Below are 72,089 nucleotides of genomic sequence, written 5' to 3'. Positions count from 1 at the left end.
CATGAAAAAGTGAAGGGGTTCAACAACAACAAGAAGAACACTGCAGAAAGCTTAGCCCTTTTGGCCAAAAGTGCATCCAATTTATTGACAATGAATACCAGATGCATGAACAAATCAGACAATGCCGGTTCCGAGTCTGGCAGGGACAAAGAAGCTTTCACAGAGCCATATAAATGAAACATCTTCCCATTTCTTCCCAGTGCCATCTCCCTCTGATCACCACTGGGGAAGAATGAGAAATTCCTAATTTCATCTTGTCCAAACACCTTGTCTCAAGTGATGCTACTCAAATTAGACCATGACCAGACTACCCGCACCCCTTAACCTGTGCTGAAAATTCTAAATATGGGGGTTTTATTCCTCATAGGTTCTTACAGAAGACTAAAGGAAAGAGGCCTCTAGATCTTTACTTAGGGAACTAGAAAATAGCATAGGAAAGGGGGAAGGGAAGACATACAAATACGTAGCTGGATTTATTAGTTTTTATTTAGTCCCAGGACAATGACACAGCAAAAGCCAAGAAAGGTGAGTAAAATTCACTGATTCGGGAATTAGAATACCTTATAATATCATCCTTGAGGATAAATAGTACAAAGGGAAAGAGCCAGTCTTTTCTTAAAATGCCCAAATAACAGAGTAATCAGTAAAACCACCAAGTATTCATTCTAAGAAATGGTACTTGATGCTGCTGCCAAATCCTGAGCCTTTTTTTCTTTATTGATTAAGGTATTACATGTGTCCTTACCCCTTGCCCCTAACCCCCCTGAACCTTTTTTGAAGGCGGTAGTGATCCTGCAGTGAAATCAGTTACTTCTTGGCTTTTTCCACTGAGGATTCAGCTTTCACTAATCTGCTAAATAGACACTCTTCCCAAGTTTTATCTTCTCTTCTCTTTTCTTTTTCCTTGTAAGCTTATGTGTTACCAACAGGGTCTGGGCTCGGGGCAGGTCTGCCTAGGGTCCGCCAGAAGTGTGTGGTTCTTGACTTCATATGGGAAAGGTTTCACAATACGAGTCCAAGTGATTTTGAGAGTGTGTTTATGAAAGCTGGGGACAGCGGAACAAAGGAAGGGCTTGGAGTAGAAGAAGCAACAGGAGAAACAAAGTCAGAGAAAGGGGGGCCTTGGAGACAGGTTCAGGGGCTATGCCTGGGTCGAGCTGCCACTGCCCATTGCTCCCCTGGTTGCAAATCTCACGGGATCCTTTAGAGTTTAGGAGGAAAACAACAAAGATACAAGGCATGTGCTCTGTCGAGAGTGCAGTGGATCCTTTGTCTTGAGGCTTTTTATCTTTTCTTTGGCTGGTGGGAATCCTAGGTGAGGACTCAGGGGAGGGTCTTACATAATATTCACTAACTTTTCAGGTGTGTCCTTCAATATGTTGATTTATTAAATGTATGTAGAGAGGGGCCAGGATTGTTTTCTGGTTAGTTTTATTTTTAAAGAATGTTATTAAAGGGGAACTGGTACTGAGGCAGGTCTGCCTTGGGCTGGTCTGAAATGTGTAAACCATTTGCTCCGTAGTGTCCTTGGTTAGGGAAGATAAAATTTTATGATTTTTTAGCTGGCTATAAATTGCTCAAATTGTTAGGCTTTGTCTAATTATTTTGTCTCAGTTTCCCTTATTGCACTTATCAAGGAATTTCCCTAGCTTCTTACTATCCCATCTGATGTGCATTAAAAAAATTCCCTTTCCTGTTGTTTTAGGGGAGTTAGAGAAAGTTAAAATAAGTGCATGAATTCAATCCACCATTTTTATTTGTAATTTCTATACTTTTTTCACTATATATCAAACTCATACACATTATTCTCAATGACTAACCTTTCTCCCTACTGTATATCTGTCATTTCTTCTACTAGAGTCCAAATTACCCAATTTTGATGTTAAAAGATTGAAATATTTATCACAAGATGGTTAATAATCAGAGGGAATTTGGATATGGGTTTATTGATTTTAGAGAGAGGGGGAAGAGAGAGAAACATGGATTTGTTGTTCCACTTATCTATGCATCATTGGTTGATTCTTGTATGTGCCCTGATGGGAGACGGAAGCCGCACCCTGGTGTATCAGGATGATGCTCTCCCCAACTGAGCTACTCGGCCAGGGCAGCAATTTTTTAAGTTTTATTTTTCTTTCTTTCTTATGTCCTAATACACTTATTAGATTAAAGGCTCCTTTGGCCATTCAGTGTCTTGTGAGGATAAGAGAGTTAATTCAACTTAAACTTAATATTCAGTACTCTGTTCATGCTTGATATACCTGCCAATTGGGGATGACAAATAAGGGTACAGATGATTCAATGAATGGCTATTCAACTCTATATATCTGAGGCCAGTTGTCAACTACTTAGGATTTAGGATTTAAGTAAACTAGCAAGAAACAGTCCTGACAGTTTTATATCATTCCTTATAGGCCCAAAGTATTGATTACTGACTAGACCTCCAGGGCATGTCCACACTGTGTGTGAGGGGGCATGCTCAGAGCCATACTGTCTTTAGAAATGCAGCACACTGAGAGGCTGGCTGACTGTAATTCTAACCACTGAGCAAAACAGGCTAGGGCTGGGATCTAATATTGTAGGAAGTCCCAGAAGAACAGGAAAAGACAGGGATTCTCACTGTTTGACATAGTACTGGAAGTGCTGGCCATAGCAGTCAAACAAGGAGAAGAAATAAAAGTCATCCAAACTGGAAAGGAAGAAGTAAAACTCTCATTATTCGCAGACAACATAATATTGTACACAGAAAATCTTAAAAGCTCCACCAAAAAGCTACTAGATTTAATAAATGAATTTGGCAACATAGTAAGATACAAAATTAACACCCAGAAATCTAGGGCACTTTTGTACACCACTAATGAATTCTCAAAAAGAGAAACTAAACAACAACAAAAAAAATCCCACTTACCATTGCAACAAAAAATTAAGATACTTAGGAATAAATTTAACCAATGAGGTAAAAGACCTATACTTGGAAAACTATAAGACGCTGAAAAGAGATAGAGGAAGATAGACACAAATGGAAGACCATACTGTGTTCATGGACTGGTAGAATCAACATCATTAAAATGGCCATACTACCCAAAGCAATCTACAGATTCAAAGCAATCCCTATTAAAATACCAACAGCATGCCACTAATTCACAGACCTAGAACAAACTCTCCAAAAATTCATCTGGAATAAAAAATTTTAAAAAAGACCCGAATAGCCACAGCAATCTTGAGAAAGAAGAAAAAATTGGAGGGATCACAATACCAGATACCAAGTTACTGTATACTACAAAGCGACTGTACTCAAAACAGCCTAATCTTGGCACAAGAACAGGCATATTGACCAATGGAACAGAACAGAGAACCCAGAAATCATCCCAAGACATTCTGCTCAATTAATATTTGACAAAGGAGGCAAGAGCATACAATGGAATCAAGACAGTCTCTTCTATAAATGTTTTGGGAAAGTTGGACAGATACATGCAAAAAAATGAAACTAGACCACCAACTTACACCATACACAAGAATAAACTCAAAATGGATAAAAAGACCTAAATGTAAGTCAGGAAACCATAAAAATCCTAGAAGAGATCACAGGCAGCAAAATCTCATACATCTCTCGTAGAAATATGTTTACGGATACAGCTCCTAGGGCAAAGAAAACTAAGGGGGAAATAAACAAATTGGACTACATCAAAATAAAAAGCTTCTGCACAGCAAAAGAAACTATCAACAAAATAACAAGCGAACCCACTGCATGGGAGAACGTATTTGCCAAAGATATAGCCAATAAGGGGTTAATCTCCAAAATATATAGGAAACTCATGCAACTTAACAAAAGGAAGGCAAACAATCCAATTAAAAATGGGCAAAAGACCTAAATAGACATTTCTCCAATGTGGGCATAAAAAAAGGCCAGGAGGTATATGGAAAAATGCTCAAAGTCACTAATCATCTGAGAGATACAAATTAAAACAACAATGAGGTACCACCTCACACCTGTCAGAATGGCTATTATCAATAAATCAATGCCCTAACCAGTTTGGCTCCATGGATAGAGTGTCGACCTGCAGACTCAGAGGTCCCAGGTTCGATTCTGGTCAAGGGCATGTACCTTGGTTGCAGGCACATGCCCAGTAGAGAGTGTGCAGGAGGCAGCTGATCAATGTTTCTCTCTCATTGATGTTTCTAACTCTCTATCCCTCTCCCTTCCTCTCTGTAAAAAATCAATAAAATATATTTAAAAATAAAATTAATTAATTAAAAATCAACAAATGACCAGTGTTGGCAAGGATGCGGAGAAAAGGGAACCCTCATACACTGCTAGTAGGCATGCAGACTAGTGCAGTCTCTGTGGAAACCATTATGGAGTTTCCTCAAAAAAATTAAAAATGGAACTCCAATTTGACCCAGTGATCCCACTTCTGGGAATATATCTTAAGAAATCAGAAACACCGCCGAACCGGTTTGGCTCAGTGGATAGAGCGTCAGCCTGCGGATTCAAGGGTCCCAGGTTCGATTCCAGTCAAGGGCATGTACCTTGGTTGCGGGCACATCCTCACTGGGGGGCGTGCAGGAGGCAGCTGATCGATGTTTCTCTCTCATTGATGTTTCTAACTCTCTATCCCTCTCCCTTCTTCTCGTAAAAAAATCAATAAAATATATTTTAAAAAAAGAAAAAGAAAAAGAAATCAGAAATCAGAAACACCAATCAGAAATAATGTATGCTGCCGGAAGCCGGTCCATCCTTGCTGCTTGACACAGTCGCTGCAGGAAAGAAACATCTGCACAGCATATGTTTCAAGGGACCTGGCGTATATAGCATACTGTTCTTAATATGTTTGCTCCCCTTAGCGCTGTGTGTTTTAACCAAGGTCACCTCTCCGAGAAAGGTTGTTTCCCCAGGTAGGAATTTTTCCCTGAAGTCAGGGAGGGGATGAAACTCCTTAACTAAGTGCCAGGCGGGTAGTTAATCACTACAAACAATCATGCTTAAGCTACATAATCTTTACTCCCTGGAATGGAGATAAGAAACGCCCTAACCTTTGTAATAGAAATTGACAGGATTAAAATCAACTGGGATAAATGCGGATGTAACAAGACAATAAACAGCAGAACCTCTCTGGAGATCGAGACCAGAACTTGGCTGGAGATCCTGGCTAGGCTGCTGATCAACTGAACACTGTCTCCGTGTCCTTCCTTCTTCGCCGACTCCATCTACACCTTTGGGGGCCCCTGGACCTGCTGGGGTTGGACCCCGGCAGTATGCACCTCTATGTTCATAGCAGCACAATTTACCATAGCAAATATTTGGAAACAACCTAAGTGCCCATCAGGAGATGAGTGGATTAAAAAACTGGAGTACCACCCTAACCGGTTTGGCTCAGTGGATAGAGCGTTGGCCTGCAGACTGAAGGGTCCCAGGTTCAATTCCGGTCAAGGGCATGTACCTTGGTTGCAAGCACATCCCCAGTAGGGAGTGTGCAGGAGGCAGCTGATCGATGTTTCTCTCTCATCAATGTTTCTAACTCTCTATCCCTCTCCCTTCCTCTCTGTAAAAAATCAATAAAATATATTTTTTTAAAAAAAAAAACTGTGGTGCATTTATACAACGGAATACTGCGTTTGGTATAAAAGAAAAAAATGAAGAACTCTTACCATTTACAACAGCATGGATGGAGAGCATTATGCTAAGCAAAATTAGCCAGTCAGAGAAAGATAAGAATCACATGATCTCACTCATATGTGGAATCTAATGAACAACATAAACTGATGAACAAAAATAGATCCTGAAACAAGACAGGATGCTCACTCTCACCACTCCTGTTCGACATAGTACTGGAAGTATTAGCCATTGCAATTAGACAAGAAGAAGAAATAAAAGGCATCCAAATTGGAAAAGAAGAAGTAAAACTGTCCTTATTCGCAGATGACATGATATTGTACATAAAAAACCCTAAAGACTCCGTCAAAAAACTATTAAACTTAATAAATGAATTCGGCAATGTAGCAGGATGCAAAATTAACAACAAGAAATCTATGGCATTTCTATACACCAATAGGGAACTTACAGAAAGAGAGACTAAAAAAGCAATCCCATTTACCATCACACCAAAAAAATTAAGATACCTAGGAATAAACTTAACTAAAGAGGTAAAAGACCTCTACTCAGAGAACTACAGAGAGTTGAAAAAAAAGAGATAGAGGAAGACATAAACAGATGGAAGAATATACCATGTTCATGGATTGGTAGAATCAACATCATTAAAATGTCCATACTACCCAAAGCAATCTATAAATTCAACTCACTTCCCATTAAAATACCAACGGCATATTTCACAGACCTAGAACAAACACTCCAAAAATCCATCTGGAATAAAAAAAGACCCCAAATAGCTGCAGTGGTCCTGAAAAAGAAGAACAAAGTAGGTGTGATCTCAATACCAGATATCAAGCTGTATTACAAAGCCACTGTTCTCAAAACTGCCTGGTACTGGCACAAGAACAGACATATAGAACAATGGAATAGAATAGAGAACTCAGATATCGACCTGAACCAATATGCTCAATTAATATTCGACAAAGGAGGCAAGAACATACAATGGCGTCAAGACAGTCTCTTCAATAAATGGAGTTGGGAAAATTGGACAGATACATGCAAAAAAAATGAAACTAGACCACCAACTTACACCATACACAAAAATAAACTCAAAATGGATAAAGGACTTAAACGTAAGACAGGAAACCATAAAAATACTAGAGGAATCCAAAGGCAACAAAATCTCAGATATATGCAGAAGCAACTTCTTCACCGATACAGCTCCTAGGGCATTGGAAACTAAAGAGAAAATAAACTTTGTTATTATTAAGAAATGACCATTTGGCCAGAAACACATTAGATTTTAAAGATAATGAGTCAGTCAATACCAAGTTCCTAGCTTAACTCAAAAATATATTCAAAAAGCCCTAACCGGTTTGGCTCAGTGGATAGAGCTTCGGCCTGTGGACTTAAGGGTCCCAGGTTCGATTCTGGTCAAGGGCACGTACCTTGGTTGTGGGCACATCCCCATACTGGGGATGTGCAGGAGGCAGCTGATCAATGTTTCTCTCTCACCAATGTTTCTAACTCTCTACCCCTCTCCCTTCTTCTCTGTAAAAAATCAATAAAATATATATTTAAATATATATGTATATATTCAAAAAGAGTTTATAAACAAAAAGACCACCAATATCATTAGAATTTAATCCTCCTCTGGTCCCACTGTGGGGCTGGAGTGGATGGGACAAATAAGTATGCAGGGTTCAAGTACATAATAGGCCATGGTGCTAGTCCTAGCTTTATAAAAAAAAATAGTTATAAAAAGCACACAAAGGGAGAAAACCAAGATGGTAACATAGGTAAACACCGGAGTTTGCTGCCTCGCATAACCACTTCAAAAATACAACTAAAAGACAAAACGAACATCATCCAGAACCACAGGAAGTCTGGCTGAGTGGAAATTCTACAACTAGAAGGAAAGAGAAAAGCACACTGAGACTCAGAGGAGGTGCGGAAGTAAAGTGCAGAGGTACGGAGGCGCACGTCGAAAGGGCTGGCAACTGAGGACATGGGTTTTTTTTCAAATGGGAGGGAGTCTCAAGCTCCCGACTGCTCTGAACTCCAGTTCCAGGCGAGTCTCTGGGGACCCAGACTCATATGGAGATAAACTGGACTGTCTGGCAGTGGGCAGAACTCAAGGGCAGCTTTCTCTCAGAGGTGTTTGCAGCAATTGCCAGGACACTGAGAAGCGGGGCCTCTTAGGGCAGTACTGAGGAGCAGCCATAGCTGCTTGCTCCACCTTGTTGATCCCCTGAGACCCCGCCCCACCCAAGCTGTGCACAGAGGCTTTTGCATATGAAAGGCCTGGCCCTTTGCAATCTGAAAATTACCTAACAAACTGAAGCTGGATCAGAGAGACCCAGAACTTCCAAAAGAAGGCCCAAGGCCCTACAGCAGCTTGCATTGCTTCACAGCTGGGCCTCATCTGGGCACCTCCAAACCCCAAACAAAGAAAAGGAATCTGCAAATCTCTCCATAGCTTCTTCTGAGTAGCCTCAGGCAGAGGCTAAATTAGCACCTCCTTAGAGATCCAAGAGCCAGTGTACCCAGTGATCAGAGTGGGACCATCCAGATTACAACTCCTCACATCCATAAGGGACACACTCAGGGGGCATATTCAGTGAACACCAAAGCCTCACTGAAGCAAGTCTTGCCCCAGAAGGGTGTCTCCAGCACAGAAGTTCTTCCACTGCAGACACAGCTGATTCTCACAGCCAATTGGCCTGGAGGTCAATTCCTCCCAGTGATACCTACAACAATTAAGGCTTAACTACAACAAGACTGTGCACAAAGCCCACAAGAGGGTGCACCAAGAGTGTCCACCTCAGGTAACTGGGGAGGCTGAGCCACTGGGCCCTACAGGACACCTAGCACACAAAGCCACTCTATCAACGCAGGGAAGCAGCCAAAATGTGGAGACAAAGAAACAGGTCACAAATGACAGAAATGAATGAAAGCAAAGCACTGGATATAGAGTTCAAAACCACACTTATAAGGTTTTTCAAGAATTTTCTAGAAACCGCCGATAAATTTAGTGAGACCCTCAAGAAATCTAGTGAAACCCTCGAGGATATGAAAAAGGACCAACTAGAAATTAAGCATACACAGACTGAAATAAAGAATATTATACAGAGTTCCAACAGCAGACTAGAGGATCACAAGAATCAAGCCAGCTATTTGAAATAAGAAGAAGCAAAAAACACCCAACCGGAAAAACAAAAAGAAAAAAGAATCCAAAAATATGAAGATAGTGTAAGGAGCCTCTGGGACAACTTCAAGCATACCAACATCCGAATTATGGGGGTGCCAGAAGAAGAGAGAGAGCAAGATATTGAAAACCTATTTGAAGAAATAATGACAGAAAACTTCCCCTACCTGGTGAAAGAAATAGACTTACAAGTCCAGGAAGCACAGAGAACCCCAAACAAAAGGAGCCCAAAGAGGACCACACCAAGACACATCATAATTAAAATGCCAAGAGCAAAAGACAAAGTGAGAATCTTAAAGCAGCAAGTGAAAAGCAGTTACTTACCTATAAGGGAGCTTCCATACAATTGTCATCTGGTTTCTCAACAGAAACTTTGCAGGCCAGAAGGGAGTGGCAAGAAATATTCAAAGTGATGAATAGCAGGGACCTTCAACCCTCTACCCAGCAAAGCTATCATTTAGAATTGAATGTCAAATGAAGAGCATCACAGACAGAAAAAGAAGAAAAAGATAGAAAATATAAATAATAAAATGGTAATAAATACATATCTATCAACAATTGAATCTAAAAAATAAATAAACAAGGAATTTAATGAACAAAATCAACTGATGAATAAAATAGAACCAGAGTCATGGAAACATTGAACAGACTGACAAATCTCAAAGGGAAGGGGGGAGGAGTGGGAAGAGATTAACCAAAGAACTTATGTGCATATATGCATTATCTATGGACACAAACAATAGAGTGGTGAAGACCTGGGGCAGGGAGGGAACCAGTGGGGGGAAGGGGGGGAGGCGTGGAGTGAGGAATCTGTAATAATCTCAACAATAAAGCTTGTTGGGGTTTTTTTTTTAAATATGATGTGACTGTGCATGGGCCTCTTTGGCTTCTTCTTGCCTTGGACTCTGTGTCTTCTGTACTTATTATGTGACTTTTCCTTCACCAAGCTAGGGAACTTTTCTGCCATTATTTCTTTAAACATGTTCTCTATCCCTTGCTCACTTTTCTTCCCCTTCTGGTACCCCTATTATGCGAATATTGTTACTCTTCAGATTGTCCCACAACTCCCTTAAGTTGTCCTCCTATTTTTTTAAAGGTTTTTTTCTTTTTGGTTTTTTGATTGAGTGACTTTTTTCTACTCTGTCTTTTTTTTAATATATTTTATTGGATTTTTTTTTTTTTTTTTTTTACAGAGAGGAAGGGAGAGGGACAGAGAATTAGAAACATCGATGAGAGAGAAACATTGATCAGCTGCCTCCTGCACACTCTCCACTGGGGATTTGCCCACAACCAAGGTACATGCCCTGGGAATAGAACCTGGGACCCTTGAGTCCGCAGGCTGATGCTCTATGCACTGAGCCAAACTGGCTAGGGCTCTACCCTGTCTTTTAATTCACTGATCCAGTTCTCAGCTTCCCTTAATCTGCTATGTATTCCTTCCAATGTGTTCTGTATTAGTGCTATGTCATTCTTCATTTCTGACTGTTCTTTTTTCATAGTTATTATACCTTTTCTCATGCTGTTGAGCATCCTTGTAATCATTATTCTGAACTCTATATCTAATAAATTTCCCATCTCCATTTCACTTAACTCTTCTTCTGGAGAATTCTCTTGTTCTTTCATTTCGGGCTTATTTTTTGTTTCTGAATTTTGGTTGCCTGTTTGGGTTTGTGTCTATGTATTAGGTAGATCTGCTACAACTCCCAGTCTGTGGTTCAGGACAATTTCAGACGCTGTTTGTTACTGGTCCTTAGTACCCTGTTTGGAAATATCAGCAATCCACAGCTTGTGGCTCCCTCCGCTTAGGCCTTTGGAAAGGACCAAGATGTGCACCAAGGCCTGCTTTTCCCAGCCCGAGTCCAAAAGGAGATCAGGCAAAGGCTCGAAGCCTCCAGCAATCCACCTCTGCCTACAGTCTGATTGCTATTCTCGGAGTCTTAATGTGCTTCATGCTATAGAGCACAGCAAGGCACAGACTCCACAGGATGGAGCAAGAGGTTTTCCAACAGAATGGGGCAAAAGCTTCCTGGATGGTAAATGTCTGCCTGAGAAAGATGTCCTCTGCAGTTTGAGGGAATGACAGCACAGGAAATCAGGCGGCTGCCTCTGAGCTCACCCCAGAGCCCCCAACACTGGATTCTCTCCTCTAGTCCACTCTGCCCTCCCTCTGCTGGAGCCCAAGATGAGTGGCTGTACACAAAATTTTGTGTGTTGGCCCTTTAAGAGGGTAACTGCATTATCCAGCTGTCTCTCCCTGGCAGACAGCAACCCGGCTGCTTTTTACTACCAGATGTTATGTGGGCACCTTTCTCAATTCTGGTGCTCTGGGCTGGGGAGCCCAGCTGGGAGTTTAGACCTCAAAGTTCTCAATGGGAACACCCCTCCCCCACACATACACAGCTGAGATATCCCTCCGGACCTTCGGCTGCTGCCTGTGGGAGCCCTGCCAGCCCTCTCTCACCTCCGCACTGCCTACTAGCCTCTGTGTGGTCTTCACTTCCTGTCCTTGGTTATCAGAGTTCTCTTCAGCTTGTCCTCAGTTGACTATTCAGAATGTTTTTTATTTTAGTTGTAATTCCAGTCTGGTCCTGGGAGAGTGTCAGTGTAGCTTCCACTTACTCCGCCACCATTTTTCACTCTTTGGTCTTCATATTTGTTTTCTTTCTTTGATACTAGCCTGCTTTCTGGGAAATGCAAGTCCAAATTTTGGATGTTTTGGAAAGACTTTAATATTGCTCAATAAGCTCTATTATTAAGGTGTCTTCTATCAAGACTAGGCTTATTTTTTTTAAAATGATTACTACATTATTTATGTGTATTAAAAATAATTTTTTACTTTGTAAACTAACCTCCTACAGTGCTCTCTTTACAAACAAGATTATTTTCAAAGAATGATGTAAAATACAGAAGCTGCAATTTATTTTTTTAATATATTTTTATTGATTTCAGAAAGGAAGGGAGAGGGAGAGAGAGACAGAAACATCAATGATGAGGGAGAGTCATTGGTTGGCTGCCTCCTGCACACCCCACTCTGGGGATCGAGCCCACAACCTGGGCACATGCCCTGACAGGGAATCGAACTGTGACCTCCTTGTTCATAGGTCGACGCTCAACCTCTGAGCCATGCTGGCTGGGCCAGAAGCTGTAATTTAAAAGTTTGATTAATTTGACTTTTTTTCTTTCTACTTCTATGTGAAAAAATTACCATAAACAAATTTGAAAAGCAAATGGAAATTTGGGAGGCAAAACTATAGCAACAAAAATGTTGTATTTGCAGGGGAGAGAAATAAAGATCCAAAAATATTAATCAAAGAAAGACAGATAAAGAAGAACTTCTATCAGTTTGCAAAAGGTTGGAAAGATTCACAGAATTTATGTTTTTAGACTTTGGCCGTATTTATAATTCAGATTGCATTTGGCAATATGTTTCAAAATACAAAATGTGCAGATCCTTAGACTAAGAAATTATGCTTCTAGAAATGCTTTCCAAGAAAAAAAAAAATGGCAGCTTTTCAAGGCATATGTATTAGGTGGTTTATCACAGCATTATTTATAATAATTAAAATTTGAGAATAATACTAATCAATAGGAAGTTGGTCTAAAAATTATAAGAATATTTAAATGGAATGGTAGGCAAACATTTAAATGATCATATCAATTAATGTTATTGGCACAGAACCATGAAATTTTTTAAAATTTAAAGACCATCGTAGTAATTACATGTAACAATAAAATTTCCTCTTGTGCTGCAAATTGTTAACCTCAAATGTATCTGTCATATACTATTTTGTCAATTTTTAAAAGCCCATTAATGTACTTTATCTCATTTTGTCTTCACATAACACTATGAGGTAAACATGGTCCGTATTATTAACTTCCCTATATAGACTAAAAATTAAGGGTCATTGGCAAAGGCCATATAATAAGTGATGAAACTCAAATATTTTTCACATCTTATCCAATTATCTCTCCGCAATCTTGAATTCAGTCTAACAAACCCTCTGAAAACAAGAAACAAGACTATTTCACAATGCTCACATTCCAAGCTGAAAACCTTGTTGAGAATCTCTGTAGAGATCCTCCCCCATCTCTCTATCCCCAAACATCACCAGTCCAGTTTCACAAATTATTAATTGTTTTATGCTTATTACCACAATTTTCAAGTTGTGGTGTGTTCCAGCCCTCCCCCCCCCCAAAAAAAAATGTTATCTTTTCTTTGAGAATATACTACAGATGGGATAAATGTGAATAAGGGTGCCCAGTACAGATAACGCAACACCCCAACACAAAAGACACATCTAGACTCCAGCCAAAGGCAAGAGCCAATTAGAGAGTAATTGTCCTCCACAGCTGTGTAGAACTAATTGAATAAATCTGAGTGTACAGAGTGGGGTTCTGGGACTCTTATCAAGGGGTGCCACTATGGTGCCCAACATGAGCTCTCCTGAAACTTTTCACCACTCCTGTTACATGCTTAAATTCTATTTCTCTCCAACTTCAGTAACTCCTGATGCTATTTGCTCTTGATTAAATAAGGAAAGGGGCACTAAAATATGATAGAAGCAAACACTCAAGATCAATTTATCTTTTAATAATTTTCTCAGAAAAAAGTTCTTTTCAATCCATATCTCTGTTGATTTTAATCACACACTCTAGCCATTTCCTACTGAGCAATTACCCATTCCTATGTATTGTAAGTTTAATTTCTGAAAACTCTGTATTTCAAGGACCTTTCATCTAATCCTTTGTGTGTATAGTAGTACAGCTTCACAAATTTTATATTATTGGGAAAACAAATGTCTTGCCTCAAACTGCAAAGTGAAAGTGTCTGATAAAGAATTACAACAGAAAAAAATTAAGATATAATTTCTGTACTTTTATCATATGTTTTGTTATATTTTCAGATAATTTGAAAGAAGGTTCAAAAACAGAGGCAAAAATTGTCGCTATAGAAGAAAAGAAAACTACACAGAATCAGGATAATCATTTGGAAATTGAGGCAGTCCCATCACAAAATAACCAAAATGGTCCTAAATACCCACACAAGGAACAGCTAAGCAGCCCTAAGGAAATCTTTGAAAAGGAACAAAAACAGAAAACTGAATTGAAAGTTGAAGAGCTTCCTGAGAAAACTCAGATTAAAAAAGAGAAGAGAGAGCAAAAAGACAAAATGAAAGATGTTGAGAATGACATGGGCATGGGAAAGGAAACAGATAAGGGCCAATCAAAGAAAGAAGATGGTGAAAAAAGAGAACAAAGGGTGAACATAACAAAAGGGGGAGAAGAGGAGAAGGATAAAGATGAGAAGGAGGGTAAAGACACGAAGGGAGATGAGGACAAGACAGGGGACAGGGACACGAAGGGAGATGAGGACAAAAAGAAGGTCAAGGACACAAAAGCAGATTCTATGGGGGGAAATGATAAAGTAAAGGTGGGTGAGAAGGACACAGACCAAAGTGGAGTTGCTGGGAAGAAAAAGAACATTAAAAAAGGTAACATTAAAGAAAAATAGCAACAGATTTTACAAACAAAATAGAATTGAATAATTTTACTCCAATACATCAACTTCAAAATCAGCTCCCAGTCTTTGTGGTATAGTTAAATTGATAGGCTCTTTACATTCTCTTCAGTCACAAAGTTTCTATTTCTTTGCTTGCAATCTGGCAAGATACCCTTCAGAAATTTCATCTTTTTAGATCTCTTAGTCTCAAATTTCAGCTTCCAAATGTGTTTTTCAAAATGTATGTTCATGATGGGTCTTGTCAGGAAATACAATTTTTCTGAAATAAAACTCTGATTATAGCAATGTGGAGTTATTTTTCTCAAAGATATGCCATATCACTGTTTAACCAAACAAGTATCTTCAGTCCCCAAGTGCAACATCCAACAAGGAATGTAAAATATCTTTATCAAGGAGATAAATAAAGGGTGTCCCAAAATTCATACAAGAAGTAATTTTAATAGAAAACACAGTCTTAGAGGGGAAACCAAGATGGCGGCATAGGTTAATGCCGGAGTTTGCTGCCTCAAACAACCACTTCAAAAATACAACTAAAAGACGGAATGGACATCATCCAGAACCACAGGAAGGCTGGCTGAGTGGAAGTTCTACAACTAGGAGGAAAGAGAATAGCATACGGAGACTCAGCAGAGGCGCGGTGCTGAAGTCAAATATTAAGGTGCAGAGTGCATGCGGAGCGGGCTGGCGGCTGAGGGTGTGGTTGTCTGTTTCAATCGGGAGGGAGTCTCAGACTCTGAGCTCCAGATCCAGGGGAGTCTCTAGGGACCCAGACTCAAACGGGAGAAGCGGGACTGTCTGGCATCAGTCGGAACGCGAAGGCAGCTTTCTCTCCGAGGTTTGCAGCAGTTGCTGGGACTCTGAGAGGCAGAGCCTCTGGGGACAGGACTGAGAGCAGCCATAACTGCTCGCTCCACCACCCTGTAGATCCCCTGGGACCCGCCCCACCCAAGCCCTGCACAGAGGCATTTGCCGGATAGCCTCAGGCAAAGGCTAGATTAGCACCTCCCTAGAGGACAGAAGTTCTCTCACTGCAGACACATCTGATTCTCACAGCCACCTGGCCTGGAGGTCAAATCCCCCCTAGTATTACCTACAACAATCAAGGCTTAACTACAACAAGACTGTGCACAAAGACCGCTAGGGGGTAAACCAAGAAAACATAAAAAAATGCAGAAACAAAGAAACAGGACGCAAATGTCAGAAATGGAAGATATAGAGCTCAAAACCATACTTTTAAGGTCTTTCAATAATTTTCTAGAAACTGCCAATAAATGTAGTGAGATCCTCAAGAAATCTAATGAGACCCTCGATGTTATGATAAAGAACCAACTAGAAATTAAGCATACACTGACTGAAATAAAGAATATTATACAGACTCCTCCAGACCAGAGGAGCGCAAGAATCAAGCCAAAGATTTGAAATGCGAAGAAGCAAAAAACACCCAACCAGAAAAGCAAAATGAAAAAGAATCCGAAAATACGAAGATAGTGTAAGGAGCCTCTGGGACAGCTTCAAGCGTACCAACATCCAAATTATAGGGGTGCCAGAAGATGAGAGAGAGCAAGATATTGAAAATCTATTTGAAGAAATAATGACAGAAAACTTCCCCCACCTGGTGAAAGAATTAGACTTACAGGTCCAAGAAGTGCAGAGAACCGCAAACAAAAGGAATCCAAAGAGGACCACACCAAGACACATCATAATTAAAATGCCAAGAGCAAAAGACAAAGAGAGAATCTTAAAAGCAGCAAGAGAAAGAAACTCAGTTACCTACAAGGGTAACTCTTGGAGGTTACCCTTGTAAATCTATAGGGAGTACCCATACGACTGTCAGCGGATTTCTCAACAGAAACTTTGCAGGCCAGAAGGGAGTGGCAAGAAATATTCAAAGTGATGAATACCAAGAACCTACAACCAAGATTACTTTATCCAGCAAAGCTATCATTCAGAATTGAAGGTCAGATAAAGAGCTTCACAGATAAGGAAAAGCTAAAGGAGTTCATCACCACCAAACCAGGATTATACGAAATGCTGAAAGGTATCCTTTAAGAAGAGGAAGAAGAAGAAAAAGGTAAAGATACAAATTATGAACAACAAATATGCATCTATCAACAAGTGAATCTAAGAATCAAGTGAATAAATAATCTGATGAACAGAATGAACTGGTGATTATAATAGAATCAGGGACATAGAAAGGGAATGGACTGACTATTCTTGGGGGGGGAAAGGGCTGTGAGAGATGCGGGAAGAGACTGGACAAAAATCGTGCACCTATGGATGAGGAGAGTGGGTGGGGAGTGAGGGCGGAGGGTGGGGCGGGAACTGGGAGGAGGGGAGTTATGTGGGGGAAAAAGAGGAACAAATGTAATAATCTGAACAATAAAGATTTAATTTTTTAAAAAAAAGAAAACACAGGTTTATAATTAAAAATTGTAAATCTTTTATTGATTCATAAAGTATACAGTATACGGTTATGTATGGAATAGCATATCGGGTAAATGGATTATCATGTCGAGATAGTGAGCACCATTAACTGTTGTTGCCTGAGCAGCCGCATTTTCAAAGAAGAATGGTCCAATGATGCCTCAGCCCAAAATCCGCACCAAACAGTGACACGTTGTGGACGCATTTGTTTCTCAACAATCACTCGTGGATTTTCTGAACCCCAAATGCGACAATTTTGTCGTTTAACCAAGACATCAAGATGAAAATGAGCCTCATCGCTGAAGATGATTTTGTTCGAAAAATCAGCATCCACTTGTTGTTCCATAATCCATTCAACGAACTCTATTTGCTGTGCATGGTCAGTAGGCTTCAGTTCTTGAGTCAATTGAACTTTGTAAGCATGAAGATGCAAATCTTTCGTGAGAATACTCTGTAGAGAGCTTCTCGAAATGTCCAATTCTTGTCCACGGTGCTGAATTGATGTCCCTGGACTCTCGGCAACACTCTCATGAACTGCTTCGATGTTTTGTGTTGAACGACTTGTTGAAGGATGGTCAAAGCGTTTAAGATCACTAATTGATCCAGTCTCCCTAAATTTTTTAATTAATCTCTTCACAGTTGATGAAGTTAAAGTACTATTCCGACAATATTTTGCACGAAAATTGCGAACTGTAGCTGCCAAACCTTCATTATTTTTAAAATATTGCTCAACAATGAAAACGCATTGTTCTTTCGAGTAGCACTCCATTTTTAATAACCCTGAACTGTCGGCTGTCACGCTATCTTTTTTTTTCCATTGGCAACACTTTACAGCACAAATGGCATAAAATTCAAATCTTGCATGAATTTTTGGACGCCCTTTATAAATGAGAACACTAAACCAGTGTTAAAAATATGAACATCAAAAAATTATAGAGAGCAGTAAATACAATAAGAAAAATTCAAAGATGAAAATCTCTTTGAGTAGGGATAATCCATGAAGGACTTTTATAGGCTGGGCATCAGAAAAAGGCAGGTAAGATTTGTACATTGTTTGAGGCCCCTGAATTTTTAATTGCTCTACTGTATTATAAACTCTTTGAAGAAAGACCTGTTTCTTACCATCCTCATTGCCTACCACAATATTTACTAAATTTAACTGACTGAGATAGAAAGTGAGGGAAAAGAAAGTAGAAAGAAAGAAAGAAAGAAAGAAAGAAAGAAAGAAAGAAAGAAAGAAAGAAAGAAAGAAAGGAAGGAAGGAAGGAAGGAAGAGGAAGGAGAAAGAAGGAGAGAAAGAAAGAGAGAAAGAGAAAGAAAGAAAAGAAAAGGCTAGAACCTGGGAAATGTATTCTGAAAGCAGAGTAGAGAATGTGTGTGCAGCAAAGTTCCTAAAGTGTAGTCTCCAGACCACCACTAATGTGTGAGGTGGTTTCAAGTGATACCCAAGTCAACATTTTAATAGTGACATTTGATACTTACTTTTGTGAATTATGGGAGAGGGGGTGTATCCAGCTCATCAAGCCCATTTTTTGGAGCTATTCTAGGTTATAATAAGACTAAGTAAAACGGTGAGCCAATTTAAAGAAACGTATTAAGTAAAAAATAGTACAGGTTGTATTTTGGTGTGGCAAAAATTATGACAAATAGTGGTATCTGAATGATTGAAATTTGGCAAACACTAATGGTACTAGAAACAATAAGGTTGAAGTAAAAAGGGGTTCTGGGTGGACTTGAGCTTTGATTTCATTTATTTTGTAAGCAATAGATGTAAGGTGGGCTGTCTTTCAGAAAGAGTAATCAGGCAGTGTAGACAAGTGAAAGGAGGCTGAGAGAACAGTTAGAAAACTATTGTAGTGATACAGCCATAAAAAGGCAAGAGCCTAAACTAATTTGGAGGCAATGAGAATAAAATGAAAGGAACAGATGTGAAAATCATTTTGATAGAGAAATGAACTCACTGAATGTTTGTGACATGGAGAAACTCAGAGATGACTCTAAGGTTTGACACTTGGTAACGGATAAATGAAGTCACCTTTTATAGAAGAAGAAAAACAGAGTAAGATAATATGTTTTTTGTTCAGTTTGAAGAGATGTAATTATAGATATAAACTAGAGCTCAGAAGGGAAAAGAGATCTACTTAAGGGTACAGATTAAAGGGTCATTTCTATATAAGGAATCCTATATAATAAAAGAGAAACATGGTAATTGGCGTACGACCGCTACCCTTCCCATTGGCTAATCAGGGAGATATGCAAATTAACTGTCAGCCAAGATGGCAGCCGGAAGCCAGGCAGCTGATGCAAACAGGGAGGCTTGCTTGCTTCAGTGACAGAGGACTCCAACGTTCCCCGCCTGACTTGCCGGCCTCTCAGCTGCAACTCTAAGCAACTATGTTACAAATATAGAAGTTAAACAAAACCCCAGAAACCTACTTTACTCAGCCGGGCTTCAGCCAGCCAGACCGCAACATTGTATCAAATACAGACGGTAAACAAAGGCCAGAAACCTGTTTTCAGCAGCCGAGGCCTCAGAGCTAAAGCTGGCCCAGAATAAAAAAAAAAAAAAAAAAAAAAAAAAGGAGCAGTTGGGAGCTTCAGTCGGCCTGAAAACAGCCCTCAGCCCCTCACCCAGACTGGCCAGGCACCCCAGTGGGGACCCCCACCCTGATGGGCAAACCAGCCGGCCCCACCCGTGCACCAGGCCTCTATTCTATATAGTAAAAGGGTAATATGCCTCCCAGCACCGGCATCAGCGGAGCTGCGAGGCCTCCCAGCACCGGGATCAGCAGAGCCAAGAGGCCTCCCAGCACCAGGATCAGCGTGACAGGGGGCAGCGCCCAAACCCCCTGATCGCCCTGTGGCTCTGTGTGTGACAGGGGGCGGGGCCACAACCTCCCTATCCACCCTGCTCTGTTCATGACAGGGGAAGGCGCCCCAAACCCCTGATCAGGCCTGCTCTGTGCCTGATAGGGGGGAGCTCCCTAACCCCCTGACCACCCTGCAGCTCTGTGTGTGACAGGGTGCGGCGCCCCAACCCCGCCCCCCCCCCACCCACAGGCTCTGCTCTGTGTGTGACAGGGTAGAGCCATAACCTCCCCATAGGCCCTGCCCTGAGTGTGACAGTGGCGGTGCCCCAACCCCCTGATTGGCCCTGCTCTATGGGTGACAGGAGGCGGTGCCCCAACTCCCCTATAGGCCCTACTCTGTGAGTGACAGGGGGGAGCTCCTCAACCCCCTGATGGGCCCTGCTCTGTGCGTGATATGGGGGAGCTCTCCAACCCCCTGATTGACCCTGCTCTGTGCGTGACAGGGGGTGGTGCTACAACCTCCCCATCGACCCTGCCTTGAGTGTGACAGGGGGCGGTGCCCCACCCCCCAATCGGCCCTACCCTGAGCGTGACTGAGGGTGGCATCGCAACCTCCCAATCTGCCTTGCTCTGTGCATGACAGGGAAGGCGCCCCAACTCCCCAATCGGCCCTGCTCTGAGCCCGACCAGGGGCTGCACCTAGGGATTGGGCCTGCCCTCTGCCACCCGGGAGCAGGTCTAAGCCAGCAGGTCGTTATCTCCCAAGGGGTCCCAGACTGCGAGAGGGCACAGGCCGGGCTGAGGGACCCCCCCTTCCCCCTGAGTGCACAAATTTTTGTGCACCGGGCCTCTAGTCTACACTAATAAAAGAGAAACATGCAAATTGGTGTCACTCTGCTACGCCCACCAGCCAATCAGGTTGAGTATGCAAATTAACCCAACAAAGAAGGCGGTTAATTTTCATATGCAGGTGCTGAGCGAAGACTGAAGATGACTAATGACTGAAGAGGCTTGGCTTCTCCGCTGTGGCTGGAGTGAAGGCCTGGTTCCCGGGTGCCAGAGGAAAACCAGTGCCAGCAGCCACGGGAAGGAAGGCCTATTGCACGAATCTCTTCATGTAACAGGCCTCTAGTCTATATAATAAAAGGCCTGTGGCCCTAACACCATAACAACCAAAGTCTGGCACAGGTGTACAGGGCTGCAAGTGTGGGGCAGCATGCATTCGTGGGCGGGGCTGCGAGCATGGCGAGGCCGCGCAGGTGGGCGGGGCACACAATTTCATGCTCTGGGCTTCTAATATTCAACTAATGAGGATGAGATCAGATCTCCAGAAGAGAGACTATAAGCTTCGTTGAAATTTAGTAAAGAGGAAGAGGAATTAAGACCAACAAAAAAACTGAGCAGTATACAAAATGTAAGAATAAAGAGAACAAAAACCAAAGAAGGCCCAAAACAATTGCAATTAAACCCATGGAGACATTTTAGGAGCATGGTGGATGATAACAAATAGGAGCAAATTAGCAGAAAATGAGATGGCAGTGGCTGCCTAAAATAGTTCAATCTTAGTATGTATTTTTAGGAATACAGTCAGCAGAAGGAAGGAGGAGGTATGCTTCTCTAGTCTGCCATGTCCAAATTTCCTGTAGAGATCGTGGCACCATATTTAAAGGGCCTTTAGAGGAAAATAACTGAGGTTCAAGAAGAGAAATAAACATTGCTCGCAGGTTGCACTTCTGCTTTCAGAAAGATGGGATCGACCTACTTTTCCCTACTCTGCCCACTAAATACAACTAAAAACTTGGATGTTATATGTAAAACAAGCATGAGGCGGCTCTGAAAAATGGAGAAAAAAGGCAGACCAGCTAGGGATCTTGGAACCCAAGGAACAGCACAGTGGTGAGCTCCCTGGGTTTTCTTCTTGCTTATATATCCCAGACGCTGAGCTGAAAAAGCTAGCAACCCAGCAACACCAATAGGCACAGACCAATAGGCATTTCACAACCAGTGGTAATGAAATACTCCTCTTTCCTGTTGGGATTGTGTCAGAGGAGCCCTAGTGGACTTCAATATGACTGGAGAACTAGTGGGGAGCCAGAACTACTACCCCTGCACAGTAGTAACAAGGAACATCTACCAAGTGTCAGTAGAGGCAAAGTGGGGAAATTGGGCTTCTTCCTTACCTGGCAGAAATAAGTTAGAGCTGCCTCCTCACTTCCTCTGCCAGAGCAGAATTTTGTAAAAGCCTACTAAAGGATAAGATTTAAATAGGACTCAGACTCCCATATCCACATAAAACTCTCTAGGTTTCAAATGAAAATCACTTATCATACCAAGAACCAGGAAGATCTCAAATTGAATTAAAATATACAATTGATAGATGCCAACCCCAAGGTGACAAAGGAGTTAGAATTATGTAAAAAGGTTTTAAAGATGCCATGATAAAAATGCTTCAATGAAAATTATGAACACATTGGAAACAAATGAAAAAATAGTCTCAACAAGGTAATAAGAGTCTCAGCAAATAAAATATATTTTAAAATGTAAAGATTAGAATATAAAAATATAATAACTGAATCAAAACCTCCGTGAATGGAGCCTTTCATGGATTAAAATGGAGGAAACAAAGGAAAAAATCCAAGCTCTTTCTATGAGACCAGCATCACCCTAATCCCAAAACCAGATAAAGACACTACAAAGAGCCCTAGCCTGTTTGGCTCAGTGGATAGAGCATCAGCCTGCAGACTGAAGCGTCCCGAGTTCTATTCCAGTCAAGGGCACATGTCTGGGTTGTGGGCTTGATCCCCAGTAGGGGGCATGCAGGAAGTAGCCAATCAATGATTGTCTCTCATTATTGATATTTTTATATCTTTCTCTCCCACTCCCTTCCTCTCTTAAATCAATAAAAATATATTTTTTTAAAAAGATACTACAAAGAAAGAGAATTACAGGCCAATATCTCTGATGAATATAGATGCTAAAATCCTCAACAAATTCTAGCAAATCAGATCCAGTAATACGTTAGAAAAATCATACCCCATGACCAAATGGGATTTAATCCAGGGACACAAGGCTGTACAATATCCACAAATCAATAGATGTGATACATCACATAAACAAACTGAAAGATAAAAACCTCATGATCCTATCAATAGATGCAGAAAAAGCATTCAAAAAAATCCAACACCCTTTTTTGATAAAAACTCTCAGCAAAGTGGAAATAGAGGGATCATACCTCAATATAATAAAAGCCTCATATGTCAAACCTACACCCAACATCATACTCAATGGGCAAAAACTAAAACCATTTCCCATAAGAACAGGAACAAGACAGGGGTACCAACTTTCACCACTCCTGTTCAACATATTACTAGAAGTGCTAGCTGTAGTGATCAGACAAGAAGAAGAAATAAAAGCATCCAAATTGGAAAGCAGGAAGTAAAACTGTCACTGTTTGCAGATGACATGATACTATACTGTACATAGAAAACCCTAAAGAATCCATCAAAAACTACTAGACTTAATAAATGAATTTGACAAAATAGTGGGATATAAAATTAATAACCAGAAATCTATGGCATTTTTATACACCAATAATGAACTTTCAGACAGGGAAACTAAACAAAAACCCCATTTACAATTGCAACAACAACAAAAATTAAGATACTTAAGAAGAAACTTAACCAATGAGGTAAAAGACCTGAATTCGTAAAACTACAGGACGTTGAAAAAAGAGATAGAAATAAAGACCATTATAAACTTATGAACAAAAATAGATACAGAGGCAGAGCAGCCTCGAACAGACTGTCAAACTACAATGGGAAGTCTGGGGAGGGTTGCGGGGGGGGGGGGGGAGGTGGTAAGAGATCAACCAAAGGACTTGTATGCATGCATATAAGCATAACCAATGGACATAAGACACTGGGGAGTAGGGGAGGCCAGGGGATTGTCAAGGGCGGGGGGGAAAAGGAGACATATGTAATACTCTTTGTAATACTTTAAGCAATAAAACAATTTTTAAAAAAAAGAAAAAAGAGATAGAGGAAGATTTAAAAATGGCAGTAGAGGGAGGAGAAAAATGGCGGAGGTATAGACGGACGTGTCCCGTGCCTTGTCCAGGAGCAGATAAGGGTGAGCAGCTGAAGCAGGTAACATACAGCCTGAATAAGCAGGGGATATTCAGCTGAGAGGCAGTTTGCAGCCGGGAAAGGCGAAGGACTCCCGGAGAAAGGGGACGGTTGGAGACGGCGGCTGGAATCTCTCTCGGAGCGCCAGCTCAGCCGAGGAGACCGCGCCATCTTGAGTGGCTATTACTGGAAGTGTTTACATCCAAAGACACGGCATCCAGAGATCGGCTGCTAACCCGGAAACACCGGATCTGGGACAGCGCAACTACATGGAGCCCTGCTTCTCCTCACGGAAAGGTCAGAATTTGCCTAAAGGTGCGGTTTACAATTCCAGTTGGGGAGAGGAACATGTGCGGGGAGGTCTGTGCCCCACAAAGTCCGCAGCCTTTGGGGCCAGCGTGATCCACGAGTGTGGAAGGGCTCCCGCAGGGCTGCTGGCAGAAGGGAATGCTAAAATAAGCCCATAGCTGGACTGGATGCAAAAAGGCAACCTCAGATTTTACCAGTGTGCTGGCAGCTTGGTACCAGGGGAGAGAGGGCTCGCGGAGAAGACTGCCCACAGTGCTGGAAGGTGGAGGGTTGCGAATTCGCACAACTTCTCAGGGTCTTGTTTTATTCGCTTCCCCTTAAATCTTTGCATTTTATTATTAAACCCAGCGCATGGGATTGCCCAGTTGGGGACACTCGCAGAGACTGCAGGAGAAAGTTGTTTTTGTGGAACCTGGGAAACAGAGCGGGGAGTAACAATTAAAGAACCAGCTCTGGGCAGTGGACTTTCCCAAACTAGTTTTAAGTACAATAGAGAAAATAAACCCTAACTGCTGGATAGAGAGGACTTATAGCCTTGAAGGTCAATCCAGACACACTGCCACCCAGAGGAAGAGCCACGAACTGACTCTTCTGTAAATACAAATAAAGGCAGTCTGGGAAACAAATACGGCCTGCTTTAAAATCAGGACCATGGTTTACAACACGGAGAAACAAAATGAACCCCAAAAGACCGATGCCAAGGCACATTATAATTAAATTGGCAAATACCAACGACAAAGCAAGAATCTTAAAAGCAGCCAGAGAGAGACAGAAAGTTACCTACAAAGGATCCCCCATCAGACTAGCGACTGATTTCTCAACAGAAACACATCAGGCAAGAAGGGAATGGAATGAAATATACAAAGTCATGCAAAGGAAGCGTCTCAATCCAAGAATACTGTACCCAGCAAGGCTATCAATCAAAATTGAGGGTGAAATCAGGAGCTTCACAGACAAAAGAGGACTATGGGAGTTTATTACCACCAAACCAGCAATGCAAGAAATGCTAAAGGGTCTGCTGTAAAAAGAAAAAATAGAAAACAAAGAAGGAACACAGGGGTAAAGAATTAAAATGGCGACAAGTATCTATCAATAATAACTTTAAATGTAAATGGATTAAATGCCCCAATCAAAAGACATAGGGTAACTGAATGGATAAGAAAACATGACCCATATGTCTGCTGTCTACAGGAAACCCACCTCAGAAAAAAAGACGTGCACACCGACTGATGGTGAAGGGATGGAAAAAGGCTTTTCAGGTGAATGGAAGCAAAAAAAAAAAAAAAAAAAAAAAAAAAAAAAAAAAAAAAAAAGCCGGGGTAGCAATACTTATAGCTGACAAATTAGATCTCAAAGTGAAGGACATAAAAAGAGATAAGGAAGGCCACTTCATAATACTAAAGGGAGAAATCCAACAAGAAGAAATAACTCTGGTAAACATATACGCACCCAATATAGGAGCACCCAAATACATAAGAAATCTTCCAGAGGAGATCAACAAAGAGATTGACAGCAACACAATCATAGTAGGGGACTTTAACACCCCACTATCACCATTGGACAAATCCTCTAAACAAAAAATTAGCAAAGAAACATCAATCCTAAATGACACACTAGATCAGATGGAATTAATTGACATCTTCAGAACATTTCACCCCAAAGCCACAGAATATACATTCTTCTCAAGTGCACATGGGTCATTTTCAAAGACAGACCATATATTGGGTACAGGCAAAGTCTCTTCAAATTCAAGAAGATTGAAATCATATCAAGCATCTTCTCAGACCACAATAGCATAAAACTGGAAATCAACTACAGTAAAAACAATCAAAAAAATAATGGCAGTAGAATAAGTGGATGCTGCACAGATACACTCCCAGAACCAAACTGAAATTATAACCAAAATACAAAAAAACTTCCTGAATAATCAATGGAATACTCGCTGGAGAGAACTCTGATAACCAAGGACAGAAAGTGGAGACCACATAGAGACTGGTAGAAGGGGCAAAGGCATGAAAGGGCTGATTGGGCTCCAACAGACAGCAACTGAAGTTCCAGAAAGATATCTCAGGTGTAGGAGGTTGTCACAGAAAATTCTGGGCTCTAATCTCCAAACGGGGCACCCCAGCAGAGAGCACCAGAACTGAGAAGGGTACCCACATAACATCTGGCTATGAAAAGCAGCTGGAGTGCTGTCTACCAGGGAGAGATGGCTGGAAATTCAGGCATCCTCTTAAAGGGCCAATGCACAAAATTCCCTGAAGAGCCACTCACCTTATCCTCCAGCAGGGGGAGGGCAGAGTGGACTGAAGCTGTGTGAGCAGAAGCCAAGATCAGGAGCTGAGGAGTTAGAGCTCAGAAGGCAGACACCCTGATTTCCTGTGCTGAGTCATTCCCTCACACTGCAGAAGTCATGCTTCTCATGCAGACATTTTCTAAACAGGCAGCTTTGCTTGTGGGGAATACAGTTGACCTGCCCTATTGGAAAACACCCTGAACGATGGTGGGGAGTTTCTGAGACCCAATAAGAGACTGAGATTAATAATTAGCCTCCAGGCAGAAGCAATTACCCCACCCTGTGAAAAATTCTTCCCACATGTGTGGACGATTGCTTGAGAGAAATCCAAGAAGGAATCTTAACAGTCTTTAGGCAGAGACTGTCTCTGGAGTCTTTGAGTCTTTGCCTGATCTAACTAGTCAAAAACAGCCTTTCACACTATCCTGCACTAGAGATTGAGAAGTGTAGCAGATCTACCTGATATATAGTCACAAACCCAAACAGGCAACCAAAATGAGGAGACAAAGAAACAACCCACAAATGAAAGAACAAGAGAATTCTCCAGAAGAAAAGGTAAATAAAATGGAGGTAAAATTTATCTGATGTGGAGTTCAGAATAATGATGGTAAAGATGCTCAACAGTATGAAAAAAAGATGTAGTAATTATGAAAACAGAAATAAGGGAGGAAATCAAGATGGCGGCATAGGTAAACACTGGAGTTTGTTGCCTCGAAAAACCACTTCAAAAATACAACTAAAAGATGGAATGGACATCACCCAGAACCACAGGAAGGCTGGCTGAGGGGAAATTCTTCAACTAGAAGTAAAGAGAACAGCACACTGAGACTCAGAGGAGGCACAGTGCGGAAAATACAAAGGTGCGGAGGTGCATGCGGAGCGGGCTGGTGGCTGAGGGCGTGGTTGTCGTTTCCAATTGGGAGGGAGTCTCAGATTCTGAGCTCCAGTTTTGGGCGAGTCTCTAGGGACCCAGACTCAAACGGGAGAAGCGGGACTGTCTGGCATCGGTCGGAAGGCGAGGGCCACTTTCTCTCCGAGGTTTGCAGCGGTTGCTGGGACTCTGAGAGGCAGAGCCTCTGGGGACGGGACTGAGAGCAGCCATAACTGCTCCCTCCACCCTCCCTGTTGATCCTGTGCAACCCGCCCTGCCCAAGCCCTGCACAGAGCCATTTGCCAGATAGCCTCAGGCAAAGGCTAGATTAGCACCTCCCCAGAGGACAGAAGTTTTCCCACTGCAGACACAGCTGATTCTCACGGCCAGTTGGCCTGGAGGTCAAATCCCCCTAGTATTAACTACAACAATCAAGGCTTAACTATAACAAGACTGGGCACAAAGACCACTAGGGGGTGCACCAAGAAAGCATAAAAAATGCGGAGACAAAGAAACAGGACAAAACTGTCAATGGAGGATATTGAGTTGAGAACCTCACTTTTAAGGGCTCTCAAGAACTGTCTAGAAGCCGCCGATAAACTTATTGAGATCTACAAGAAATCTAATGAGACCCTCGATGTTGTGATAAAGAACCAACTAGAAATTAAGCATACACGGGCTGAAATAAAGAATATTATATAGACTCCCAACAGCAGACCAGAGTTGTGCAAGAATCAAGGCAAAGATTTGAAATGCGAAGAAGCAAAAAACACCCAACCAGAAAAGCAAAATGAAAAAGAATCTGAAAATACGAAGATAGTGTAAGGAGCCTCTGGGACAGCTTCAAGCGTACCAACATCCGAATTATAGGGGTGCCAGAAGAAGAGAGAGAGCAAGATATTGAAAACCTATTTGAAGAAATAATGACAGAAAACTTCCCCTTCCTGGTGAAAGAAATAGACTTACAACTCCAGGAAGCACAGAGAACCCCATACAAAAGGAATCCAAAGAGGACCACACCAAGACACATCATAATTAAAATGCCAAGAGCAAAAGACAAAGAGAGAATCTTAAAAGCAGCAAGAGAAAGAAACTCAGTTACCTACAAGGGAATACCCATACGACTGTCAGCTGATTTCTCAACAGAAACTTTGCAGGCCAGAAGGGAGTGGCAAGAAATATTCAAAGTGATGAATGCCAAGAACCTACAACCAAGATTACTTTATCCAGCAAAGCTATCATTCAGAATTGAAGGTCAGAGAAAGAGCTTCACAGATAAGGAAATGCTAAAGGGAGTTCATCACCACCAAACCAGTATTATATGAAATGCTGAAAGGTATCCTTTAAGAAGAGGAAGAAGAAGAAAAAGGTAAAGATACAAATTATGAACAACAAATATGCATCTATCAACAAGTGAATCTAAGAATCAAGTGAATAAATAATCTGATGAACAGAATGAACTGGTGATTACAATAGAATCAGGGGCATAGAAAGGGAATGGACTGACTATTCTTGAGGGGGAAAGGGGTGTGGGAGATGCGGTAAGAGACTGGACAAAAATCATGCACCTATGGATGAGGACAGTAGGGGGGTAAGGGCAGAGGGTGGGGTGGGAACTGGGTGGAGGGGAACTATGGGGGGGGGGGAAGAGGAATAAATGTAATAATCTGAACAATAAAGATTTAATAAAATAAAAATTAAAAAAAGAAAACAGAAATAAGGAATTACATAGCATAACGAACACACTGGAAGGAATACACAGCAGATTAGGGGAAGATGACGATCGGATCAGTGAATTAGAAGACAGTATTGAAAAAAGACAATAAAAGAACCAAAAAGAAAAAATAATTTTAAAATAGGAGGACAGCTTAAGAGAGCTGTGGGACAACGTGAATGATAACAATATTAGACTTGCAGGTGTGCCAGAAGAGGCAGAAAGGGATGGAGAACGTGTTTGAAAAAATAATGGCAGAACACTTCCCTAACCTGGTAAAGGAAAAAGTCACACAAGTTCAGGAGGCAAAGACAACCCAAACAGGCCCATGCCAAGACACATTATTATTAAAATGCCAAAAATTAAAGACAAAGAGAGAATTTTAAAAGCAGCAAGAGAAAAGCAAACTGTTACCTACAAAGGAGTTCCCATAAAGCTGACACCTGATTACTCATTAGAAACTCTACAGCCAGAAGGGAATGGCACAAAGTGTTCAAGGTAATGAAAAGCAAGGATCTGAAACCAAGATTACTATATCCAGCAAGGCTATCATTCCAAATAGACAGTCAAATAAAGAGCTTCCTGGATCAAAAAAAAAGGCTAAAGAAATACATCACCACCAAGCCAGTATTACAAGAAATGCTAAATGGACTGCTATAATGAGGAGATGAAATAGAGTGAGAATTCTAGGCATACAGAATTAAAATGACAATAAATAAGTACCTACAATAATAACTGTAAATGTAAATAGATTAAATGCTCTAATCAAAAGACATAGGGTAGCTGAATGGGTATAAAAACATGACCCAGGCATATGATGTCTACAAGAAACCAATCTCAGAACAAAAGACACACATAGGATGAGAGTGAAGGGATGGAAAAAAATTTCCCATGCAAATAGAAAAGAAAAAAGGCTGGATTAGCAATACTCATATAGAACAAAATAGACTTCAAAATGAAGGCCATCACAAGAGACAGCAAAGGTCACTACATAATACCAAAGGGATCAATCCAACAAGAGGATATAAGTCTGGTAAACATATATGCACCCAATATAGGAGTACCCAAATATATTTTTTTAAAAACTTTTAGAGGTCTTTAGGAAGAGATCAAGAACAATACAATCATAATAGGGGCCTTGAACACCCCATTGACTTCACTGGATAGATCACCCAGACAAAACATTAACAAGAAAACAGTGACTCTAACAGGCACACTGGATCAGAGATGGGTTTAATTGACATTTATAGAACATTTTGCCCCAAAGTTGCAGAATATATAAGCTTCTCAAGTGCACATGGATCATTCAAAGGATAGGACACAAAACAAATCTCTACAAGTTCAAGACTGAAATCATATCAAGCATCTTCTCAGATCACAGTGGAATGAAATTAGAAATCAACAACAGTAAAAATACCCCAAAACACTCAAACACATGGAGGCTAAATAACATGTTATTAAACAGTGAATGAGTTACCAATAAGATCAAGAAAGAAATCAAAAATTTCCTGTGAACAAATGAAAATGAACACACAACCACCCAAAATCTCAGCAAAGCAGTCCTGAGAGGGAAGTTCATAGCACTACGGGCCAACCTCAAAAAATAAAAAAAAAAAATATATATATATATATATATATATATATATATATATATATATATCAACAATGAACTATTTAACCCTACAACTTAAAAAACTATAAAGATAACAATAAAAGGCCAGAGTAAGTAGAATGAAGGAAATAATAAAGATTAGAGCAGAAATAAATAACATAGAGATTGAAAACAATACAAAAAAAAAATCAATGAAATCAAGAGCTGGTTCTTTGAAAGGATAAACAAGATTGATGAACCATTAGCAAGACTCATCAAGAAACAAAGAGAGAGGACCCAAATAAATAAAATCAGAAATGAAAGCAGAAAAGTAACCACTGAAACCACAGAAGTACAAAGGACTGTAAGAAAATACTATGAACAACTATATGTCAACAAGCTGGACAATGAGGATGAAATGGACAAATTCCTTGAAAAACTACAATCTCCCAAAACTGAAAAAGGAAGAATCAGAAAACCTGATTAGGCCAATAACAACTGAGGAAATAGAAGCAGCAATCAAAAAAACTCCCAGCAAACAAAACCCAAGTCAGGATGGCTTTACAGGGGAATTTTATCAAACATTCAAAGAAGAACTAACACCTATACTCCTCAAACTATTACCAAAAATCCAAGAGGAAGGAACACTTCCAAGCTCTTTTTATGAGACCATCATTATCCTAATTCCAAAACCAGGTAAAGACACTACAAAGACAGAGAATTACAGGCCAATATCCCTGATGAATATAGATGCTAAAAATCCTCAACAAAATATTAGCAAATCACATCCAGCAATATATTAAAAAGATCATACACCATGACCAAGTGGGATTTATTCCAGGGATGCAAGGCTGGCACAATATTCGCAAATTAATAAATGTGATACATCACATAAAGAAATTAAAAGACAAAAATCACATGATCATATCAATAGATGCAGAAAAATCACTTGACAAAATCCAACACCCTTCTTTTGATAAAAACTCTCAACAAAGTGGGAATAGAAGGCGAATATCTCAACATGATAAAGACCATATATGACAAACCTACAGTGAACATCATACTCAATGGGCAAAAACTAAAACCATTTCCCCTAACAACAGGAACAAGACAGGGATGTCTGCTTTCACCACTCTTATTTAACATAGTACTGGAAGTCCTAGACACAGCAATCAGACAAGAAAAAGAAATAAAAGGCATCCAAATTGGAAAGGAGGAAGTAAAAATCATTATTCGCAGATGACATGATATTATACATAAAAAACCCTAAAGACTCCACCAAAAAACTACTAGATTTAATAAATGAATTTGGTCAGTGGATAGAGTGTTGGCCTGTGGACCGAAGGGTCCTGGATTCTATTCTGGTCAAGGGCATGTACCTCAGTTGCAGGCTCCTCCCTAGGCAAGACTTGCCTAATGAAAATACCATATTATGTGTATTTTTGTTTAGCTAAGAGGTGGGGGGAAATGTTACTGCTTGTTAAGTTCTTGACATCAGTTCTCACCAATGTAAGAATAAGTAAATAAAACTTGAATTTTTTCAGAAAATGCAAAAAAAGTAATCCTATCTAATAAAAGAGTGATATGCAAATTGACCATCACTCCAACACAAAGATGGGCGGCCCCATGTGATCAAAGATGGCCGCCACAAGATGGCCAGCAGGGGAGGACAGTTAGGGGTGACCGGGCCGGCAGATGAGGGAAGTCGGGGGCAACCAGGACTCTAGGGGAGGACAGTTGGGGGGGACCCAGGCCTAAGGGGAGTGCAGTTGGGGGGTGACCAGACCTACAGGGGAGGGCAGTTGGGGGCAATCAGGCCTGCAAGTGAGGGCAGTTGGGGGCAATCGGGCCAGCAGGGGAGCAGTTAGGCATCGATCAGACTGGCAGGGGAATGGTTAGGGGGTGATCAGGCTGGTAGGCAGAAGCGGTTAGGGGCAATAAAGCAGGCAGGCAGGCGAGCTGTTGGGAGTCCTGGATTGTGAGAGGGAAGTCTGACTGCCCGTTTGGTGGGATGTACAAATCAAAAAAATTCCTAAATACTTGCAATAAACAACAGGAAACCAAAACTAAAGCACTATAAATCTAACAAAATACTTACAAAATCTGAATGCTAAAAACTACAAAGTGCTGATTTTTGAAAAACAATAGATCTAAATAGAGATGCATACAGTGCTAGTTAACTAGAAGACTCAACAAAGATATCAATTCTCCCCAAATTTATATGTAAGTTTACCATAATTCTTAGCAAAAGCTCTCTTTTGTAGATATAGACAAGCTGGCCCTAAAATTTATGAGGAAAGTTAAAAGAACAAGAATAACAAACAATACTGAAGAAGAGTAATAAAGCCGGAGGGATCGCACTATGGCACAATGTTAGGAAGTACTATATAACTACAGTGTCAAGTCAGGATAGTTCTAGAAGAGGAACAGACCCAGTATCAATGGAACCTGATAGCACAGATAAAGACCCACACATGTATCCCCAACTGATTTTTGACAAAAGTACAAGAGCAATTCAATAGCTTTTTGGGGAGGAATTCATAGAAAATGGCATTTTTGATAAATGGTATGACTGGAATAGCTGGACTTCCACTGAACAAAGGAAAATTAACCTCAACCTAAATCTCATACTTTATTTTTAAAAATAACATAAAGCAAAAATTGATCATAAATCTAAACTGTAAAACTTTCAAAAGAACACATAGGAGAGAAACATCATGACTTAGATAGAACGCGAAAAGCAGAACCCATAAAAGGAAAATTAGATACACTGTCCAGGCTTCAGCCAAACTGCACGATTCCGCTCAGTTGAGAGGAGGGGAGTGGCAGAGACAGGTGAGAAGATAGTCAACATCATTAGGCATTAGAGACAGGGAAGCTTACACATGATGAGGTAGCACTAGACGTCTACCAGCTGGTCAGAGTAGAACAGCTAGTGTTGCGAGGATGGTAGACACAGCTTCGGAATGCACACTGCGAGCAGCTGTGGGAAACAGTGTCCGTTTCATATAAAACGTGCACTTACCAGGTAGTCCAGCCGCATATTTACCCCAGACAAATAAGCCATGTCCGCACAAAAGCCTGCACGGGCATATTCATGGCCCTTCATTTGTAACAGCCTACAACCGGAAATAACCCAAATGCCCTTGGCTGGGTAGTAGGTAACAAACTGGCACATCCACCTGATGGATTCCTTGAGCCACAGAAAGGAACAAATCCACTGATTCACAGAAGAACTCGGATGGACCTCAAGGATATTGTGAGCTTGAAAAGCCCTTCTCAAGAGGTGATACACCGCATGGTCTTACTCCAATGACGCTCCTGAAATGACCGGATTATAGTGGTGGCAGGTAGGTCGGGGTCAGCAGGGTTTGGGGCGAGGGAAGGTCTAACTGAAGGATGCAGCATGGGGGCGCTCCTTGTGGGGTGAAGCACTTTGTACCCCACAGCAGTGGTCAAGGAAGATTCTAGCCTAAGACGTGACTACTGTCGTAACTGCTCTTAGTTTAAAAGTTTTAATCTCAGACCACTGCTTGTCTCTGAGTTTGCAAGGCCGCCGTGCAGCCTTCCCGAGCTTGTCAGGTTCGTATGTGACCCTTTCTGTGCCCACCAGTGAGGAGGCATGTTAGGCCCCCGCCAAAGGCCAGGCCAAGAGACCTTGTGAGAGTTTTAGCGGGCTGAGCCCAGTGTGTCGGTGTCAGCGGGGCAGAGTAGGGGGAGCGGGATATATATGCCTCTTGTCAGGGTCAGTCAGAGTAACTGGTGGGACCAGGTGCAGGTGGGGCCAGGTGTGGGGGTCCCTGGAACCTGGGTGAGGTGGTTTACTGGAAGCCGCAGACCGTTAATCATGAAACCTACAATGAGGACAACAGGAAAATCGCAGGGAGGGGCGAGAGCCCCCAGCAGGGCATAATGGAGTGCAAGAATGTGCCTAACAGATTCCAGATGTTGTCCACTGTAGTCCCTGCCCTGGTGACAGGAGCAGAAATAGAACGTTGGGGAACCAGCTAGAACTGTAAGAAATATGAATCATGCTCTGTTGACCGTGACTGTGTTGTTCTGATTAAAGAAGGCGCATTCCAACCTGGCTGGGAGTACACACACGGCCCTCGGAGCTCACCTGGAGATGCAGCCCAGTCTCCCTATTCTCATGGAAAGATTAACAACTTTGTGGCAGAAACCAGAGCCGCCAGCCCTTGGAAGACCCAGCCCTTGCAGATCACTAAGTCCTTTGAAGACCCCCAGCCTTCCCATGTCACTAAGACCTTTTTTAAAATATATAGTTTATTGATTTTTTACAGAGAGGAAGGGAGAGGGACAGAGAGTTAGAAACATCAATGAGAGAGAAACATCGATCAGCTGCCTCCTGCACTCCCCCCACTGGGGATGTGCACACAACCAAGGTACATGACCTTGACCGGAATGGAACCTGGGACCCCTCAGTCCGCAGGCTAACACTCTATCCACAGAGCCAAACCGGTCAGGGCTATCACTAAGTCCTTAGAAGACCACCAGCCTTTTGCATACCCAGAGGCCTTTGCAAATCTCTAGCCTGCTTACCTGTAAACTGCCCATTTGGCACACCCTTTGCTTACTTCCCCACGTAATCTTTGTCCCTCTACCCAGTATTAGCAGCTGGGTGATGGTGGGCAGAGCAGATTTCTGTGGCTGACCTGCTGCTCTCCCACGCTGCCAGCAGGATTGAAATAAACTCTCATAATGATTCAACCCTGTCTCTGCTTAACTGGCTCAAGTAGTGACAGGCAGCCGGACCCACTGATTGTCCGGTTACACTGGCGCAGGGCCATGGGATCAGAAAGAGAACCCCGCTCGCCCAGCTTCTCCCAGGGAAGAAGGTGTGAGTTCAAATGACCGGTGCACCACTCTCCACAGTGGGATCCCCAGGAGACGGACCTCAGTGGAGCCAGGGGACCTTGGTGGGGTCCACCGCAGCCCAACGCCCTGGGGCGAAAGGAACGCAGCCTGGCCTAACAGAGAAGATGGCCCTCCGTCCCATCCGGGCTCAGAGCGCGCTCACAAACGCCGCAGCTGCCTGCGGAGGGAAGGAGCCCACAGAGGCCCACGGACTCCCCGCCAGGCTGATTGGTGGGGGATGTCTCCTGAGTGAGGCCAAACCACAAAGAGCAGGAGTGGCGCTGCTATGAGGTGTTAAATCAGTGGTTCTCAACCTTCCTAATGCCGCGCGCGACCCTTTCATACAGTTCCTCATGTTGTGGTGACCCCCAATTTCATTGTTACAAATTGAACATAATTAAAGCATAGTGATTAATCACAAAAACAATATGTAATTATATATGTGTTTTCCGATATCTTAGGCGACCCCTGTGAAAGGATCATTCGACCCCAAAGGGGTCGCGACCCACAGGTTGAGAACCGCTGTGTTAAATGAACACTTGGTAAGTGCAGCGGGATGATGAGCTGGATGGTGGCTGGTGGCATGGATACTCACGGGCCCTGGAGGAGGACACAGAGCTGCCTTGAGGGGCCGTGTGGGGAAGTGAAGGCAGAATGCAGGGATGCCGCTAGTCATCTGGTTATTATTTACCAGGAAAGGAGTGGAGGGAAGACTGGATCGTAGAGGCACGCCATTGACCTGGCACACAGCTTGGCCAATTTAACTAACACTCCCCAAGCCTGTTCCCTGCTGATCGCCCAGGGAGGGGCTGGACAGAGGCCTCTCTCTGGAGTGTGCCCAGTGAGGTCTGGGCGACATGGGGAGGTGCTTACCTGTCTGTCAATCACACCTGGAAGCAAGTCAGTGGCCAGAATAGGCGTGGCCACTGCAAGGGCAGGAAACCTGAATGTTTAACCTCCTGACAAAGGAGCGGCTCTCCCCGCCTTCAGCACCTGGTCCTCTCCTGTTCCAGGGATGCCCTCCCCGTGCCCACATGGCTCAGAGCCCTGTGGGATCCGCACTGTGGACTGATGGGCTGTAATGAGCCTAATGCTGGGCCAGACCCGGCTGCAACGTGGACGGAAGCTCTGGACACGCTTTAGGCTCTGCTGGAACCCCAGCACCTCTTGCAGGACTGGCTGAAGGGGCAGGGGACCTTACAACCCGAGGAATGTAATTCCAGGCAAATAACGCCTTTTACCACATCTCATCCTCCCGCCGGGGCTTCTGAAATGCTTATTTCAGCGGGACCCCAAGGGCCTCACTCCCACAGCGATGGAGAAATTTCACTCTCCGGGACCACAGAGACTAGACAGGGCCGAGGTAGGGTCCGCAGGTAGAGCGCTTTGGCACCTAAGGCTATAGGCCTGGGCGGCAGGGAAGACTGCTGGGGGAGGCGTCTCCGGAACTTGCATTTGTCTATGGCTCTGCAGGCTGCCATCGAGGGCGCGCGCTTGTCTGAGGGGCTGGTGTCCGTTTAAGACCCCTGGGTACTGACATTTCAACAAGTTAGCCATCTGTAATTCAACAACAGTCCCTTCTCAACACAGATCACACCTGAGAGGCGGCACACTGAAACACCTGCAGTGCGCATCCGGGAGCTAACCGGGGAGAGGAGACGGGAGGAAAGCGCAGACGCACAGCCGGACAGCCCGCTGCCGGCCGCCAGAGAGGAGAGAGCTGGTCGCGCGTGGTGGTGCGAGAACAGCATCTGAGCCGAGGGCGCGGCGAACAGGGTCTGAGTTGCACACACAGGAGCTGCAAGAGCTAACACTGCGTCAGCAGACGCCCCCGAGTCAGAGCACCGCACCGCGCGCTGCCGCGAGGCTCCCACCGCTGCGCCTGGCGGAGGTGCTTTAGACCAGAGAGGAGATCGCAGCGCCCTGCCGCGGAGACTCCCAAAACTCCAGGAGCACATTGCCTGCAAACCAAGAGCTGATGGATGCAGTCCAGTCGCTGTTTCCCTCTGTGACTAACCCCCAGAAGGGGTGCTTGGCTGCACCCATGGAGGACGGGGTCGCCATTACGGTGCCGGTAAAAGGAACCTCACCCCAAGCTCTCACCCCGCAGGCAGCAAGGGGAGCCTCTGAAGCCGCGGAGGCTCAAACCTGGGAGAGCGCGGGGTAAAAAGCTTGTGAGTCAGCGCCACCTGCTGGAACATAGGAGAAAGACCGCCTCAGAGATAAATGGAAAAACCATGGAGGGCAGCAAATACCGTGAGGAACCACAGTAACCACAACGACCAGAAAGAAAATGAAAAATCCCCAGGAAGCAGGCTGGCACACATGGAATTGTGTGACATAAATGACACAGCCTTCACAATTGCAGGTCTGAAAATACTCAACAAGGTGCGACAAAATACTGACAGGCAAGCCAGGGCACTCAGAAAACAAATCAATGAACAAAAGGAGTATTTCTCCAAGGAAATTTAAACTTTAAAAATGAATCTATCAGAACTCCTGGAGGTGAAGCAAGCAATTAAGGAGATTAAGAGTGAACTACTGAGCAGAGAAAACAGAACCAACCAGTTGCAGTGGTTCTCAACCTTCTAGCCCTTTACATACAGTTCCTCATGTTGTGACCCAACCATAAAATTATTTTCATTGCTACTTCATAACTGTAATGTTGCTACTGTTATGAATCGTAATGTAAATATCTGATATGCAGGATGGTCTTAGGCGACCCCTGTGAAAGGGTCGTTCGACCGCCAAAGGGGTCGCGATCCACAGGTTGAGAACCGCTGAGTTAGAGGAAAGAACTAGTGACACTGAAGATAGGAATCTAGAAATGATGCAGAGGGAGGAAGAGAGACCCCTGAGAATAAAGAAAAATGAAGGAGCTCTATGAGACTTATCTGACTCCATCAGAAAGAGCAATATTAGAAATATAGGCATTCCAGAGGAGGAGAGGGCGCATGGGACAGAGGGCCTATTCAAACAAATAGTGCAAAAGAACTTCCCAAAACTATTGAAAGAACTAGATCTTCAAATCCAAGAAGCAAACAGAACACCTAGTTACCTCAATCCAAAGAGGCCCTCTCCAAGGCACTTGGTATTAAGCTGTCAAAATTAATAACAAAGAAAAATTCTCAAAGCAGCCAGGGAAAAGAAGGAAGGGACCTGCAAAAGAAAAGCCATCAGAATTTTACCCAACTTCTCAGCAGAAACTCTGCTAGCCAGAGAGAGTGGAGCCAAAAATTCAAATGTCTGAAAGAGAGAAATTACCAGCCATGAATAATAAATCCACCAAAATTATTATTTAAATATGACAGAGAAATAAGGACATTCCCAGAATACAGAAGCTGAGGGGTTTTATCACCAGAAAAATTCCATTGCAGGAAATACTCAAGGGAGTTATTCTACCTGCAACAAAGAACGTAAGGTCACAACACAACGAGTAAGATACCAAAAAGCTTGCAGCATAAACAGGGATAATTTGTGACAACAAAAACATACAAGGGGAAGGGGGAAGGTCTGAAATGGCAAAGGAGGATGAAGATCAGATGCACTCACAATGGGGGGAAATATGGTGTGTGTGTGTGTATGTGTGTGTGTGTGTGTGTGTGTGTGTATATATATATATATATATATATATATATATCTATATATATATATATATATATATCTTCATTCTTTATAAACCTAATGGCAACCACACACAAAAATCCAGAAAATGGGACATATAGCTTAAAATCTAAGGAAACAGAGGAAAGAAGTGTGGAATACCACCAAGCAAAAACAACAGGCAGAAGCATAAAGGAAAAGAACCAATGGAGGCACAGAGCTACCAGAAAACAAAAGATTAAAATGGCTGTAGGAAATCCTCATACATCAATAATTACCCTAAATGCAGATGGTTTGAATTCGCCAGTAAAGAGGCACAAAGTAGCAGAGTGGATCCAAAACAAAATCCAACCATATGCTGCCTACCAGGGACACATCTAAGCAGCAAAGACAAAGGTAGATTCAAAGTTAAAGGGTGGAGAATGATTCTCTAAGCAAGTAACACCCACAAAAAAGCAGATGTAGCCATACTTATATCTGATAAAATAGATCTTAACATAACAAGAAACAAAGATGGACACTTTGCAATGATAAATGGACCATTACATCAGGAAAGCATAACACTTCTTAATATATATGCACCCAACCAGGGAGCACTGAAATATATTAAACAGCTACTCACAGACTAAAGGGAGAAACAGATAAAAACACAATCATAGTTGGAGACCTTAATACTCCATTGACAGCTCTAGGCAGATCAACCAAACAGGAAATCAATAAAGAAATACCAGAATTAAATGAAACACTAAACCAAGTAGACATAATTGACATTTACAGAATATTTCATCCCAGAACATCAGATTACACATTCTTCTAAAGTGCACATGGAAGAAAAACCAAGATGGCGGCATAGGTAAACACCAGAGATTGCTGCCTCACACAACCACTTCAAAAATACAACTAAAAGACTGAACAGACATCATCCAAAACCACAGGAAGGCTGGCTGAGTGGAAATTCCACAACTAGAAGGAAAGAGAAAGCATACCGAGACTCAGAGGAGGTGCGGTGCGGAAGTACAGAGGTACGGAGACGCATGCAGAGAGGGCTGGCGGCTGAGGACACAATTGTCTTTTTCAATGGGGAGGGAGTCTCAAGCTCTGAGCTCCAGTTCTGGGTGAGTCTCTGGGGACCCAGACTCATACGGGAGAAACTGGACTGTCTGGCATTGGTGGGAACTCGAGGGCAGCTTTCTCTCAGAGGTGCTTGCAGCATTTGCCGGGACACTGAGAAACGGGGCCTCTGAGGGCAGCCATAGCTGCTTGCTCTGCCCTGTTGATCCCCTGGGACCCCACCCAAGTCGAAAGCCACGAAAGCCACGCATGGAGGCTTTTGCATATGAAAGGCCTGGCCCTTTGCAATCTGCAAATTACCTAACAAATTGCAGCTGGCCCAAGGCCCCAGGCAACTTGCATTGCCTCACACCTGGCTCCTGCTGGATAGCCTCAGGCAGAGGCTAGATGAGCACCTCCTTAGAGATCCAGGAGCAAGTGTGCCCTGTGGTCAGAGTGGGACCATCCAGATTGCAGCTCCTCGAATCCAAAAAGGACACATGCAGGGGGCAGACTCAGTGAGCACCAAAGCCCCACTGAAGCAAGTCTTGCCCCGGAGGGGTGTGTCCAGCACAGAAGTTCTCCCACTGCAGACACAGCTGATTCTCACAGCCAATTGGCCTGGAGGTCAATTCCTCCCAGTGATACCTACAACAATCGAGGCTTAACTACAACAAGACTGTGCACAAAGCCCACAAGGTTGTGCACCAAGAGTGTCCACCTCAGGTAATTGGGGAGGCTGAGCCACTGGGCCCTATAGGACACCTAGTACAGAAAGCCACTCTATCGACACAGCGAAGCATAAAAAATGAGGAGACAAAGAAACAGGTCACAAATGACAGAAATGGAGGAAAGCAAACTATTGGATATAGAGTTCAAAACCACACTTTTAAGGTTTTTCAAGAACTTTCTAGAAACCGCCGACAAATTTAGTAAGACCCTCAAAAAGATGGGTGAGACCGCCAATAAATGTAGTGAGATCCGCAAGAAATCTAGTGAGACCATTGAGGGTATGAAAAAGGACCAACTAGAAATTAAGCATACACTGACTGAAATAAAGGCAGAGTTCCAACAGCAGACTAGAGGATCGCAAGAATCAAGCCAAAGATTTGAAATACGAAAAAATAAAAACACTGGATTTTGAAGATTATAAAATATATTATGATTTAAAAAGATTGATTGCATGCTGAAATGATAATATTGTGCATATGTTGGATTCAATAAAAACATTTACAAAAAAAAAAAAAAAGATTTGAAATACGAAGGAGCAAAAAACACCCAACTGGAAAAGCAAAACGAAAAAATAATCCAAAAATACGAAGATAGTGTAAGGAGCCTCTGGGACAGCTTCAAGCGTACCAACATCTGAATTATAGGAGTGCCAGAAGAAGAGAGAGAGCAAGATATTGAAAACCTATTTGAAGAAATAATGACAGAAAACTTCCCCTACCTGGTCAAAGAAATAGACTTACAAGTCCAGGAAGCTCAGAGAACCCCAAACAAAAGGAATCCAAAGAGGACCACACCAAGACACATCATAATTAAAATGCCAAGAGCAAAAGACAAAGAGAGAATCTTAAAAGCAGCAGGAGAAAGACAGTGAATTACCTACAAGGGAGTACCCATTTGACTGTCAGCTGATTTCTCAACAGAAACTTTGCAGGCCAGAAGGGAGTGGCAAGAAATATTCAAAGTGATGGATACCAAGAACCTACAACCAAGATTACTTTATCCAGAAAAGCTATCATTCAGAATTGAAGGTCAGAGAAAGAGCTTCACAGATAAGGAAATGCTAAAGGGAGTTCATCACCACCAAACCAGTATTATATGAAATGCTAAAAGGTATCCTTTAAGAAGAGGAAGAAGAAGAAAAAGGTAAAGATACAAATTATGAACAACAAATACACATCTATCAACAAGTGAATCTAAGAATCAAGTGAATAAATAATCTGATGAACAGAATAAACTGGTAATTATAACAGAATCAGGGACATAGAAAGGGAGTGGACTAACTATTCTTGGGTGGGAAAGGGGTGGAGTGGGATGTGGGAAGAGACTAGACAAAAATCGTGCACCTATGGATGAGGACAGTGGGGGTGGGGGTGAGGGCAGAGGGCGGGGTGGGAACCGGGTGGAGGGGAGCTATGGGGGGGGGGGGGTAGAGAAACAACTGTAATAATCTGAACAATAAAGATTTAATTATTAAAAAAAATAAAAGCAAAAAAATAAATAAATAAATAAAGTGCACACGGAACATTCTCAAGATAGACCATATGTTGGGTCACAGAACTAACATCAACAAATTCAAGAAGATTGAAATTATACCAAGCATATTCTCTGACCACAATGCTTTGAAATTAGAAATCAACTGCAAAAAGGAAGTAAAAAAAAAATTATAAATACATGGAGATTAAACAACATATTACTGAAAAATGACTGGGTAAAATAAGAAATAAAAGATGAAATCAAAAGATATATAGAGGCAAATAAGAATGATAACACAATATATCAAAACCTCTGGGATGCAGCAAAAGCAATAATAAGAGCACAGTTTATATTATTGCAGAGCTATCTCAAGGAACATGAGAAATTCCAAGTAAACAACCTAACATCACATCTTAAAGTACTAGAAAAAGAAGAACAAAAGCAACCCAAAGTCAGCAGAAGAAAGGAAGTAGTAAAAATTAGAGCAGAATTGGATGAAATTGAGAACAAAGAGATGATATAAAAAACAACAAAGAGTTGGTTCTTTAAAAATATTAATAAAATTGCCCTAACCGGTTTGGCTGAGTGGATAGAGCGTCGGCCTGCGGACTGAGAGGTCCCAGGTTCGATTCCAGTCAAGGGCATGTACCTTGGTTGTGGGCACATCCCCAGTAGGAGGTGTGCAGGAGGCAGCTGATCGATGTTTCTAACTCCCTATCCCTCTCCCTTCCTCTCTGTAAAAAAAAAAAAAAAAAAAAAAAAAAAAAAAAAAAAAAAAATTAATAAAATTGACAAACTCCTGGCTAGACTCACTAAGGGAAAGGCCCATATAAACAAAATCAGGAATGAGAGAGAAGTTACCACAAACATCACAGATACACAAAGGATCTTACTAGAATATTAAAGAGTTTATGCCACCAAATTCAATAACCTAGAAGAAATGGATAAGTTCCTAGAAATATATAACTTTCCTAGACTAAATCATGAAGAATTGAAAAATCTAAATAGACCAATCAGCAGTAAGGAAAATGAAATAACCATCAAAAAACAAAAGTCTAGGACCAGATAGCTTCACCAGTGAATTCTACCAATCGTCCAAAGAAGAATTAAAGCTTATATCCTTTTCAAACTCTTCCAAAAAATTGAAGAAGAGGTAATACTTCCTAACACATTCTATTAGACCAATGTAACACTGATACCAAACCCTGGCAATGATAATACAAAAAAAGAAAACTACACACCAATATCTCTGATGCATACAGATGCACAAATCTGAAACAAAATACTAGCAATTGAAAACAATAGTACATCACGATCAATTAGGGTTCATTCCAGGGGCACAAGGTCAGTTCAACATATGCAAATCAATCAATGTAATACACCACATTAACAAAAGAAAGGATCAAAATCATATGATCTTATCAACAGATGCAGAAAAAGCATTTGATCAGATACAACATCCATTTATGATTAAAACATTCAATAAAATAGAAATAGAAGGAAAGTACCCCAACATAATAAAGGCCATATATGACAAACCCTCATCCAATATTATACTCAATGGCGAAAACTGAAAGCTTTTCCTCTAAAACTGTTATTATTAGCAGATGACATGATATCATACATAGAAAACCCTAAAAACTCCACCAGGACCAGAAGCAAGTGTATTGCAAACATGGCATCAGCGGCACTGGCACTGAGGATGCAGATAGCTGTTACAGCCCTGATGAGGACCCCACAGGCAGCAGCTCTTGCCATCAGATATGCATCCAAGAAGACAAGTGACAGCTCCAAAAACCTTGGTAAAAAGTCACCAGGCAAACGCTTTGGCATCAAGAAAATGGAGGGTCACCATGTTCATGCTGGCAACACTCTTGGGACTGAGCGCCACGTGCAATGGCACCCGGACAATCCTTTGGGGTTGGGGGAGGGGTATCTGTGTGCCCTGGAGGAAGGGGTTGTTCACTACACTAAGCAGGTCTAAAGTGGAAGCATATACCATGTTCATGGACTGAAATAATTAGCATCATTAAAATGTACATACTACCCAAAGCAAATCTATCGAGTCAATGCAATTCCTATTAAAATACCAATGGCATTTCACACATCTGGAACAAATATTGCAAAAGTTGATAAGGAACCAGAAAAGACCCTGAATAGCCTCAGCAATCTTGAGAAAGAAGAACAAAGTTGGAGGAATCACAAAAGCAGATATCAAGTTACACTACAAAGCCACTATACACAAAACAGCCTGGTACTGGCACAAGAACAGGCATATAGATCAATGAAACAGAACAGAGAGCCCAGTAATCAACCCACATATTTATAGTCAATTAATATTTGACAAAGGAGGTAAAAGCATACAATGGAGTAACATTCAATCAATGGTGTTGGGAAAATTGAACAGGTACTTACAAAAAGAATGAAACTAGACCACCAACTTACACCATACTTAAGAATAAACTTAAAATGGATAAAAGACTTAAATGTAAGTTGAAAAACCATAAAAATCCTAGAAGAAAACATAGGCAGTAAAATCTCGAACATCTCATGCCCTGGCCTGTTTTCTCAGTGGTTAGAGTGTCAGCCCTTGGACTGTTATGGGGCGACCCGCGGAGATAACCACCAAGGACTCAGATCAAGATTTAGGAGCCTTTATTAAGCTGGCCAGTGACTACAGTTACAGCACCTACCAAAGCAGAGGCTGAACTGCAGTTCCGACTTCCGTGGCCAGCGACTACAGTTACAGCACCTACCAAAGCAGAGGCTGAACTGCAGTCCTGACTACAGGCGTTACAGCGTTTTTATTTGCAAAAACCACATAGTTAGTTACAAAGCCTTGTCTACACAATTTGTTCCCAACACAGTACGGTATCATTACAGTGACTACCTTCCTATCTAAGTGTTCTAGGAACAGAAAGTACAGCATGCCCCGTCTGGCCGAAGCACCAGATATACAGCCCAGCACAGAACCAAAGGGTCAGGGGGTCAATTCCCAGTCAAGGACACATACCTCAGTTGCAGTTTCAATCCCTAGCCCTAGTCAGGGCACAAGCAAAAACAACCAATCAATGTGTCTCTCTCCCCCTCACCACTTCCTTCTCCCTAAAATCAATGGAACTAGTACAATGTAAAGTAGGGTTCAAATAGCATTCTGAGAACAGGATATTTATTATTCACCAGGAAAGGCAGTTTGAAATAATATTCTGAGTTAGAGAAGAAAACGTGGTTAATGTCCTGTGGAGGAATAACTGTAACTTTTAGGGTTATCTTTTCTCTGTAATTGTACAGAAAACAAGCCTTTAATGTATCATTAAAAAACAAAGTCAAAGGGAAGTTTATAGCTCTACAGGTCTTCCTCAAAAAAACAAGAAAAAAAATAGTAGCAAATCATCTAACTCTACAACTCAAAGAATTAGAAAGAGAGCAACAAGAAAACCCCAGAGTGAGCAGAAGAAAAGAGATAACAAAGATCAGAGCAAAAATAAATGACATAGAAACCAAAAAAATCAATACAAAAGATCAACAAAACCAAGAGCTGGTTCTTTGAAAGGATAAACAAGATTGATGAACCTCTAGCCAGGCTCACCAAGAAGCAAAGAAAGAGGACCCAAATAAACAAAATCAGAAATGATAGAGGCGAAATAACAACAGACCCCACAGAAATACAAATGATTGTTAAACAATACTATGGACAACTCTACTCCAACAAATTAGACAACCTGGAGGAAATGGACATATTCCTAGAAAAATACAACATTCCAATACTCAATCAGGAAGAATCTAAAAATCTCAATAGGCCAATAACTATGGAAGAAATTGAAGCAGTCATCAAAAAGCTCCCAGCAAAAAAAGCCCGGGGCCAGACAGCTTCACAGGGGAATTTTACCAAACATTCAAGGAAGAACTAAAACCTATCCTTCTCAGACTACTACAAAAAATTCAAGAGGAAGGAACACTTCCAAGCATATTCTATGAAGCCAGCATCACCCTAATCCCAAAACCAGGTAAAGACAACACAATGAAAGAGAATTACAGGCCAATATCCCTCATGAACATAGATGCCAAAATCCCCAACAAAATCCTAGCAAATAGGATCCAGCAGTACATCAGAAAGATCATACACCATGACCAAATAGGATTTATCCCAGGGATGCAAGGATGGTACAATATCTGCAAATCAATAAATGTGATACATCATATAAACAAATTGAGAGAAAAAAAAAACACATAGTCATATCAATTGATGCAGAAAAAGCATTTGACAAAATCCAACCCCCATTTTTGATAAAAACTCTCAGCAAGGTTGGAATAGAAGGATCATACCTCAACATAATAAAAGTCATATATGACAAACCCACAGCCAACATCATAATCAATGGGCAAAAACTAACACCATTTCCCCTAAGAACAGGAACAAGACAGGGATGCCCACTCTCACCACTCCTGTTTGACATAGTACTGGAAGTATTAGCCATTGCAATTAGACAAGAAGAAGAAATAAAAGGCATCCAAATTGGAAAAGAAGTAAAACTGTCATTCGCAGATGACATGATATTGTACATAAAAAACCCTAAAGACTCCATCAAAAAACTATTAGACTTAATAATAAAAGAATTCAACAATGTAGCAGGATAAAAAATTAACACCAAGAAATCTGTGGCATTTCTATACACCAATAGGGAACTTACAGAAAGAGAGACTAAAAAAAGCAATCCCATTTACCATCACACCAAAAAAATTAAGATACCTAGGAATAAACTTAACTAAAGAGGTAAAAGACCTATACTCAGAAAACTACAGGACGTTGAAAAAGGAGATAGAGGAAGACATAAACAGATGGCAGAAAATACCACGTTCATGGATTGGTAGAATCAACATCATTAAAATGTCCATACTAAAAAGGAACCAAGATGGCGACTAAGGTACAGACCTGTGCGTGCTGCCTCCCACAACAACATTGAAAATACCAACTATAAGACAAAACAGCTATCATTCGGAACCATGGGAAAGCTGGCCCAGTGGAAGTTCTACAACTGGAAGGAAAGAAAGAAGAGCATTGAGACTGAGTAGGATGTGCAGAGGAGCCAAGAACTGAGGTATGGAGGCGCACGCCAAGCAGGCTGCAACTGGATGCACTTTTTTTTCAATCGGAAGGGGTTGCAAACTCTCTAATCCATTCTGTTTGCTCTGGTGATTCCCTGAGACCCTTCCCTACTCAATTTACATCCACATCCAAGCTGTGCCAGAGTCACAAAAGGAACCACCTGTGCTTTTACAGCATAACCCAACAAACTGCAGATTTCCACTCCTCGCATCCATAAGGGACACACTCAAGAAGCGGTTCTTTTTCAATTGGAAGGGGTTACAAACTCTCGAATCCACTGAGACGGGACTCTGAGGTCCTAGGCCCCTACGGGGAGAGGTGGGACGGCCTTGCAGCAGGTCAGAGAGCGAGGGTGGCTTTCTCGCGGAGTTGCTCGCCAGCACTTGGGGACATGGAGATGCGGAGTCGTGGAGCGGTGAGGAGTTGCAGAGACACCATTGCTGTTTGCTCCACCTTGGTGATTCCCTGAGACCCCGCCCTACTCAATTTACATCCCCACCCAAGTTGTGCCAGTGGCACAAAAGGAACCACCTGCACTTTTGCAGCACCCATAAGGGACACACTCAAGAAGCAGAATCAGGTTCAGAGGAAGCCGGAGCCGGACCCGGCTGGGCCGGCAACATGGAACCGCTGTACCAGCAAAAGCACAAACAAGTCCACCAGATCCAGTCTCACATGGGAAGCCAGGAGACAGCAGAGAGCAGTCTGTGCACTTAGTAGAAAATGAAATCCAAGCAAGCATACAAGATATTCAGCCAGCGAGAACACCTAGAGATTTTGTCCAGCAAGGAGCCGCCCAACAAAAGACTGAATGCCAAACTTCATGTTGACCAGTTAAAGTATGATGTCCAGCACCTTCAGACTGCTCTCAGAAACTTCCAGCATCGGTGATATGCAAGGGAGCAGCAGGAGAGACAGCGAGAGGAGCTTCTGTCTCGCACCTTCACCCCCAACGTGGGATGCAGCACCCCCTGTGAGGCTGCAACGGCCCCTGCGAGGCTGAGACGGCCCCTACGAGGCTGAGACGGTCCCTGTGAGGCTGCGATGGCCCTGTGAGGCTGAGACGGCCCCTGTGAGGCCAAACACAGGGACACATCGCAGATGGAAATAGCTACATTTTCCATGTGTTATGACCCGGCAACAAAAAGTGTACACCTATGGATGAGGACAGTGGGGGGGGAGGGGGGTAAGGGCAGAGGGTGGGGTGGGAACTGGGTGGAGGGGAGCTATGGGGGGAAAAGGGGGAACAACTGTAATATCTGAACAATAAAGATTTATTTTTAAAACATAAATAAAATCAATGGAAAAAACAAAACGTCCATACTACCCAAAGCAATCTATAAATTCAACGCACTCCCCATTAAATTACCTACGACATATTTCACAGACCTAGAACAAACTCTCCAAAAATTCATCTGGAATAAAAAAAAAAAGACCCCAAATAGCTGCAGCGATCCTGAGAAAGAACAAAGTAGGTGGGATCTCAATACCAGATATCAAGCTGTATTACAAAGCCACTGTTCTCAAAACTGCCTGGTACTGGCACAAGAACAGACATATAGACCAATGGAATAGAATAGAAAACCCAGAAATCGACCCGAACCACTATGCTCAATTAATATTTGACAAAAGAGGAAAGAACATACAATGGAGTCAAGACAGTCTCTTCAATAAATGGTGTTGGGAAAATTGGACAGATACATGCAAAAAAAATGAAGCCAGACCACCAATTTACACCATACACAAAAATAAACTCAAAATTGATAAAGGCCTTAAATGTAAGATGGGAAACCATAAAAATACTAGAGGAATCCAAGGGCAACAAAATCTCAGACATATGCCGAAGCAATTTCTTCACCGATACATCTCCTAGGGCAGTGGTCGGCAAACTCATTAGTCAACAGAGCCAAATATCAACAGTACAACGATTGAAATTTCTTTTGAGAGCCAAATTTTTTAAACTTAAACTATATAGGTAAGTACATTGTTATTAACTTAATTAGGGTACTCCTAAGGCTTAGGAAGAGCCACACTCAAGGGGCCAAAAAGCCGCATGTGGCTCGTGAGCTGCAGTTTGCCGACCACTGTCCTAGGGCATTGGAAACTAAAGAGAAAATAAACAAATGGGACTACATCAAAATAAAAAGCTTCTGCACAGCAAAAGAAACCATCAACAAAACAACAAGAAATCCCACTGCGTGGGAGAACATATTTGCCAATGTTATCACCAATAAAGGTTTAATCTCCAACATCTATAGGGAACTCATACAACTTAACAAAAGGAAGATAAACAATCCAATCAAAAAATGGGCTAAGGATCTAAATACATACTTTTCAAAAGAGGACATTCAGAAAGCCAAGACACATATGAAAACATGTTCAAAGTCACTAATCATCTGAGAGATGCAAATCAAAACAACAATGAGGTACCATCTCACACCTGTCAGAATGGCTATCATCAACAAATCAACAAACGACAAGTGCTAGAGAGGATGCGGAGAAAAAGGAACACTCGTGCACTGCTGGTGGGAATGCAGACTGGTGCAGACACTGTGGAGAACAGTGTGGAGCTTCCTCAAAAAGTTAAAAATGGAACTCCATTTGACCCAGTGATCCCACTTCTAGGAATATATCCCAAGAAAACAGAAACACAAATCAGAAAGGATATATGCACCCCTATGTTCACAGCAGCACAATTCACCATAGCTAAGATCTGGAAACAGCCTACGTGCCTATCAATAGATCAATGGATTAGAAAACTGTGGTACATATACACAATGGAATACTATGCTGCTGTAAAAAAGAAGGAATTCTTACCATTTGCAACAGCATGGATGGAACTGGAGAGCATTATGCTAAGTGAAATAAGCCAGTCAATAAAAGAAAAATACCACATGATCTCACTCATTTATGGATAATTAAGACCATTATAAACTGATGAACAATAGTTTACAGACACAGAGGCAGAGCAACATTGAACAGACTGTCAAACTACAGCGGGAAGTCTGGGGAGGTTGGGGGGGGGGGGGCGGGTAAGAGATCAACCGAAGGACTTGTATGCAGGCATATAAGCATAACCAATGGACACAAGACACTGGGGGGTAGGGAAGGCCAGGGAAGGTCAAGGAGAGGAAAAAAAAAAGGGAGACATATGTAATACTCTTTGTAATACTTTAAGCAATAAAAAAAAAAACACGAAGTTAAACACGATACATTCGCCTAGAATCTGTTTTTGTGATTAATCACTATGCTTTAATTATGTTCAATCTGTAACAATGAAAATACATCCTGCATATCAGATATTTGCATCACTATTCATAACAGTAGCAAAATTACAGTTATGAAGTAGCAGCGAAAACAATTTTATGGTTGGGGGTCACCACAACATGAGGATCTGTATTAAACTGCGTTATTAAGGTTGAGAATTACTGCTGTAGAGTATATTTGTATGACCTTATTGCTGGGGTAATCCATTTCAGTGCATTTGCAAATGCCTCAACTACCCTTTCCCACACACTGGGAACAGTGCCCTGCCCGCCTCCAAGCTACATTGTGGTTTAGATGTTTACACTCAGTGTCCAGTCAGTAGACAGAAGCCACATCAGTGATTTGAACAGCGTAATTTTTTAATATGTTTTTATTGATTTCAGAGAGAGGAAGGGAGAGGGAAAAGTAAAAACATCAATTATGAAAGAGAATAATCAGTCAGGTGCCTCCTGCACACCCCCTCCTGGAAATCAAGCCTGAAACCCAGGCATGTGCCCTGACTGGGAATCAAACAATGACCTCCTGGTCATGGGACAATCATCAACCACTGGGCCACACCACTTGGGCTAAACAGGGAAATTTTATATTTATTATTATTATTACTAGAGGCCCGATGCACGAAGATTTGTGCAAGAATGGGCCTTCCTTCCCCTGGCTGCCAGCACCGCCTTTGCTCCGGCCTGGAGCCCCCTTTCCGCCTTCCCACACTGCCCAGAGGCCTGGAGCAAGCGTCCCGCCCCACCCCTGGCCGCTCAGCACCTGCATATGCAAATTAACCTGCGATCTTTGCTGGGTTAATTTGCATACTCACTCCTGATTGGCTGGTGGGCATTGCAAAGGTACAGTCAATTTGCATCTTTCTCTTTTATTAGTGTAGATTATTATTGCTTTCAGAGAAAAGAGGGAGAGAGAGAGAAACATCAATGATAAGAGAGAATCATTGATCAGCTGCCTCCTACACACCCCTCACTTGGATCGAGTTTGCAACCCAGGCATGTGCCCTTGACCAGAATCGAACCTGGTACCTTTCAGTCTGCAGGCCAATGCTCTATCCACTGAGCCAAACCGGCTAAAGCAGGGAAATCTATAATAATAAAAGCATACTATGCTAATTAGACGAGACAGCCAAACGACCTTCCAGACATTATTCCAGATGTCCTTCCAGATGAAGCCACCAGGGCGGGGGCTGAGGCAGAGGCAGTTAGGGGTGATCAGGCAGGCAGACAGAGTGGTTAGGGGTGATGAGGCAGGCAGGCAGAGTGGTTAGGCGCAATGAGGCAGGCAGACAGAGTGGTTAAGGGTAATCAGGCAGGCAGGTAGGCAAGCAGTTAGGAACCAGTGGTCCCAGATTGCAAAAGGGATGTCCCACTGCCGATTTAGGCTAAATCTCTGGGATTGGGCCTAAACCAGCAGTCGGACATCCCCCGAGGGATAAATAAATAAATTTTTTTATATAAAAAAAGTTACTAACTAGCCAAAGGTAGTTTTAGTGGTTAACTACTGAAACAAGTAAAAGAAAGCTCTAAGGAATACAGAAATAGCAGATACAGGAAACAGACACTAAGTCTAGAGTTAAGACAGCGTACACGGGAAGGAAAAAATTTGGGAAAGGAACCCCACAAGACACATTCAGAGCTTATTGGTGAAGGGAGGACCGAGGCCCTGGAAGGAGTACACTGACAAGCCACAGGCCACAGCTGGTGGCAGGAACCCTCCCACGGGGGTTCTGCTTAGCCCCCCGGAAGCATCCTCTGGGAAACAGGCTGCTGCAATGCCAGGCAAATTCACCAAAAGGTGCGACACTGGGCCTTCTGCAGGCCAGGGACAGTCCACCGTGGGGGCAAGAAGAAAAGGGCCAGCAGGGAAGAGAGCCCATTTCCCCTGCTGTGCCCTACAGCGCCCCCTGCAGCACAGGGGCTGCCAAAGGCTCACAGCATTGGGCTGCATGGCACAGAAGTTGGGAGGGTCGCAAAACAGGCCAAATGTGAGGTGGGTTTGGAACCAAGAGGCAATAAGTTGATAATGGATACAGTCCACACCTTTGACTACTCAGCTTCAATGTGAGCCATTTACCAAATTTGAACTTTCATATAAAAATACAGCTCTACTTGTTCACACATCAAGACAAAGCTACGGTCACACGTGAAGAGAGTCTCACCCTTCCCCCAAAATGAGGAGACAGTCTCAGCCCCTGTATCGATCACTGCTATATTTATATTGCAAATTCCTGAAATCCACACCCCACTGACTGTTCTGTTACCTACAGGCTATACTACACATAACCCCCAAAGACTTACAAAAAGCAAAAGGGTAAGGAGAGAGAGCAGGAAAATGGTTCATGCACACAAGTAACACACACACAAGAGAGAACATCTGCAAGGCTGTCGCTTCACCCCTTGTTTGTCATTGGTCGCAGGTGAGAACTGACCATCTGACTTCTTTCTTCCACTTCCCCTTCGGCTCTTCCACCCTCGGTGAGAACCATAGCAAGTCAGAGTTCTCCTCTGGTAGAGAACTGCATTCCTGCGGGTCTGAGTCCTCCAGGGCCCGGCTTCCTTTTCTTTGCTGTGGTTTTCCAGTAACCTTGCCATTGGACTTGGAAGCACCGACGCGACACACTGATGACTGGGTCCCACGCCCAGCCAAAGCTTTCTGCTGCTCGCCCGGCATCTGAAAAGTCTCCTCTGTGCACATGGTAGCCCGGGGAGAGCGCTCTGCTTTCCCTGCGGTTGGAGCCTGAAGAGGGGCCCGGTGCTTCCCTGATTCCTTAAGTTGACATCCCAGGTCTTGCCCAGGGAACAGAAACTGGCCGCGTTTGGGGAAACAACTGCTCCAGCCATCCCGGGGCAGGGACCATAGAGTGGAATATCAGACCTCTCTCCCCTTGACGGTCCATCTGCCATCGTTTCCCTGGAGATTTTGGGGGCCAACTTTTCTGGTCAGATAGTGAAGACCCACAAAACAGATCTGGGACCACCCTCAGCCCCTGGTTCTTCTGCACAAACTCAAGTTGGATAAAAGAAAGTCCCCTTAATGCTGCAGAGCAGTTCAGCCCCGCCCCGCCCCCTGGCATATTCAAGCAGAACAACGAGCCCATGTAATATTTTTCATTACCAACGAAAAACAACTTCCCGTATCAAAATAGCCTGTCCCAGCCCAGCCCAGCACAACTTCTGTAACCTGCTGCCTGAGCTGGGCAGGAACTGACTGTTCACAGCCTCACACCTGGGAGCCTGCACGCAGGGGGTGGGCTCTGCTCGCAGGGGGTGGGCTCTGCACGCAGGAGGTGGGCTCTGCTCACAGGGGGTGGGCTCTGCTCACAGGGGGTGGGGCTCTGCTCACAGGGGGTGGGCTCTGCTCACAGTGGGTGGGCTCTGCTCACAGGGGATGGGGCTCTGCTCACAGGGGGAGGGGCTCTGCTCACAGGGGGAGGGGCTCTGCTCACAGGGGGTGGGCTCTGCTCACAGGGGATGGGGCTCTGCTCACAGGGGGTGGGCTCTGCTCACAGGGGGAGGGGCTCTGCTCACAGTGGGTGGGCTCTGCTCACAGGGGATGGGGCTCTGCTCACAGGGGGAGGGGCTCTGCTCACAGGGGGAGGGGCTCTGCTCACAGGGGGTGGGCTCTGCTCACAGGGGATGGGGCTCTGCTCACAGGGGGTGGGGCTCTGCTCACAGGGGGTGGGCTCTGCATGCAGGGGGTGGGCTCTGCTCACAGGGGGTGGGCTCTGCTCGCAGGGGGTGGGGCTCAGCTCAAAGGGGGTGGGCTCTGCACACAGGGGGTGGGCTCTGCTCACAGGGGGTGGGCTCTGCACGCAGGGGGTGGGCTCTGCTCGCAGGGGGTGGGCTCTGCTCGCAAGGGGTGGGCTCTGCACGCAGGAGGTGGGCTCTGCTCACAGGGGGTGGGGCTCAGCTCACCCCCCGGAGGGGGTGGGCTCTGCTCACAGGGGGCGGGCTCTGCTCACAGGGGGTGGGGCTCTGCTCGCTCTGCACTCAGTCTCCCTCCCAGGCTTTGCCAGGAGAGGCTGCAGCTCCAGGAAGCGCCTTAGTGAGGGGTCAGGGACAGTGGCAGGGCGCGGCCTCCGCATTGCAGGGGAGTAATGGAGATTCAGCCCCATCAGCACTAGAGCCCGGGGGGCTCAGAGGCTCCTCGCAAGAAGAAGAACTGTTAAGGGGCACAGGGAGCCCCTCGGGCGCACCCGCCATGGGGCAGATGGTCAAGGACCCAACTCCTGACTTCAACCTGAAGTATGGAAAGAGGGTCCCGGAGAAGGAAGCCCGAGGGAAGGAGAAAATGTGGGAGCCTTCCGTCATGTCGTAGAAGGAGACGTCCCCTTCGCTGTAGTCCAGAAACACCCCCACCCTGCGCGGAAGCTGCCTCAGGGGTAAAGGAGTGGGATTCTTAGTGCAGGGACAAAATCCAGCTTCAAACTGCCCCACAACCCAGAACCCCTTATCTAGGGACTCTGTGTACCAGCCGGTCGTTTTCACATCTTCCCGGCAGACCCCCAGAACCCACTCGCTTCCGTTCCCATCCGGGACCTCCACCTCCCAGTGACAGCGCCCTGCTGTGATGCCCTCCAGGCCCAACACGCTGCCGCTGCCTCCAGAATCCTCACAGGTCTCCTTCAAGGTCACTCTCCTCCTCTCCTGAGAGACAACAAGGCTGGAATCCGCAGAGTCTGGGTCCAGAGTGACAGGCCCTGCAGAGAGAGGGCCACTCATGCAAGGCCTCCCGACCCCAACAAGGGCACACCTCCCCCATCCCCACACACTTAGCTGCAAAGGCGGGGGGGGGGGGGGGGGGGGGGGGGCGGGGCGGTGCCTCCTGAGAGGAGCGCCTTATGACGCAAGCCCATGGCCCTCCAAGCAGGAGAAGGAATCACAAGACCTATTCGGGGTTGGTTATGTCTCAGGCCCTTGAGGCCCAGCCTGGACTCCACGGGTGAGGGATATCTATTCAGCACCCAGTACCAGCCACGCCCCAGCCCCAGCTCTGTGCTATCACCTTCGCCACCCAGCCCGCCGCCGCTGCTGGGGCCACTATCTGTCCCACCAGAGAACTGAAGGAGAGGCCAGAAGTCGTGGGGCAGCAGGAGGCGCACCCAGAAAAAACACACTCACTCACAGGCCGGGAACTTCTCCTGCCGCCAATCTGCAAGAGAGCACGGCACATGTCAGGGACCGCAGAGACCGGAAGCATACTGAGGCAGCATACGGGGGAAATTGTTTCTGGAAACATTCAGCTGATGCATTCATTTCCTCTTATACATGCAAACACACACATACACACACGCACACATAAATGCATGCACACACATGCACATGGAGCCACCATGCTACCACCTTCCCGTGAAAGCTTAACGCTCAGGACTCAGAGTCTGGAGACTGACCTGTGCAGAAAGGCCCAGACTCAGTATCTAAGTTGCTTTCTCAAGTCCCAAGCCACACAGCCATCCTGAAAGCTAGGTTTTCCTCTAAAGAACTGGGAAATCGAAATGTCCATTTACAAGTGAGAAACGGATTGAGCTGAACTCAGGGTGCCCCTCAGCCACAAGAACAGTGAATACAACTGGCTGGGCTGAACTCGGAGGATGACTCCAGCCCTGAGTGAAGAGAACTGGGGCTACAGATCAGAGAGATCTGCCCAGTCGGAGGCAATGGAGGGGTTTCTAAGGAAGGGAGAGGGGTTCAAAGCAGGAAAGACATGCATTCAGTCAGAGGACAGACACTAACAAATCTTCTTCCCCTTCTCATGGGTAGTGAAAGCAAAACTGTACCAGAAACCTGCAGGGTCTGGACCCCAGACTGAGAACACCTGCTTTAAAGCAACCACCTCCTCACAGCCAAGGAGGCTGAGAGGGAAGAACCAACATAGATGGAGCTCAGAGCATCAGGAAGCCGAGACTAGTCTCTCAGAGGACCAGGAAGAAACAGAAAACAAAGCTAGATCCAAAAAGGGGAGGGATTTCAGGGCAAGAAGGATCCAAAACCAAGGACCCCTTAGGAAGACCTGAGTCCTACCCATGCAAGCAGGGTTTCTGAAACCTAGAGAGAGATGGCAAATGGGCACCATGTTCCCGGCCTGCGATCTCTCCTCACCACCCCTCCGCCCTCAGGACAACAAGGTGAGCTCAGCAGTACCGCTGGCCCTGGGGGGACCTGCGGTGGAGGGTGGGCCAGACAGAGGCAGGTGTGTGTTCCCAGGGAGGAGTCCTGGCGCCCTTCAGATGGTGGCCACAAAAGTGACAGGAGAGCAGGAGCGCCCACCCCACCCTGGGGTGCGGTCCACTGACAGAGAAGGGGGCAGGGTCGAGGCTGGGGAGGTGAAGCCACAGGAAACTGAGCCACTTACCTGCATACAGCTGGGCCTTCCTCCAGGCTGAAAGGGAACACACCTGGTGAGACCTCGGCCACAACACCCTGCACAGCGGGAACCTCTGGCTGCCCGGCTCCCCAGGGGAGACGGCCTACAGGGAGAGTGCCCGGCAGGGCTTGAGGGAAACCCCGTGGCAGGTGGGCTGTGGCTGTGCGGCCTCTGGCCAGTCACCTAGCTGCTCTGAGCCAAAACAACCTCAGAAACTCCCATTTCACTTACTACTACTCACCGTTGCTATTCAGGATGAAAAGGTACACTATGTGTGGAAACATTTTAGGAAATAAAATATTAATTATTCTGTAATTGTAAGAAAGCACTTTCATGTCCAATCTTTTTCTGACAAAGGTATATTTGGAAAATAACTCAAAATGGGGATTAACTTAAGGACGGGGATGTGAGGTGAGATCTGGGCTAACGTGGCCAACCTTCCTCACAGAGATAGTTTCTACAGGTAACCAGCACGGCCCCTTTCCGGGAGGACACCCACCCGGCACCGTCCCCTGAGTGGTCAGTGACTTTTTCTGTGAATCCTCACTGTAGGACATTTTTTCCCATTGACTTTTAGAGAAAGTGGGAAGGAGGGAGGGAGGGAGCCGGAGAGGGAGGGAGGGAGGAGGAGAGGGGGGCGTGTAGAAGGAGAGACATTGGTTGCCTCCAGATAAGCCCAAATCGGGCCAGGGATCAACCCGACAACCCAGGTAGGCGCACTTGATCGGGAATTGAACCTGCGATCCTTTGGTGGGAGAGCCCATGTTCTAACCACCGAACCCACCGGCCAGGGCTCCCCCAATCGCCTTTGATCAGCACCCGCAGAAAGTGGATAAACAGACTCTCTGGGTGGTGTTTCGGGGGAAGGCAGGAGCTCACAACCCTACCTTAATGACCCCACTTATTCACATGGCCCTTTCCAGGTGCTGACCGAGCTCCGCATTGAAGGCTGTACAGGGTGGTCAGGGCTAGAATGAGGCCAGGTGCCTGGCAGACCCCAGCCGCCATCACGCCCGGTTCCCCAGCACTGGGTGGAGAACAGCAGCAGCCGAGTCTGTCAGGGAGCCTGGGGAGCAGGGGGCTGCCTCCCACCAGCTCCCACTTCTGCCCCAAGGAAGGGGTCCCACGTGTGTGCCCAGACAGAAGCGGGGAGAGGGACACTGAGCCAGCGGAGGTCGGTGGAGTCACTCACCAGCCAGGTACACGCTCCTCCTCCATTCTGAGAGAAAACACAGGACAGGTGAGCCAGCCCCAGTGTCTCCCACGGGGTAGGGAGGTGGAGGGGTGGGGGGGGGGGGGACCTACCGAGCTGGGCCTGCAGTTCCCCTGAAACAGAGTGAGAACCAGCATGAGCTGCCATCCCTGAGAGGAGGGACAGGGAGCGGGAGAGCCCCTCTAGCCTGAGGTCCCACTGCAGACCCCGAGCCTGCAGTGCCCTCTCTGGGTCTCCGCTGTCTCCCCGAGGGCTGGCGCCGCCCTGGGCCTGCCCCTCTCAGCGCGGCTGCCACACCCACCGCCTGGGCCTGTCCTGCCTCACCTGTGGCCGTCCACGCTGCCTCCTTTGCCCGCCGGTCTTCCTCCTTAGCCCGGAGCAGGGTCTCCCTGTCCCTGAGCGCCCGCAGTCTCGTGGAATGTTCTCTGTGGGCGCAGTAGCCAGCCCCCAGGAGCAGGAGCCCCAGCGTGGCCAGGCTCACCCAGAAAGCCACCTTCCAGAGAGGGGCCTGGGGGAAGAAGGGCTCTGCACCCGGCAGGCGCCCCATCAGGGCCCAGCCCGGGTCAGCCCAAGTCAGCCCCCCAGCACCCCCGGGACAGCCCCCCAGCGCCCCCGGGACAGCCCCCCAGCGCCCCCGGGACAGCCCCCCAGCGCGCCCCGGACAGCCCAGGACAGCCCCCCAGCGCCCCCGGGACAGCCCCCCAGCGCCCCCGGGACAGCCCCCCAGCGCGCCCCGGACAGCCCAGGACAGCCCCCCAAGGCCCCCGGGACAGCCCCCCAGCGCGCCCCGGACAGCCCCCCAGCGCGCCCGGGTCAGCCCCCCAGCGCACACAGGCCCGCCCTCCCTCCAGCTGCGGGGAGCGGGAGCAGCTCTGACCTGGGATGAAAATGGCCACAGCCTTCTCCTGGCCCAGGATGGGGTTGTGCAAGGAGCAGGTCACGTTGCCCACAGAGCGGTCTCTCACCACCAGCGCGGCCTCCACGCTGAACAGCCCGCGGGCGTCCTGGGCGTGGGCCTCGGAGAACGCCGGGAACTGCGCTCCGCTGCCGCCTCGCCAGTGCACCCGGGGCTTCGGGAACCACCCCGAGGCCGCGCACTCCACGCGGACCCCGTCCTCCTCCGGCCCCGTGATGCGCACTCGGGGGGCAGAGCCCACACCTGCGTAGGGAGGAGATGGAGGCCCCTCTGACATGTTAACCTCCGGCCTTCCTCCCCCCGGGCCTCCCCCACCCGCGGCAGCAGGCGGGCTGCAGTGGGCCGCTCTGAGCTGTAAACCACCTCCCTCCACAAAGGCTGAGCTTTTCCTCCAGTGAGCTCATAGACGGCCACCCAGTTAGCAGCTGAGTTCAGGTAAACTCTCTGCGACTCCTGCCCTCCCGTTCCCCTTCCAGAGGCTTAGTGGCCTCTGCACGAGGGCGCTGCAGGTGTTTGGCTGGTGGCAGGCTGGGCGCCCTGAGTGGGTCCCACTGGCTGGTGGCAGGCTGGGTGCCCTGAGTGGGTCCCACTGGCTGGTGGCAGGCTGGGTGCCCTGAGTGGGTAACACTGGCTGGTGGCAGGCTGGGTGCTGTGAGTGGGTCATGCTGGCTGGTGGCAGGCTGGGTGCCCTGAGTGGGTAACACTGGCTGGTGGCAGGCTGGGTGCCCTGAGTGGGTAAACACTGGCTGGTGGCAGGCTGGGTGCCGTGAGTGGGTCCCACTGGCTGGTGGCAGGCTGGGTGCCCTGAGTGGGTAACACTGGCTGGTGGCAGGCTGGGTGCTGTGAGTGGGTCATGCTGGCTGGTGGCAGGCTGGGTGCCCTGAGTGGGCCGCACTGGCTGGTGGCAGGCTGGGTGCTGTGAGTGGGTCATGCTGGCTGGTGGCAGGCTGGGTGCCGTGAGTGGGTCGCACTGGCTGGGATGCTTATTCAGTCAGAAAAGGCTTTTCTTTCTCACCAGCCACAGCGCCGCAGTCCCCTCTCCCTGCAAACTGTCTGTGTCCCCAACCTACTCACCCAGTGGGTCTACTCTGGAAGCCTCACGATGTGTGATCCCTTCTGCCCGCCCAGTGCCACTCTGGTCGTCGCCTCCCCCCTCATAACCGGGTCCGTCTGAGCCCCAGCCATGCTCCCTCCATCCGTCCTCTCAGCTGCCAGAGGGACCATCCCGCTCTGCCTTCTGCTCTTTCCTCAGCAGGGCATCCAGCTGCCCCAGCACAGCCTCCCTCCCCCCACCTGCCTCCCCACTGACCGCCTCCCCCACCGGGAGAGTGCAGAGCAAGTCACCCACCTGCCACCTTCAGCTCCAAGCTGGCCTCTTCATAGAACTCTCCCTCCCTGAAGAAGCAGGAGTAGGGCCCGTCGTCGGAGGCCTGGACGTGGCGGATGAGCACGGCAGCCTGCCCCTGGCCCAGGAGCTCCGTCACCAGCGAGGTCCGCCCTGCGTACTGGGCCATCAGCTCCTCGGGCTGCTCCCCGCCGTCCTCGTAGACAAGCACGGCCTCGGAGAACTTGGAGCGGAACCAGCGCAGCTGCATGTTCTCCACGCTCCTGGCCGGGGCAGTGCGGCAGGGCAGCTCCACGTCCCCGCCCAGCACGGCCACCAGGGGCTCCGTGGGGCCCAGGACCATGAACTCCTCTGTGGACACAGGAAGAGGGAGGAAGATGCACAACCCTCGGGCGGGAAGGCCCAGGCAGGGGCGCGGGTGTAGCCACTCGAATCCGGGCACCATCTTCTGGTCACAAAGTTGTGGGCGGGACGTCCAAACGACCCCCTTCTCCACCTGGGCTCCTGTCCTCCACCTTCCGTCACTCGGGTGGAGTGACCAGCAGGGCTTGTAAACAGCTCTGACTCGGTGGGTGGCCCGAGAACAGGCATGGCTGGCGAGTCCCTGCAGCTGACACTGAGGCTCGGGACCCCCCAGAACACAGCGCCCACCGGGCCCCTCCAAGGACAGGACTGGAAACTGACCAGGTCCCAACTCTTGACCACTCAGCCTCGCCCAGGGACCCCCTCCCACCGCACCCCAGGTGGCCCGCCTTTCTCCTCTGGCGGCTTCTGTGGGGACTCAGCCCCGCTCACGGCCCAAGCACTGCCTGGAGGAGAGGAGGAGGCCGCCCCGCAGAGCTGCCCCAGCCTGTGGACAGGCATGATGGGCCCGGCGGCAGCACCGCCCGCAGCACGTCCGAGGGGCCTCCTCACCTGGGCTGGGTGGCCTCAGCCAAGGCTCATCTGTCCTCTCCCCACCCTCCCGCCCGTGACCCTGTCACCTGCCGTGTCCCTGCTCCGCTCGGAGCCCTGTGACCCTCCCACTTTCCCCAGTGGCCGCAGCTCCACAGGGACGACCGCCAGCACCGCTCTGAGCCCAACGCCCTCCCCCTCCCCCCGTGTGCGGGGCCACTGGCAAGCACATCGGGCATTCTTAAAAGTATTGTCAACTGAACCCCGGATACAGGCAGAGCCACGCCCTGAGGGCGGTCCTAGCCAAGAGGCGAGGAGCCACTCAGTCTGACCTTTCCAGCCCAGGTGCTAGGGGGTGCATCTCATGGTGTCCCCAGGAACTCAAGGCCCACCCAGATGTGATGTAACTTCCTGGTACTTGGGTATAAATTAAACACATGGTTCCCGTGCTGGCCGCCCTGTCTGTCCCTCCATCAGAGGGCAGAAGCCCACCGGGTCCCAGCTTCTCTTTCTCTTTCTGTGTCTTGTCTCTTTATTTCATTTCTCAATCCCAAGCAACTCTACTCAAAGAACTGGTTCATTTCTCTTTCCGTGCTGGATGCGGAAAAGAGAGACTCCCGGCCATACCCCCGCTCCCACCCCTCAAGCCCACTCCGCTCCAGCCACACTGTGTCCTCTGTGCCTTGAGCCCCCGCATGTGCCAGCTCCGCACTAGCTGGTCCTGTCTGTAGGGTCCCTCAGGGGCTCGCAGCCCTCCTCCTCCAAGCCCAGACCACCTCCCGGCCCACACTGCCCACCTCCCCGCAGCCACTCCCGCCTGCTCCACCGCACCCCACCTCTCTCTGCCTCCGCTGGGCCTGGGCAGGTGCATGGCACACTCGCCGCCTCCAGCGGGAATGCCACTCTGTAAAGACAGCCCCTCTGTGCTGCTCACAGAACAGCTGACGCACGGCGGCACCTTGTAGCTACTCATGGAATGAAATGGTCCCGGATGAGAGGTGCTTAGGGTCCCAATAGAGCCGGCAGCTTGGCAGAGAGGACAGGCACCCACACTTCTGAAGCCGACTTCAAACCTCCAATGCTCCTCAGTGGCCCGTCGTCCAGGCCGCATCCTAATTTCCTGGTTCGGGGACTGTTCTTGAACATTAACTACAACTATTGCCTCTTAGAGAAGGGCCTCCCCAACCGCCCCCATTCCTGATGGAGGCGCCTGCAGGGGACCTGGGCCCCACCCGCCCGGGGTCCCGCCCTCCTGGGAGAGACACAGGAAGAGGGTCAGGCCACACTCACCTGCAGACCCCGCAGGGAGCAGCAGCGGCATGAGGAGGAGCAGGGCGGTGAGATGGTGGAGCTCAGAGCTGCTGGGGCGACCCTCCATTCCTCTGCGCGGGGGAGAGGCGGGCGGAGGCGGGTGAGGGCCCACAGAGGGAGCTGGGCCTCAGGGGGGACAGCAGGCCTGTGGCGGGCCAGCTCCAGCCCAGCCCAGCCCAGCCCTCCCTGGACTCCTCATGCTCATGGGCTGTGGGCCCACCCAGCAGATGCAGAGAGGACTGCGCCTGGGCCCGTCTGCCTTTGGAAACCTGTGCAGCTAGAGGACCTTTAGGGTCGCTGAGGGGAAGCCACTCCTACCCTTCCCACCCCGGCACCCAGGGCACAGGCAGCCTGCCCAGAGAGCGGCCTTCCTCCCTCAGCACCTGCCCCAGGGCGACCATCCCCCTCCCTCTCCCTTGTTCGCCCACCACACTGACCCGGGACAGAGGCCAGCCCCGCCCCTTGCCAGGAAGGACCTGAGCAGGGACACCTCCCCCGGAGACTGGCTCCCTCACAGCCACCCCCCTGCTCAGACTGCTGGCTGACTCACCTTCACTCCCACCCACCGCCCCTTCCTGCAGGGGCCCAGCGGGGCCCAGTCACCCACTGACAGGGGACTCTTCCTCCCTCTCTCCATGAAGAGCTCTGCCTCCGGGTCAAGGATCCCCCTCCCGGAGCCACCTCCCCACCCTCCGCACCTGCTCTCCGCCGCCTCCTCCCCGCACTGCTCCCTGCTTCCTCCTCTTGGCCACGGTGTCCCCCAAACCAGCGTGCCTGCAGGGAAGGCCGGCTTCTGGAGCCAGCGTCTCAGCACCGAGCTGGAGAAGGCCCAGGGGCCCCAGAGCCCCGATCTGCGCCCTGCGTCTGCCCCTGCGCTCAGCCGCTCAGAGCCCAGCCCTGCTGCGTGCCCAGGCTGGGTGCCGGGGCTCCCTGGGGGCAGAGGAGCTGGTTCCCAGGAAGCGGAGAAGCAGAGCTGGGGGCTGCAGGGGCGTCTGCAGAGGCCAGGCCCTTCCCCAGCTCCTTCCACCTTAGAAAGACAAAGCTCGCCTGGCGTAGCCGCGACTCTGCCCCGCCCTCTGGACAGTGCACCCAGGTACAGGAAGCTGCAGGATGAGAGATTAGAGCAGCCCACGGAGCCCGTGGCCACTGACGGGACGGCCAGGGGGCTGGGTTCTGGGTGCCGATCCTCATCCTCAGAGAGGAAGCCAAGCTTCTGAGGGTGACAGCCACACGGGTCCCTCTCCGCAGCTCTGAATGGCCCGGCAGCCAGGGCTCCCTGACCCGGGTGCACCGGCCCTTGCTTTCTGCCCGGAGCCTCTGAGACATTAAACCCTCGGCCCCGGACTCCAGGCCACCCCTGAGCACACCAGGCTGCCTTTCCCAAAGCTCGGTTTCCCCCCAGGCCCCTCACACTCGCGAAACTTGTAACATCCACGTGGAGCCAAAAAGAACTAACAAGACAAGAACCAGTGTTGCTTAGGGTTCACCCCCACCCCAACCCCTACGGCCACCACCCATCCCTGCCCAACAGAGAGACTTTTCCAGGCCTGAGAGGCAGCAGGGAAATTTTGTGAAAAGACAGAGGAAAAAATGTTTTATTGAACACCTACTAACTGCTGGGGACTGGGCCACAAAGATTCTATCTGCCTCTTGGTTCTCACATGTGCAGAGATCAGGTAACCGGGAATCCAGGAACCTTAAAGAGGGGGGCCCAGAGCTGCAAGGAGACCCCTCCTCACGCCACCCCAGCCCTTAAGCCAGCCCCCAGCTGCACGAAGACAGGATGAGGAGGGGCAGAAAGGGACCTTGGACTGAGAAATGCCGCATGGTAGGCCTGGAAGCTTATCTGCCCTGAATCCTGGCCCTTTGATTGGGGGGAGGCGGGGAAGACATCCCAGGAGAGCCTGGAAGGACAGAGCAGCGGCTGCACCGCCCCTCCCGGCTGCTCAGGGGCAGGGTCCAGCTGCCTCCACAGCGGAGGAGGAGGACGCTGTTCACTAGCCAGGAAGGACTTTTCTGACTCAAGTATAAATTGCCCTAAGGCTGCTGAGGTCAGCATTTGACTTGCACGCTAACAGCCGGTTGTTACCTCTTATCTCCTAGTTGCTTCGGTACTTTCACAACCGTTCGGATAAATACCTAAGCCTTTAAAGGGGAACCCCAACCGAAGTGTGATTTTTAAAATGTGACAGTGAGTGGGACGATTAAACCCCCTTTTTAAAAACGTGCCATCGGTAGGGCTTCATTTATCTGGACACTGTTAGGAGGGAGGGTTCACCGGATTAGCTTCTGCAGGAAAAACTTCAAAATTGACTGCTGACTCTTTGGAAAAATTAAAAACAAAAAGAATCGCAAACACACACACATGCACACAAGAAGGTGCTGGCTCCTGTTTCAGCTTTAAAAGCTTGTCCTTCGTGGTGCCGACGCACTCGGGGTGCGAAGGGACGCGGGCTCCCGAGGCGCTGGCCTGGCGCCAGGTTCCTGACCGCGGTCCTGCGCCGCGGTAATCGCATCCCTGGCGGCCGCGGGTCGGAAAGCGGGGCGGCCGCGCTCCCCGCTCCCCGCTCCCTGCTCCCAGTCCTTCCCGGCGAAGCAGAACGCGGTCCGCCGCCTGGAGGCGGAGGCGGGAACCACCGCAGGCTGAGCTCTCCCTTCCCAGCGCCGCCATCCAGGCCCGAGCTCGGGCCCCGCCATCCAGGCGGCCCGGAGGCCAAGTGCCCGCAGCACCGGCGGCTGGTCGACCCGCTCCGCCACCGCAATGGCACCAAGACGTGGTCCCAGCGGCCGCCGCCCTGGACCCGGAGCCGTTAGAGACTGTGCCGGCCAGGACACCGGGCTCGGCGCGGTAAACACAGTACGGTGCGCAGGGGACACATCGCAGTGTGGTACACCTGGAACCTGTATGATTTTACCAACCAATGTCACCCAATAAGTTCAATTTTAAAAAGTGACCTTTGGACCAGAGTCGTGAGCAGAGCGTTCAGAACCTCAGGTCTTCCAGCTCCAGCTCCTCCCTTGTGTCGTGTTTCTGTTCCTTCCCCGGGATATCGAGATGTAAGATGCATTTTGGGTGAACCTGCGATGAAACTGCAAACCAATGGTCTGAAGTCTGTATATGTGACATCCAATGGGTTGCCTAAACGTAAATGGAAACAAGCTTTGTCAGTCAAATATATTCCTAAAAAATGTCTTTTTTCCTTCTTCTACCGACAGTGGACGGTAAAATGAAGTAAAACGGGGTTTATCAGAACTGTTGCATGAAGGTGTGTTTTAAAAAACTTTATCGGAAAAATACTTTATCGGGATAAAATTAGCATATTATACAGTTTAAAAGGAACATAAAAGGTTGTCCTTCCGTCCTCTAACCAGCAGGACCATGGCTGGTGGCGGCCCGCTCCCCTGGGGCACAGGTGGGCACTCACCTTCCCTGAGCCGCCCCCCATCAGGCGGCTGCCCCAGAGCCGGACTGTCCAGCCAACAGTGCCTCCGGGAATCCCAGGAACCTCACTGGACCCCAGCATTTTCTCACCCTCGATCCCAGGTAGGTGAGACACATCCATGGTCAAGGGTGAACAGGCAAACCCTGGAGGGCGGGGTTTGAGTTCCAAGTCATTGGAAAGGGCCTGGAGGCCTGGCACCTTGACCTCTGTACCTACAGGCTCAGAGGGGAGGGGCCTGGGGCACCAGAGGCCAGAGGCCAAGGCAAACCCTGAGAGGCTGATTCACACCCTGATGCCGGCCTTCCTGGGTGAGCTGTGGCTGAAGCCCAGAGCCAGGCTGCCCTCATGGCGTCTCCAGTCCTCAGGCCCGCCCTGCCCCAGTGCTGCTTTGCTCTGAACGTTGCCATGAGTGGTTCACTAGATCCTGAGGGGAGTCTTGCTGTCCCATTTTACAGCCGGAAGACGGAGGCTGAACACCTTGAGGGACCTGCTGGAGGCACGTGGTTGTGTGGCCAAACTCTGACAGGAGCCAGGTCCCCCCCAAAGCTCAGCAGAGCTCTCAGCGGGGGCCACCAGATTGGGGGCCCCAACCCCAGCAGCGCTCCAGGAGTCTAAGGGCAGGAGGGGAGGCAAAAAAAAAAAAAACTTTAAGCCTATAGGGGTTGCTCAGTGGTTGAGCATCGACCTGAATGAACCAGGAGGTCAAGACAGGCTGGGGTTGCAGGCTTCATCCTGGTGGGGGGGGTGGGGGGGCCCGGGGGGGGGGGCGGGGGGGCGCGGGCAGGAGGCAGCCAATCACTGATGTTTCTATCTCCCTCTCCCTCCCTCCCTAAAACCAATAAAAATATTTTTTTTGAAGTTAGAGTTTCTATTATAAAAGCTTGCTCTTGTCTCTTTTGATGTGTTATTGGTGTTTGTGTTTATAATCTGTGTAATGTTTGCACATAATTGTTAACTGATGTTCAAAGTGTCAGCGGTGCTGGGGGTCAGCAGGGTTACGTTCTGGCCACAGAGGAAGGAATTCCACCCGAGAGGGGAGACGGGGAATTGCAGCAAGAGGCAAAGTTCACTTAAAACTGAAGTCGGAGGGGCAGCTTGAGCGAGGGCCCAGGGCCCCAGGGGGGTAGCCCCTGGCTTTTTGTCTTATCCTTGCCCCTCCCTCGTTGGTCTTGGTCTTACTATGCATGTGTTTCCTGGCTGATGGGCCTCTTGGGTTTGTTTGCAGGTGTTCTGGAAGATTTAGACCGCTCACCCTCCTTCCTGCCTTTGTCGGACCTGGATCGCTCAGCATCCCGCCCCGTTTCCCGGGTTGTTCCAGCCTGGTCTCCGGCCCGTTCATTCTGCCCTTGATCCACCTAAATACCTCCTCCAACACCAGCGCCCCGGAAGGAGAGTGAGATCACAAGAGTGTGGAGCCGGCTCGCTCCGAACCTCTGCTCCACAATCTTCTCCAAAGCAGCAGGGCTCCGAGGGGGGAGCAGGAACACCCTGCCTGGGAGGCATCCATAAAAGGGTGCTGGGGGAGGGGGGAGCGGTAGACCGGGGAACAGTGGACCAGCACCGCCAGGTCGCACCAGGGTCCGTCAGGCTCTGCTGCCCCCTTGTGGCCAGCACGTGGCGGACAGAACGGGCTTTCCCTGCAGGACACGGAGGAGCGTGGGCGGTGCCTCCAAGGGACCTTAGAAGCTGCAGGGGAGCCAGGAAACCAGATGGACGGACGGACGGCCGCTCCCTGCAGGATTCCTGACGGATGGAGCCCACGGGCAAGCAGGCTGAGCGGCAGGAGCCAGGCAAGGATTACCCGGAAGGCTGAGGGCAGGCAGGACCGGGAGGACACCCGGGAGTGCCCTGGGGTGGGACGGTTCACCACGTACTCACTCACCGACGCTTTACTGTTATTCCTCCTATTAATTTTATATTTATTCTAATAAACTGTTACTCATTTTTTAACAAAACTGAGTTCCCACAGGGAATGCTGGGACAATGTCAGAGTCTCTGAGCAAGCATGTCCCCCCGCATTGGTCGGCCCCACCTTGCTCCCCAGTCTCACTGCTGCCCCAGGCCTGACAGGGGCAGGGGTCTCTCCTGTCATGAACCGCACACACACACACACATTCTCGTGCACATGGGTGCACACAGGCACCCTCTCTTTGAAAAGGGCCCACAGCAGACCTTGTCCCTGCCATTCCCCCAAACCCAAAGCTTCTCTCCTCACCTGCCCCTCTGCTTCTGAAAGGCCAGAGGACACACTCCCTGCACACCTGTCCACGGGCCGTGTGCACCTGGGGAATGCTACAGGATTCCAGGGCCGGAGGATTGGGAAACTGAGACAGGAAAGTTAAAACAAGGCCCAACAGTGTGGGCAATTTGCAGCCAGCTTGTAACTAACAAGCCATCATCTTCCCCAGCCAAGGGCCCTGGAGGGCAAATGGTTAAAAACCTCCCTGATGATGAGAGAATGGGGAAAGGGAGGGGGAGGGGAAAGGGAAAAAAGAGTATTTTTACTCCCTGAGCAGAGAAGCCAGCAGCCTCAGGTTTCTCAGGATAAAGTTGCCACGTGACTCTCAAGAATTCCGGGAAACACAACAAAGTCACACGGGACCTTGAGAATTACTCTGCACCAGTATAGTCAGCAGGGGAATTGTGAGACCTGTAGACAGGAGGGTGTGTAACGCCCCGGACCCCACCCAACTCGCTCTTCAGATCAGCTGAGCCAGATGCATAAGTTGCTGGCTTTGTTTTTCAATAATGGTGCATGCTTTCATTGCTTGAATGAATTGAAGTATGGTAGCAACCATCTCAGGTGGAAACTGTAGTTTAACTCTAGCCCTGCTGTTTGGCTTAACAATAGAAAAGTTATTTTGATTTTCTGAATTGTATACATCATCCCATTCGATTGAATGACTCTCCCATTGATTGTTATCTTACTGGTTATCGAAGCACATTCTTCTGTACCTGGGAGACAGGACAGCACAATTATCCTAAATTGTTTTAGTGGCCACAGATAATGCGTTCCAGTTGACTCAGTGGTCCCAAGACCAGGACAGCGCAATTACTCTAAATTTAATGAGTTCCTGGCAACTCAGTGGTCTCAAGACCCGAGGGCTCTAGATAAGGTGTTTCTGTCAATTCAGTGACCCCGAGACCCAAAACTATAATTAACATGCTTAATTCTGCTTCTGTAAACTGCTTTTTTGCGAACCAGGTTCCTCATTCCAAACCCTGGGATGTAATCAATACCTTTGTGAACTTTGCCTATATAAGTCTGGTGTTACGGCCATCTTATCACTATGAGATTTGGGGAATGGCCCCTCATAGTCCCAATTGCAATAAATGTGACTCTTTAATTTGACTTCTTGAGGCGTCCTTCTGTGATTCGCGGGGTACATTACAACAGAATTGGCTTTTCACAGTGAGTCAAGGTCTCTCCCAACACCTCTCTGGTCCCGCTGAGAGGTGCTTCTAACCAGGAACACCAAGTCTCTTGCTCTGAGCAGCCTCACAAGGGGGCCCACTGACAGGGCAGGTGAAGAAGTGGAGAAATCACACAACAACGTGGACCTGAAGGCAGACCCCAGCTGCAGGGAGCCACCACGCCCTGGGGGGGGGGGGGGTACGGAGAGAAAGGGGGAGGGGCTGCGCCTGGGAGACCCTGGGGAGACTCCAAACCCGCTGGCAAGAAGTCCAGATGGGGGTGAGAACCTGGCCTCTGCGAAAACCCAGGAACTGACGGAGCTGGGCCAGAGGTTCAAGACACAGGGAGGGTGAGAGGCTAAGCCAGTGCTTCTCAACCTTCCTAACGCTGCGACCCTTTCATACAGTTCCTCATGTTGTGGTGACCCCCAACCATAAAATTATTTTCGTTGCTACTTCATAACTGTAATTTTGCTACTGTTATGAATTGTAATGTTCCTATCTGATATGCTATATGTGTTTTCCGATGGTCACGACCCACAGGTTGAGAGGGCAGGAAAGAGCGCCCAGACTCTGCCCTACAGATTCTGCCAACAGAGAAGAGTCCCCAGTGAGGAGAGCCCAGCCCCTGAAAATAAGGAGAGAGGACCGGGAGGGGAAGCTGCCAGCAGGAGGCAGGACTCACCAGGACAGCAGGGGCCTGAGATAGTAGGCGCCCCCCTCAGGGTCGAGAAGGGCCTAGAGGAGGAGGAGGAGGAGCAGTAGGGATCTGAGGCTGGGGACCCCCCAGGCAGGAAGGGCCTAGAGGAGGAGGAGCAGCAGGGTAAGGTTGGTAGCTCCCTTGGCCAGACACCAGCAAGGAGTGAGGCACGCAGCGGAGGAGCACCCCTTCCCTCTCCCACTGCCCTCCCCTGCTGGCCCGATCACCCCTAACTTCCCTCCCTTGCCAGCCTAGTCTCCCCTAACTTCCCTCCCCTGCTGGCCCAATTGCCCCTAACTGCCTTCCCCTGCCAACCTGGTCACCCCTAACTGTCCTCCCCTGCAGGCCAGGTCCCCCCCAACTGCCCTCCCCTGCAGGCCTTGTCTCCCCCAACTGCCTTCCCCTTCAGGCCTGGTTGCTCCCAACTGCCCTCTGCTGAAGGCCTGGTTGCCCCTAACTGCCCTCCCCTGCTGGCCTGGTCCCTCCCAACTGCCTTCCCCTGCCGGCCATCATGTCGTGGCCATCTTGTGTGTTGGAGTGATGGTCAATTTGCATATTACCTCTTTATTAGATAGGATAACTGTGGCTGGTCCCCAATATTCTATTTCTTTTTTTATTTTTAGTAATTTTTATTTCTTAAAGTATTACAAAGAGTATTACATATGTCTCCTTTTTCCCCCCCTTGACATTCCCCCAGCCCCTACCCCCCTCCCCGGTGTTTTGTGTCCATTGGTTAATCTTTTTTTTTTTTTAATATATTTTATTGATTTTTTACAGAGAGGAAGGGAGAGAGATAGAGAGTTAGAAACATGGATGAGAGAGAAACATCGATCAGCTGCCTCCTGCACATCTCCCACTGGGGATATGCCAGCAACCCAGGTACATGCCCTCGACCGGAATCAAACCCGGGACCCTTCAGTCCGCAGGCCGACGCTCCATCCACTGAGCCAAACCGGTTTCAGCTGGTTAATCTTATATGCATGAATATAAGTCCTTCGGTTGATCTCTTAATCCCCCCCAAACCCTCCCCAGGCTTCCCACTGTAGTTTGACAGTCTGTTCAATGTTGCTCCGCCTCTGCATCTACCCCTGTTCATCAGTCTATACTGGTCCCCATTATCTGTCCCAACCTCACTGGAGCAGTCCCAACCTCACCGGGGCCGTCTCAGCCTCACCAGGGCCGTTTCAGCTCACCAGGTCCGTCCCTACCTCACCGGGGCCGTTTCAATCTCACCGGAGCCATTTCAACCTAACTGGGGCCGTCCCAACCTCACCGGGGCCATTTCAACCTCACCGGGGCTGTCCCGACTTCACCGGGGCAGTTTCAACCTCACCAGGGCCGTCCCTACTCCACCAGGGCCGTTTCAACCTCACCGGGGCCGTCTCGACCTCACCGGGGCCACTTCAACCTGACCGAGGCCATCCCGACCTCACCGGGGCCGTTTCAACCTCACCGGGGCCGTCCCGAACTTACCAGGGCCGTTTCAACCTCACCGGGGCCGTCTCAACGTCCCCGGGGCCGCTTCAACCTGACCAGGGCCGTCCAACCTCACCGAGGCCGTTTCAACCTAACCGGGGCCATCCCGACCTCACCGGGGCCGTTTCAACCTCACCGGGGCCGTCCCAACCTCACCAGGGCCATCCCTACCCCAACACAGGCACCATCAGACCCCAGGAGTCTGCTCTCATTCACACATGTACCTCCCATCTGCTCCAAGCTCATCCACAGGAGCAGACGCCTCTCCCTTGCTGACTCTGCCTGTCCCAGAACTGCCTGCTTCACCTTCTCTGCCTCCTTTGTCTATAGCTAATGTAAATCCTTACAGAATGGCTTACCTCTCTCTTCCCCACCTGATGTACGAAAACATCCAAACCTCCGGGACTGCAGACATGTCGTCTTTCCCACCTCACCATGCTGCTGGGGTTTAG

At 46.9% G+C, this 72,089-nt stretch overlaps 2 protein-coding genes and 1 long non-coding RNA gene across 3 annotated transcripts; 1 reads left to right on the top strand and 2 right to left on the bottom strand.

Moving 5' to 3' along the window:
- Positions 1–43,863: 43,863 nt before the first annotated feature.
- On the top strand, positions 43,864–44,172 carry LOC308521522 (large ribosomal subunit protein bL27m-like; the record flags this gene model as incomplete). Its single annotated transcript, XM_081094601.1, has 1 exon — positions 43,864–44,172. One exon carries the CDS (start codon positions 43,864–43,866, stop codon positions 44,170–44,172), a length of 309 nt encoding a protein of 102 aa, XP_080950727.1.
- Positions 44,173–54,614: 10,442 nt separating this feature from the next.
- Positions 54,615–66,167, bottom strand: LOC308521521 (butyrophilin subfamily 1 member A1-like; the record flags this gene model as incomplete). The annotated part of the gene is made up of 8 exons (XM_081094600.1): positions 54,615–55,162; positions 58,231–58,251; positions 58,463–58,663; positions 59,016–59,297; positions 60,403–60,750; positions 62,584–62,675; positions 65,037–65,218; positions 66,030–66,167. The coding sequence occupies 8 exons, from the start codon at positions 66,165–66,167 to the stop codon at positions 54,615–54,617; spliced, it is 1,812 nt and encodes a 603-aa protein (XP_080950726.1).
- Positions 55,189–58,141, bottom strand: LOC308521709. Its single transcript, XR_013996187.1, has 4 exons — positions 58,118–58,141; positions 56,914–56,940; positions 55,687–55,713; positions 55,189–55,261 (listed from the first exon to the last, which is right to left on the bottom strand). It is a non-coding gene; the product is annotated as an uncharacterized lncRNA (long non-coding RNA).
- Positions 66,168–72,089: the final 5,922 nt, after the last annotated feature.

The sequence above is a fragment of the Myotis nattereri genome (assembly GCF_964212035.1).
Source record: "Myotis nattereri genome assembly, chromosome: 6".
Taxonomy (NCBI): domain Eukaryota; kingdom Metazoa; phylum Chordata; class Mammalia; order Chiroptera; family Vespertilionidae; genus Myotis; species Myotis nattereri.
This window is presented reverse-complemented; position numbering and strand designations above follow the sequence as displayed.